The 72,089-nt window shown below is 38.1% G+C and overlaps 3 protein-coding genes across 3 annotated transcripts; 2 read left to right on the top strand and 1 right to left on the bottom strand.

Annotated features, from left to right (window-relative positions):
- Positions 1-36,972: 36,972 nt before the first annotated feature.
- Positions 36,973-39,277, top strand: LOC112801550 (eukaryotic translation initiation factor 5A-like). The gene is made up of 5 exons (XM_025844352.3): positions 36,973-37,181; positions 37,635-37,757; positions 37,893-37,949; positions 38,558-38,632; positions 38,899-39,277. Exons 1-5 carry the CDS (start codon positions 37,059-37,061, stop codon positions 38,998-39,000), a joined length of 480 nt encoding a protein of 159 aa, XP_025700137.1. The 5' UTR covers positions 36,973-37,058; the 3' UTR covers positions 39,001-39,277.
- Positions 39,278-39,306: 29 nt separating this feature from the next.
- On the bottom strand, positions 39,307-49,372 carry LOC112801549 (isopentenyl phosphate kinase). Its single transcript, XM_025844351.3, has 11 exons — positions 48,832-49,372; positions 48,368-48,465; positions 47,513-47,555; positions 41,654-41,715; positions 41,509-41,565; positions 40,972-41,007; positions 40,815-40,892; positions 40,389-40,455; positions 40,246-40,299; positions 39,851-39,954; positions 39,307-39,755 (listed from the first exon to the last, which is right to left on the bottom strand). Exons 1-11 carry the CDS (start codon positions 49,127-49,129, stop codon positions 39,660-39,662), a joined length of 993 nt encoding a protein of 330 aa, XP_025700136.1. The 5' UTR covers positions 49,130-49,372; the 3' UTR covers positions 39,307-39,659.
- A 9,673-nt stretch (positions 49,373-59,045) lies between these two features.
- LOC140173199 (zinc finger BED domain-containing protein RICESLEEPER 2-like) lies at positions 59,046-59,920 on the top strand. Its single transcript, XM_072195957.1, has 2 exons — positions 59,046-59,406; positions 59,469-59,920. The coding sequence occupies exons 1-2, from the start codon at positions 59,046-59,048 to the stop codon at positions 59,918-59,920; spliced, it is 813 nt and encodes a 270-aa protein (XP_072052058.1).
- The last annotated feature ends 12,169 nt before the right edge of the window (positions 59,921-72,089 follow it).

Genomic DNA, 72,089 nt, shown 5'->3' with positions numbered 1-72,089 from the left:
TCCACTTGGCTCCAGGGATGCATATATCCTCCAGAACCTTGTCCAACCCTTTATTGACCCTCATCATTCTCCTATTAAAGGAGTCTGGGTCATCTTTTAGTTGAGGAATCTTGAATATCTCCCTGATCTTGTCAGAATTGGTATGAATGATCTTTCCTCTGACTAAGGTCTTATGGTCAAAGAGAGCAGCTCCAATGATTCTTTGCCTTTCTGTCTGCCATAGATTAGCATAGAATTCCTGAACCATGTTCTTCCCCACTTTCGTTTCAGGATTGGCCAGAATTTCCCAATTCCTGTTTCGAATTTGCTCTTGGATCTCCGGATATTCATCTTCTTTCAGATCAAATCTGACTTCCGGGATCACTGATCTGTGACTCATTATCTTGTAGTAATGGTCTGAATGTTCTTTAGTTAAGAACTTCCCTTGATTCCAAAGTGGCTTTGGAGTGCTTTCTTTCTTTTCTTTTGGGGCGGTTTGCTTTCCTTTAGGAGCCATGATCTTAAGTGAGTATGTTTTTTTTTTTTGTGATCACGGATAAGCACACCAAACTTAGAGTTTTGCTTGTCCTCAAGCAAAGGAGAAGAAAGAAGAGGGATAGAAGGAGAGCAAGTGTGGGATGAAGAGGAGGAGGAGGAGGCCGAATACAATATAAAGGGATGGGGGGTGGGAAATTTTCGAAAAATAAGAAAGATATAAGATAGAAGATATGATTTTAAAAGATATGATCAGAAAACGATATAATTTTAGAAAGGAAAAGATATGAATCATAATTTAAAAGATAAATTTGAAATTTAATTTTGAAGAGGATTTTTAAAAGGAATTATTGATGTGTTGGAAACAAACTTGAAAAGATGATGGATTGAATTGGAAAGCCATTTGGCTTTATGGATTAAGATATATTTAATATTTTTGAAAAAGGGATTTTAGAAATTAGGATAAAAACATTTGGAATTGAAAGTGATAATTTAAAATATGTTTATGCAAGAAATCATGAATTGAAACATAAAAATTTTGAAAAATTGTAAAAAAAACGAAATTGTACCTCCTCCCACCATCCTGGCGTTAAACGCCCATATGGTGCATGGTTTGGGCGTTTAACGCCCAAATGTTGCTTCTCCTGGGCATTCAACGCCCCTGTGGTGCTTCTTTCTGGCGTTGAACGCCAGGAAGTCCTTCGTTACTGGGCGTTTTTCTAAACACCCAGAATGCTAGCAGATTGGCGTTAAACGCCCAGAAGGTGCATCTTTCTGGCGTTTAACGCCCAGAAGATGCTCCTTTCTGGCGTTTAACGCCCAGATGGCTACCCTTACTGGCGTTGAACGCCCAGTGGGTGCGTCTTTTGGGCGTTCAACGCCCAAAATGTTTCTTACTGGCTTTTTCACGCCAGTGAGCTTCCAAATTTCCCTGTAACTCTGTGACTTCAACCAATTGCTATTTCACCTTTTGAAGATACTGTAGCATCTACCTGTAAAACTTTAACGAATAAAATTAAATTTTGTGATTGGCTGGGTTGCCTCCCAGCAAGCGCTTCTTTAATGTCATTAGCTGGATTATTATTGAGTTTTTAATCAAGTCTCAGTTTTGAGCATTCTTGCTCAAAATTTCCTTCAAGATAATGTTTAACTCTCTGTCCATTAACAATGAACTTTTTGTTAGATCCATTATCCTGAAGCTCTACGTATCCATATGGTGATACACTTGTGATTACATATGGACCTCTCCACCGGGATTTTAATTTCCCGGGGAATAATTTGAGCCTAGAATTAAATAGCAGAACTTTCTGCCCTGGCTCAAAGACTCTGGATGACAATTTCTTATCATGCCATCTTTTTGCTTTTTCCTTGTAAATTTTTGCATTCTCAAAAGCATTGAGTCTAAATTCCTCTAGCTCATTTAACTGGAGCAATCGTCTTTCTCCAGCTAACTTGGCATCAAGGTTCAGGAATCTGGTTGCCCAGTAGGCCTTGTGTTCCAGTTCCACTGGCAAGTGACATGCCTTTCCATACACAAGCTGGTATGGAGAGGTCCCTATGGGGGTCTTGAATGCTGTTCTGTATGCCCACAGAGCATCATCCAAGCTTCTTGCCCAATCCTTTCTACGGTTAATTACAGTCCGTTCCAGGATTCTTTTAAGTTCTCTATTTGAGACTTCAGCTTGCCCATTAGTTTGTGGGTGATATGGAGTAGCTACCCTGTGGTTGACTCCATAACGTACCAGAGCAGAGTAAAGCTGTTTATTACAGAAATGAGTGCCCCCATCACTGATCAACACTCTGGGGATACCAAATCTGCTGAAGATATGTTTCTGGAGGAATTTTAACACTGTTTTAGTGTCATTAGTGGGTGTTGCAATAGCCTCCACCCATTTGGATACATAATCCACTGCCACCAGAATATAAGTGTTTGAGTATGATGGTGGGAAAGGTCCCATGAAGTCAATGCCCCATACATCAAACAACTCAATCTCCAAGATTCCTTGTTGAGGCATGGCATAACTGTGAGGCAGGTTGCCTGATCTTTGGCAACTATCACAATTAAGCACAAACGCTCGGGAATCTTTATAGAGAGTAGGCCAGTAGAAGCCACTTTGGAGGACTCTTGTGGCTGTTCGTTCACTTCCAAAATGTCCTCCATACTGTGATCCATGGCAATGCCAAAGGATCTTCTGTGCTTCTTCTTTAGGCACACATCTACGGATTACTCCGTCTGCACATCTCTTAAAGAGATATGGTTCATCCCAAAGATAGTACTTTGCATCTGTGATTAATTTCTTTGATTGCACCCTACTGTACTCTTTGGGTATGAATCTCACTGCCTTGTAATTTGCAATGTCTGCAAACCATGGCACTTCCTGGATGGCAAACAGTTGCTCATCTGGAAAGGTTTCAGAGATCTCAGTGAGAGGGAGGGACGCCCCTTCCACTGGTTCTATTCGGGACAGGTGATCTGCCACTTGATTCTCTGTCCCTTTTCTGTCTCTTATTTCTATATTAAACTCTTGCAGAAGCAACACCCATCTGATGAGTCTGGGTTTTGAATCCTGCTTTGTGAGTAGATATTTAAGAGCAGCATGATCAGTGTACACAATCACTTTTGATCCTACTAAATAGGATCTGAATTTGTCAATGGCGTAAACCACGGCTAGTAGCTCTTTTTCTGTGGTTGTGTAATTCTTCTGTGCGTCATTTAGAACACGGCTGGCATAGTAAATGACGTGCAGAAGCTTGTCATGCCTTTGTCCCAACACTGCACCAATTGCATGGTCACTAGCATCACACATCAATTCAAATGGTAATGTCCAGTCTGGTGCAGAGATGATTGGTGCAGTAACCAATTTAGCTTTCAGAGTCTCGAATGCCTGCAGACACTCTTTATCAAAGATAAATGGCGTGTCAGCAGCTAGCAGGTTGCTCAGAGGTTTGGCGATTTTTGAAAAATCCTTTATGAACCTCCTATAGAATCCTGCATGCCCCAGAAAGCTTCTGATTGCCTTAACATTAGCAGGTGGTGGTAATTTTTCAATCACTTCTACCTTAGCTTGATCCACCTCTATTCCCTTGTTCGAAATTTTGTGCCCAAGGACAATTCCTTCAGTCACCATAAAGTGACATTTTTTCCAGTTTAAAACTAGGTTAGTCTCTTGGCATCTTTTCAGAACAAGTGCTAAATGGTTAAGGCAGGAGCTGAATGAGTCTCCAAATACTGAAAAGTCATCCATGAAGACTTCCAGGAATTTTTCCACCATATCAGAGAAAATTGAGAGCATGCACCTCTGGAAGGTTGCAGGTGCATTGCACAGGCCAAATGGCATCCTTCTGTATGCAAATACTCCAGATGGGCATGTGAATGCCGTTTTCTCCTGATCCTGGGGATCTACTGCAATTTGATTATAACCTGAATATCCATCCAGGAAGCAGTAGTATTCATGACCTGCTAGTCTTTCTAGCATTTGGTCTATGAATGGTAAAGGAAAATGATCCTTTCTGGTGGCTGTATTGAGCCTTCTGTAATCAATGCACATACGCCACCCTGTAACTGTCCTTGTAGGAACCAGTTCATTTTTTTCATTATGAACCACTGTCATGCCACCCTTCTTAGGGACAACTTGGACAGGGCTCACCCAGGGGCTGTCAGAAATAGGATAAATAATCCCAGCCTCTAGTAATTTAGTGACCTCTTTTTGCACCACTTCTTTCATAGCTGGATTCAGCCGCCTTTGTGGTTGAACCACTGGCTTGGCGTCATCCTCCAACAAGATTTTGTGCATGCATCTGGCTGGGCTAATGCCCTTAAGATCACTAATGGACCACCCAAGAGCTGTCTTGTGCGTCCTTAGCACTTGAATTAGTGCTTCTTCTTCCTGTGGCTCTAAGGTAGAGCTTATTATTACAGGAAAGGTTTCACCTTCTCCCAGAAATGCATATTTCATGGATGGTGGTAATGGTTTGAGTTCGGGTTTTGGAGGTTTCTCCTCTTCTTGAGGGACTTTCAGAGGTTCTATTATCTTCTCTGATTCCTCCAAATCAGGCTGAACATCTTTAAAGATGTCCTCCAGCTCTGATTCGAGACTCTCAGCCATATTGACCTCTCTTACCAGAGAGTCAATAATATCAACACTCATGCAGTCATTTGGGTTGTCTGGATGTTGCATGGCTTTAACAACATTCAACTTGAACTCTTCCTCATTGACTCTCAAGGTTACTTCCCCTTTTTGGACGTCAATGAGGGTTCGGCCAGTTGCTAGGAAAGGTCTTCCTAGAATGAGAGTTGCACTCTTGTGCTCCTCCATTTCCAGCACCACAAAGTCAGTAGGAAAGGCAAATGGCCCAACCTTGACAATCATGTCTTCAATCACGCCTGATGGGTATTTAATTGAGCCATCAGCAAGTTGAAGACATATCCTGGTTGGTTTAATTTCTTCAGTTAAACCAAGCTTTCTGATAGTAGATGCAGGTATTAGATTGATACTTGCCCCAAGATCACATAAAGCTTGCTTGGTACAAACACCTTCTAATATGCATGGTATCATAAAGCTCCCAGGATCTTTAAGCTTCTCAGGTAAGCTTTTCAGAATGACTGCACTGCATTCTTCAGTGAGGTAAACTTTTTCAGTTTCCCTCCAATCCTTCTTATGACTTAAGATCTCTTTCATGAACTTAGCATAAGAGGGTATTTGCTCAAGTGCTTCTGCAAACGGAATCTTTATTTCAAGAGTCCTGAGATAGTCTGCAAAGCGGGCAAATTGCTTATCCTGTTCCGCCTGGCGGAGTTTTTGAGGATAAGGCATTTTGGCTTTGTATTCCTCAACCTTAGTTGCTGCAGGTTTATTACCTACAGAAGTAGGTTGGGAAGCCTTTTTAGAAGGGTTGTTATCAGCACTTGTATGTGACTGATCACCCACTGGCATTTGAATGCCAGGTGTGGAAGCTGGAGTGGCGTTAGACGCCACCTCTGGCGTTTGAACGCCAGAACCATGTTCCTTTTGGGCGTTCAACGCCAGATCCATGCTTGTTTCTGGCGTTGAACGCCAGGAATGAGCATGGTCTGGGCGTTCAGCGCCAGCTTTATCCCTTTCTGGGCTCTGCTTGTCCTCAGAGGGATTTTGAGTAGCCATTTGTTCATTTCCTGTCTTCTTGCTGCTTTGAAGTGAGGTGTTTAATGTTTTCCCACTTCTTAATTGAACTGCTTGGCATTCTTCTGCTATTTGTTTTGACAGTTGCTTTTCTGTCTGCTTTAATTGCACTTCCATATTCCTGTTAGCCATTCTTGTTTCCTGTAATATTTCCTTGAATTCGGCTAGCTGCTGAGTTAGAAAATCTAATTGCTGATTAAATTCATTAGCCTGATCCACCGGACTGAGTTCTGCAGTTACTTTTTTAGCTTCTTCTTTCATGGAAGATTCACTGCTTAGATACAGATGCTGATTTCTAGCAACTGTATCAATGAGCTCTTGAGCTTCTTCAATTGTTTTTCTCATATGTATAGATCCACCAGCTGAGTGGTCTAGAGAAATCTGAGCTTTTTCTGTAAGCCCATAGTAAAAGATGTCTAATTGCACCCATTTTGAAAACATTTCAGAGGGGCATTTTCTTAGCATCTCTCTGTATCTCTCCCATGCATCATAAAGGGATTCATTATCTCCTTGTTTGAAGCCTTGGATGCTTAGCCTTAGCTGTGTCATCCGTTTGGGAGGGAAATAGTGATTCAGGAATTTTTCTGACAGCTGTTTCCATGTTTTTATGCTGTTCTTAGGCTGGTTATTTAACCATCTCTTAGCTTGATCTTTCACAGCAAATGGAAACAGTAATAATCTGTAGACATCCTGATCTACTTCCTTATCATGTACTGTATCAGCAATTTGCAGAAATTGTGCCAGAAACTCTGTAGGTTCTTCATGTGGAAGACCAGAATACTGGCAGTTTTGCTGCACCATGATAATGAGCTGAGGATTCAGCTCAAAGCTACTAACTCCAATGGAGGGTATGCAGATACTACTCCCATATGAAGCAGTAGTGGGGTTAGCATATGACCCCAGAGTCCTCTTGGACTGATCATTCCCATTTAATTCCATAATGGAATAAAAGAGATGATATATATGTTGCTATTATTTATTTTATAGTAGTGGAACAAATAAAAATGGAATATATAAAAAGAAGTTAAAAATATATTTATTTATTATTTTTTTTTCAAAAAAAAAATGAAATTAAAATCTAAAAATTTTAAGAAAAATTTCGAAAAAGTAGTTAGAAAATATAAAATTTTTGAATTTTGAATTTTATGATGAAAGAGAAAAGCACACAAAAGACACAAGACTTAAAATTTTTAGATCTAGTGCTCCTTATTTTCGAAAATTTTTGGAGGGAAAACACCAAGGAACACCAAACATAAAAATTTTAAGATCAAGACACAAGAAAAACTCAAGAACACCTTGAACAAAAGAAAGAACACCAAACTTAAAATTTTTAGAAAATCAAAATAAATTTTCGAAAATTATAAAAAGATTAACAATAAAACACCAAACTTAGAGTTTGGCACAAGATCAAATCAAGAAAAATTATTTTTGAAAAAGATTTTCAAAAGTATTGGTGCTCCCTTATCAAGAATATGACCCTTCTATTCTAGCCAAATGGGCAGCAAATATAACAATTGTTTTGAAAAAGCACAAGAAAAACAAGAAAAGACTCAGAACAAGAAAAATTAAAGATCAAACAAGAAAAATAGACAAGAACAAATTGAAGATTAAGGAAAAACAAAGGACACTCACACGAAAATTTCAAAGAAAAATATAAAAGATGCAATTGACACCAAACTTAGAACAAGACACTAGACTCACGAAGAATTAACAATTAATAAAGAAAAATAATATTTTTGAGAAATATTTTTGAAAAGGGAATAAAGGACTCAGATTTAATGACTCTGTAACATCAATACTATATTCCTAATCTAAGAAATAAAATAAGCCTTCAATTGTTCAAACTCAATAATCCCCGGCAACGGCGCCAAAAACTTGGTGGACGAAATTGTATCTCTTTATGGAATATGATAATAGAGCCTTCGTCCAACTAACCAGCAAGTGCACTGGGTCGTCCAAGTAATACCTTACGTGAGTAAGGGTCGATCCCACGGAGATTATTGGTTTGAAGCAATCAATACTTATTTTATTAATCTTAGTCAGGAGGCTAAAGAAGTTATTTGGATTTATTTGTAAAAAGCCAAACTACAAATTTCATAAAATTGTAAGTTAAAATAATAGAGTTACTTGTTGTGCCGTAATGAGAAACATGTTGGAGTTTTGGAGATGCTTTGTCCTTTGAACTTCAACTCTTCCTTGAAATCCTCTTTCTCACACGCAAGTTCCCTCCATGGCAAGCTCTATGTAGGGTGTCACCGTTGTCAGTGGCTACTTCCCATCCTCTCAGTGAAAACGTTCCTATGCTCTGTCACAGCACGGCTAATCATCTGTCGGTTCTCAATCAGGTTGGAATAGAATCCATTGATTCTTTTGCGTCTGTCACTAATGCCCAGCCCTCAGGAGTTTGAAGTACGTCACAGTCATTCAATCCCGGAATCCTACTCGGAATACCACAGACAAGGTTTAGACTTTCCGGATTCTCATGAATGCCGCCATCAATCCGGCTTATACCACGAAGATTCTGTTGGGGAATCTAAGAGATATTCATTCAATCTGATGTAGAACGGAGGTGGTTGTCAGACACACGTTCATGGATTGAGGAAGGTGATGAGTGTCACGGATCATCACCTTCTTCACAATTAAGCGTGAATAAACATCTTAGATAAGAACAAGCGTGTTTGAATGGGAAACCAAGGAATTGTATTAAATCATCGAGACGCTGCAGAGCTCCTCACCCCCAACAATGGAGTTTAGAGACTCATGCCGTCAAAAGTATGTAATTCAGATCTAAAAATGTCATGAGGTACAAGAAATGTCTGTAAAAGTTGTTTAAATAGTAAACTAGTAACCTAGGTTTACAGAAAATGAATAAACTAAGATAATTGGTGCAGAAATCCACTTCTGGGGCCCACTTGGTGTGTGCTGGGGCTGAGACTAAAGCTTTCCACGTGTGAAGGCCTTTCTTGGCGTTAAACTCCAGGTTATGACGTGTTTTGGGCGTTCAACTCCGGATCATGACGTTTTTCTGGCGTTTAACTCCAGACAGCAGCATAAACTAGGCGTTTAACGCCAAGTTACGTCGTCTATCCTTGCGCAAAGTATGGACTATTATATATTGCTGGAAAGCCCTGGATGTCTACTTTCCAACGCCGTTGAGAGCGCGCCAATTGGACTCTTGTAGCTCCAGAAAATCCATTTCGAGTACAGGGAGGTCAGGATCCAACAGCATCAGCAGTCCTTTTTTAGCCTAAGTCAGATTTTTGCTCAGCTCCCTCAATTTCAGCCAGAAAATACCTGAAATTACAGAAAAACACACAAACTCATAGTAAAGTCCAGAAATATGATTTTTGCCTAAAAACGAATATTATTTTACTAAAAACTAACTGAAACATGCTAAAATCTACATGAAATTATCCCCAAAAAGCGTACAAAATATCCGCTCATCACCTGCCCTCGGCGCGGGCAGGGCAGCGTTTTTGCGCACCAAGCCGCACCAACATGCACCAGGCCGCACCAAAGTCGCACCAACATGCACCAATTCCTGCCCTGCCCTCCACAAGGGCAGGGCAGCCTCCTGGGAGTGTCATGGGCCAAAAATCAACCAAAATTCAATTTAATTCAATTCCTCACCAAATTGAATCAAGGCCAACCAAACCCATTTCTCCTCAAATACAAAGCAAGCTAAGCCCACATCATCACTCAAAGGCACATGGATCAATTAAATTAGGATTTTCATTTTTGTAATTTGTTTTAATTTCATTTTCATTTTTCATTTTTAAAGCCTATATAAAGGCATCATTTTCATCTATTGTGGGGAGCCCCATTAGAGAATATTTGAGTGCAGCTCCATTAGAAAGCTCTCTTAGTTTTCATTCTTGCTTTGGATCTTGGGTGAAGAATTGAAGAACTTCTGTTTCAATCTCACCTTGAGATCTCTTCTTTAATTTTCTGCATAATTGAATTCTACTTTCTGTTCATTTCTTCTTCTTCTACGATTTCTGCAATTTGCTTTCCTTTATTTCTTTTGCAATTGTTGCTGTTGGATCAAGGAAGGGAGTGAGATCTAGACTTGTTTTCTAGTCTCTTTGATTCCTTGAGATCTTCAATTTTATTTTGCAATTGAGTTGAGTTCTTGGCAGCTCTTCTGTTTTTACTGTTCCATTGGCTTTCAATTTACTTTCATGCAATTTAATTCTTCTGCACTTGTTCTTTATTTTACATTTCTGTTCATGATCCCAAATTACTTTCCTGCAAGTTAATCTCCCTGCAATTGTTCTATGCTTTGCTTTACTGCTCTCTTTAATTTCCAGCACCCAACCCCCTTTACATTTAATGCAATTTACATTTCTTGTCATTTAAGATTCTTGCAATTTTACTTTCTTGTTCTTTAAGTTACTTGCAATTTTACTTTCTGCACTTTAATTTTCCTTGCTATTTACTTTCTGTTGGTTACACTTCATCCAAATTCACTTCAATGTTAGCTTGACTAAACTAATCACCCACTAAAATTGCTTGATCCATCAATCCCTGTGGGATCGACCTCACTCTAAGTGAGTTATTACTACTTGATGCGACCCGGTACACTTGCCGGTTGGATTTGTGTGTTAGAAATTCGTTTTTCCACAAAAACACCATCACCAACCACCATATCTGCCACTTCTACCAACAGTGCAACAATTTTCTAAAGGTTTCAACTGGGAGAAAATGCAACGAGATATTCACCAAATGCAAGGAGACATAAACCACTTGAGAGAAGATGTGAGCCAACTAAGAGAGCAGTAAAAGCAATGGGACAAAATGCAAGAAAGCATTCAGCGACTCCAAAGGAGCATGGAGTATATGAAGGAGCAACAAGGCCAATTCCACTGGGGAGAAATGCAAGGCAACCTCAACAAAATCATAGAGCAGAATCAATGGCAGCAGAGGAACCTTGCTGAATTTAGGCATCTTTATAATGCTAGAACCACTTCAAGGAGGCAATATGATATCAACACACAAGCGAAGCTGGATCACTTGTGCAATGCTGTGGCCACCTTAAACCCCGGATATCTAACATTTATGCAAGTTATGAAGGAGCTGAATGCCAAGAAGAGATATTGGCCAAGCACAAGGAGGATGAGAAGACTTACATGAGGAGGCTAGGTTTTTGGATGCATTGATCCCATTCGATGCATTGATGGTTTTGTTGAGTGATTTCAGGTGTAATGGGTTGGAATGGCTTGATAAGAGTGGAAAAAAAGAACGGAATTGGGAGAAAACATGAAGAAATCAAAGGAAAAGCACACATTGGCATGTGCGTACACACAACCTACAAAGCGTACACACAAGAACCACCCAGCCGTGTGAGCATACGCACAAGAGGAAAATCAGCATGTGTGCGTACGCACAAGTCCCAGTGCGTGACTCATTTAATGCAAATCCCTGGGGGCGATTTCTGGGCCTCCAAAGCCCAGTTTTGGACTTTCTGAAGCTGATTGAGTACTATATCAAAGAGGGCCTCCTTCCATGTGAAGGGGGGAGCAATTAGGGTTAGATTTTAGTCATGTAGTTCATTTTTACAGAGAGAAGCTCCCCCTTCTCTCTAGAACTAGGGTTTCTTAGTTTAATTTCTTTGTAATTCATACTTTTAATTCTTGTAGTGAGAAGTGATCAGACAATTATGTAATAATCTTTTAGGTGAAAATGAATCTAATGGGTGTTTTTACAGGTTTTTTCTTTTTTGCTTTTGACCCTTAATCCCTTATGTTTCTTCAAATTAGATATGTTGTCCATTTCTATTAAGAAATTAAAAATATAAAATAGATATATTATCTATTACTTTTTGTAAGATGAAAAAACTTGTACAAGATATTGAGCGATTTAGGAGATATCAATAATAAAATAACGAGATAACCATGTAAATAAGGGAACAATATACCATAAATATGATTTTTGTTTCGAGAGTTACTTAAAACTGATGATTTGGACTTGAATGTGTTGTCCATACTCTTTCTGAATAGGAATCCAACGTCTCCTCCAATGTGGCAATGACGTCCGAGTTCCCTGAGTGAGGATGGGAGAGATACTTGGTAGCGCAAAATTACACTTCACACTATTGAACCAGCAAATACACTGGGTCATCCAAGTAATACCTGAGTGAGTCAGGGTCGATCCCACGAGGATTGTGATTTGAAGCAAGTTATAGTTATCTTGTAGATCTTAGTCAGGTGGATAGAAGAGTTGTTTGTTTGTTTAATTTGCATAAAAGAAAAATAAAAAAAATGTTACTCAGCTGATGGTGAATGCAATGATATGAAGATGGTTAAGGCTTGGAGATGCTTTGTTCTTCTAGAAAAATCCAGTCTTACTATCTTCTTCAACTGCGGATGATTTCTTCTATGACAGGCTGTATGTGATTAACATCTTTTTTAAGAGATCACTAATGCTCCTCCAGATCTGAACCCCAGGGTTAGTGCGGATCCAGTCTGATTGAAAGTGAAGCTCCCGCAGTTCATTCTCCTTGGTGATCCTACTTAAAATGCCACAGACAATGTCGAATCTTCCGGATTAGAGGATGTTACGCCTTTGGTTCTAGCCTCTAGCACAAAGACTCTAATCTCCCCATACTTTGGCTGAACAGGTGTTTCGAGAAGTCCCCAACGAAGTCGTGGATTAGCCGTCTAAGAGATGTATAATCAAGCTAGTGGTTCGTCAGTGTCTGATGAAAGACTCACTCTAAACCCATGTAGAATGAGATAACCTTATGTCAGTTCAACGTATTCATATTGATGAAGAACGAAGATACATCTTAAAATAGAGAATCAAACACAAATTGAAATAGAACAGTAATACTTTATTAATTCATAAAACTCAGCAGAGCTTCTCCCACAACCTAGGATGTTTAGAAACTCATACTGATAGTAAATATAATGATAAACATGTAAGGTGTCAAAAGGTCTTGAACAAGGGTGATCCTTGTCCTTTAAATACTAAACTAATGACTAAAGATTACATAAGAAGGGTAAAATAGTCTTTTAGTGCTAAAATCCACTTATGGGGCCCACTTAGTGAGTGTTTGGGCTGAGCTTGAATGAGATCCATGTACTAGGGGGCCTCTAGGGTGTTGAACATTAGTTAGGGGGTCCTTTATGGGCGTTGGACGCTGGTCTCTTCTCCTTTGGGCGCTGGACGCCAGAATAGGGTAGGAGGCAAGCGTTGAACGCCAGTTTTTGGCCTTCAATTCTGAAGCAAAGTATAAACTGTTATATATTTTTAGAAAGCCCTGGATGTTAGCTTTTTAGAGCCATTGAGAACGCTCCATTTGGACTTCTGTACCTCCAGAAAAGCTCTTTTGAGTGCAAGGAGGTCAGATTTGGACAGCATCTGCAGTACTTTCTCTACCTCTGATACAAACTTTTGCTTCAGCTCCTCAATTTCAGACAAAAAATACTGAAATTGCCTAAAAACACAAAAACTCAAAGTAGAATACAAAAATATGAATTTTACACTAAAACCTATAAAAACTTAATAAAACTTAAACAAAACATACTAAAACTATATGAAAATGATGCCAAAAAATATATAAAATATCCTCTCATCAATACCTGCAAGGGATTTTGATGCTTAACTTAGATTAGTTCAATTCTTGAACATTTCAGATTTCATTTTAGAAGACTCTCTTTATTTATTTCAATAGGAATCATAGCCTCTAATCCATAGGTGATGAGTGTCTAGATATTGGTTTAGAATCTCATAGGTTAAAACACAAGATTCATCGCAGATATAGTCCTAAATCAGTGACTAATGTTATGAAAGTTTAGAAAAATGTCACAAGTTCCAAATCAATCAATCGGGAGTTTTAAACCCAGGTCGTTCTTCCTTGGACTTGCAATAGAGTGCATATCATTGGCTATGAATTCAGGGAGTTTGAAGTGCAATATGAAAGTTAAAGATACAAGAAACTAAAGAATAAACAAAAATCAAATTACAAAAAAATAGAATCAATAAGCAAGTAAGTGATAAACTAAGCAAGCATGAATAAAGAACAACAATTAATCTAATAACTACACTAAAAGACAACTAAATCAATCTATAAATGAATAAGTAATTGAGCTTGTAAAGAAGTGAAATTCAATGCTTAAAGGGTCTTGATTAGGGTTGAGAGTCAAAGGTTCCTATCCTTGTAAAGAATTAGTGTTTTAATTCGTATTTTAAATATTTTTACTCACCTATTACAAAATTTAATTTCCTAATTCCCTTGGCTCATGATTAACTTATTAGTTAATTATTTATTAATTTATAGGATTTTATAAATAGACGCAAAGATTGTGGTTTTGTCCCGTTTGTTCCGAGTTGGTAATTGAGATATCTGAGTCATGAATCTCCCTGGATAGATGCAGTTATTCTTCCAACTTGCTCCGGGTTGAGATTTGAGACTTTTTTACCTTCCGTCGAAAGATGTGGCTGGACACTTAGACCTTTTCAGATAATTCCTCCAAGGGAAGTGAATACCCCTTGAGAGATGCGCGCACCGAGGGATTATCCAGTGTTAGCTACCGAATATGGTGGGTTTGGCTGTATAACCAACAGATGAACTCATTGGCCATAGGGTAGACATACTGATGCCAGGGCATTTTGGCCAGTTTCACTGACCGTTTCTTTACTATTTTTAGGTAATTTCATGCATTTTCTTAGGAAATAAGTTAGTCTTGGGCAGATATTCACTCAGACCTTGATTCAAGCATACATTGTGCATTTTACCTTATTTCATGGGGATTTTGCACGATTTTAATGACAAAATTGTATATTGCATTACCCATGACTTGGACTAGAACTTTGATGCACTCTATTGCTTGATTTCAGGACCAAAAGGAAGCAAGGAATGGGAGGTAACTTGCAAAGTTAAGGAGAAAAGTAATTGCCAAAAACACTCTCAAAAGCCATCAATACCCACGTTAAAGAGTCACGTTAACTAAGTTAACGTGAACTCTAACGTGGAGAAGAGAAGTTGAGCCAACGTTAGTGACACTTAACATTGTCACTAACGTTGGCAATTGCTCACAAATGGCCACGTTAGAAGCCACGTTAACCTAGTTAATGTGGCCTCTAACGCTAAAGGGGGAAGAGAAGCCAACGTTAGTGACACTCAACATTGTCACTAACGTTGGCCTAAGGTGCAAAGAGCCACGTTAACTCCCACGTTAGCTTAGTTAACGTGGGAGCTAACGTAACAGATAGAGAGTTGTCGACAACGTTAGTGACACTCAACATTGTCACTAACGTTGGAGCAACCACACAACCCCCAAGAGCCACGTTAACCTCCACGTTAACTTTGTTAACGTGGAAGCTAACGATGAGTAATGAAGAATGAGCCAACGTTAGTGACACTCAACATTGTCACTAACGTTAGGATGGCTAAGAATGGCCACGTTAGAAGCCACGTTAACCCAGTTAACGTGGACTCTAACGTGAGACCTAGGGGCACACTTGAACGTTAGTGACAATGTTGAGTGTCACTAACGTTCTCGAAGGTTGGCAAAAGCCACGTTAGAAGCCACGTTAACCTAGTTAACGTGAGCTTTAACGTGAAGCAAGAAGGGGCACACTTGAACGTTAGTGACAATGTTGAGTGTCACTAACATTCTCGAAGGCTAACAAGGCAACGTTAAAAGCCACGTTAACCCAGTTAACGTGGGCTTTAACGTGAGGAAAAGAGGTGCATGGCAACGTTAGTGACAATGTTAAGTGTCACTAACGTTCTCGAACTTGTATTTTCACTAAATGTTAAATACCCCTAACGTCTTGAGCTAAAGTCTCTGCCCACTTCACACTTTCTCTCTGCAAGTAAGCCAAGCCAAATTGAAGAAAGGAACTGCTTCAAGCTCAAAGATCCAAAGGCCCAAGACTTAAAGAACTAACTAGAAGCTGAGAAGAGTAGTATATATAGGAGTAGTTTTGAAATAGAGAGGAGCTTTTGGGGGGAGGAGCTAGAAAAGAGAACTACTCTTTGTATCTACTTTCTTTGCACTTCTAGCTTTATGATGTATTCTCCATCTTTGATTTTGATTTCTAGAGCTATGAACAACTAAACCCCTTTCATTGGGTTAGGGAGCTCTGTTGTAATTTGATGGATCAACACTAATTTTCTTATTCTTCTTCTATCTTTCCTTTTGATTTTACTTGAAAGCTTTCGATCTTCATCCAAATGGATAGTTATCTTGGAAAAGAAGCTGTTCAAACATGGATCTCTTCGGATCCTTAAAAGAGGAATGAAGAGATTAGCTAGAAATGCTTTCTCATGCTGGACCAAATTGAGTGTGGATGGGTATGTGGCTATAACCCTCCAAGCATTTGATTTGGGAAGTGCATGTGGTATAATCAGTGACCACACTTCATCTCTTCTCATGAGCAATTGACCAAGGAATTGGCTATTGATCAAGATTTGAGAGATTGAATTGCAAGAAATTGTGATTCAATCACTTAAGATTGCTAAGGAGATCAATGAGTGCATTGATTGAGGAAGAGATGAAAATGAAATTGATCCGGAGAATGCAACATCTCCTAAGCCCAATGAACTCCCCATTTCTGATCTTACCCATTCTCTTTATTTTCTGCAATTTACTTCTATGAGTAATTCCTCCATTCCCATTTACAATTCTACTATTTACTTTCAGTCATTTACTTTCTTGCTATTTTAATTTCTGCAATTATCAACTCTATTCATGGATTCGCTCAACTAGATCATTCCTCTAATTAAAGTTTCTTGATCAATTAATCCCTGTGGGATTCGACCTCACTCTATTGTGAGTTTTTGCTTGACGACAAATTCGGTACACTTGCCGAATGGAAATTTGTTGAGAGACAAGTTTTACCCCGATCAAGTTTATGGCGCCGTTGCCGGGGATTGATTGTGCATCGACAATGATTACATTAGAGGATCACTAGATTGAGCATTTGTATTTTGTTTGATTTACTTTTCTGTTTGGTTAATTTGCTTTCCGTCTTAGTTTAATTCTTCCCCTCCCCTGTTTCTTAGTTTTTCTTTGCTATTTACAATTCAGTTCACTAACCCACTAACTGTTTGATATATTGCATTACTGACACTAACAAGTAATTCTAACAAGATACTTTCTGCATTGCTTTTCATTGCTTGTACTCTGTGGTTTTGTATGATAGGGAGAAGAAGTGGAGCTTCAACTTCCTTTGATTTTGAACCTGAGAGAACCTTTTTAAGATTAAGAAGGGAGGCAAAAGAAAAACGTGTAGTGGGTGCTGAAGAAGAGGAGGAACACTGTGAAGAATACTTTGAAATAACCATGGAAGACCATCGTGAGGAAGAGGCTCACAACCATGGTGGAGGAGGTAGAGCAAATCCTGGTGGAGAAGATAGAAGAGTCTTGGGCTCTTATATCAACCCAAACCTAGGGAATTACGGAAGTAGCATCCAAAAACCAACCATCCATGCCAACAACTTTGAACTAAAGCCACAGCTCATCACCCTCGTTCAAAACAATTGCTCGTTTGGAGGAGGTGTCCAAGAAGACCCCAACCAACACTTAAACACCTTCCTGAGACTATGTGACACAGTAAAGTTCAATGGTGTTCAACCTGACGCCTATAGACTGTTGTTGTTCCCATTCTCTCTCAGAGACAAGGCAACCAAGTGGTTGGAGTCTTTTCCAAAGGAGAGCTTGACAACTTGGGATGATGTTATGAACAAATTCTTAGCAAGATTTTACCCCCCTCAACGAGTCAATCGGCTGAGAGCTGAGGTCCAAACTTTCAGGCAACAAGATGGTGAGACGCTATACGAAGCATGGGAGAGGTTTAAAGACCTAATAAGGAGATGTCCATCTGATATGTTCAATGAATGGGTGCAGTTGCACATCTTCTATGAAGGACTGTCATATGAATCTAAGAAGGCCGTAGACCATTCATCCGGAGGTTCTTTGAACAAGAAGAAGACCATTGAGGAAGCCATAGATGTCATTGAAACTGTAGCTGAGAATGACTACTTCTATGCTTCCGAAAGAGGGAACACTAGAGGAGTAATGGAGCTGAACAATGTAGATGCTCTGCTTGCTCAAAACAAGCTCATCACCAAGCAGCTAGCTGACCTCACCAAGAAGATGGAGAGAAGTCAAGTGGCAGCAATCACCACTTCAACTCAAGAGGAAGTAAGTGAAGAGGAAGAAGGCACTCAGGAGCAAGCCAACTACATTGGGAATTCACCTAGATACAACCATGATCCATACTCCAAGACCTACAACCCTGGATGGAGGAATTACCCAAACTTTGGGTGGGGTAATCAACAAGACCAAGGCCAAGACCAAAGACGTCACAACCCCAACAACAATACAGCCCATTCCTTATTTAATGACCAAATCTCTAAAATTGAAACCCTGCTTGAGAGCATATGCAGAGACATCCAAGACAGTAAAGCATTCCGAGAGGAAGTGCAGTCAAATATGCAGAACCAAGATGCTGCCATTGAGAAGCTTGAAACACAAGTTGGTTACCTATTCAATCGGACTTCTGGCAACAACAGAAGTAAAAAGGAGGAGTGTCAAGCTATCACTCTAAGGAGTGGGAAGGAACTGAAGGGATTTGACCAGAAGAAACTAGAAGAAGAGTCAATTGACGAAGGAGAAAGGCAAGATGGAGATCAGAGCCCAACTTCTAAAAGTCAAAAAGAAGAAGGGAAGCTGAAGCCGGATGTCCCGAGAGTTCCATACCCTCAGCAATTGAAGAAAAAGGGGGATGACTACCAATTTATGAGATTTTTAGAAATCTTCAAAAAGCTACAAATCAACATACCCTTTGCTGAAGCAATAGAACAAATGCCTCTCTATGCCAAGTTCTTAAAGGAGCTCATGACTAAGAAGAGAAGCTGGAAGAACAACGAAACTGTGATACTGACCGAAGAATGCAGTGCTATCATTCAGCACAAATTACCCCAGAAATTGAAGGATCCAGGGAGTTTTCAGATCCCCTGTGTCATAGGTGAGATCACGGTAGAGAAGGCTCTTTGTGACCTAGGAGCCAGCATCAATTTGATGTCAGTAGCTATGATGAGGAAGATGAAGATCGAAGAGGCTAAACCAACAAAGATGGCCCTACAATTGGCAGACCGATCATTCAAGTTCCCTCACGGCATATTAGAGGATTTGTTGGTAAAGGTGGGAGAGTTCATATTCCCAGCAGATTTTGTGGTCCTAGATATGCAAGAGGAACCCAAGGCTTCCATTATCCTGGGGAGGCCCTTCTTGGCCACTGCAGGAGCTGTTATTGACGTCCAAAAAGGTGACCTCACCTTGAGATTATACAATGAAGAGATGACCTTCAACGTATTCAAGGCCATGAGTTACCCACCAGAGCAATTCGGGGAATGCATGAGGTTAGATGCGCTTGAGGAAGAAATACATGAGGACTTTGAGGAAGAAGAACCTGAAGAGCCAGAGAGGGTAGTATGGCAGGAATATGAATCCAGTGAAGAGGTTGCAGCAACAGAAATTCATAAACAGGAAGCGCCCAAGGTGGAAAATCAAAAGTCAGAGGCACCAAAGCTTGAGCTCAAAGCACTGCCACCTACTCTCAAATATGCATATTTGGGGAAAAATGGAAGTTACCCAGTAATCATAAGCTCATCCCTCAACCAGGATCAAGAGGATGAACTACTCCAAGTACTGCGGAGGCACAAGGATGCCATTGGATGGACTCTTGCTGACCTGAAAGGAATAAGCTCAGCCATATGCATGCACAAGATACTGCTAGAAGAAGATGCCAAACCATCCATTCAATCTCAAAGGAGGCTGAACCCAATTATGAAAGAGGTGGTGCAGAAAGAGGTTATGAAGTTATGGCAGGGAGGGGTGATATACCCTATCTCAGACAGCCCATGGGTCAGCCCTGTACATGTTGTCCCAAAGAAGGGAGGAATAACTGTAGTTCCGAATGAGAGGAACGAATTAATTCCTACAAGGACCGTCACTGGATGGCGGATGTGCATAGACTACAGAAAACTCAATGGAGCTACACGAAAAGATCATTTCCCGCTTCCATTCATGGACCAGATGTTGGAACGACTTGCAGGCCATGCATTTTATTGTTTTCTCGATGGCTATTCAGGATATAACCAAATAGTGGTTGATCCTAGAGACCAAGAGAAAACCTCCTTCACATGCCTATATGGAGTGTTTGCTTATAGGCGCATGCCATTTGGGCTATGTAATGCACCTGCAACGTTCCAACACTGCATGCTTTCTATCTTCTCAGATATGATAGAGAAATTCATTGAAATTTTTATGGATGATTTTTCAGTATTTGGAGATTCTTTTCCTAGTTGCCTACATCACCTAGCCCTGGTGTTGAAGAGATGTCAAGAGACCAATCTGGTTTTGAACTGGGAAAAATGTCACTTCATGGTGACAGGAGGAATAGTCCTTGGTCATAAGGTTTCTAACCAGGGTATTGAGGTGGACAGAGCTAAAGTGGAAATTATTGAAAAACTTCCTCCACCCGGTGATGTCAAGGCAATTAGGAGCTTTTTAGGGCATGCAGGTTTTTACAGAAGGTTTATTAAGGATTTTTCAAAGATAGCAAAGCCCTTAAGCAATCTCCTTGTAGCTGACACACCATTTGTCTTCGATGAAACATGCATGTTGGCTTTTGAGAACTTGAAAATGAGGCTATCCTCTGCACCTATCATCTCCCCACCTGATTGGAACTTACCTTTTGAACTAATGTGTGATGCATCTGATTATGCAATAGGGGCAGTGTTAGGACAGAGGAAAGATAGCTTAGTCCGTGTGATATACTATGCCAGCAAGGTCCTTAATGATGCTCAAAGAAATTATACCACAACCGAAAAGGAACTGCTGGCAATAGTCTTCGCATTTGACAAGTTTAGATCATACCTCATTGGTGCAAAAGTGATTGTTTTCACAGATCACACAGCACTTAAATATTTGTTTGCTAAGCAGGAATCAAAACCAAGACTAACAAGATGGATCTTATTGTTGCAGGAATTTGATATTAAAATCAGAGACAAGAAAGGAGTGGAGAACAAGGTAGCAGATCACCTCTCCAGAATCCCTCAGGATGAAGGTGGGGCACATGATACTCAAGTGAACGAGCTCTTCCCTGATGAGCAGTTGATGATAGTTCACAAGGCTCCATGGTTTGCAGACATAGCCAACTTCAAGGCAACTGGGGTTTACCACCAGAGATACATAAACATCAGAAAAGAAAGCTCATGAATGATGCAAAATACTTTGTCTGGGATGAGCCATATCTCTTCAAGAAGTGTTCAGATGGAGTCCTCAGAAGATGTGTTTCGGAAGAAGAAGGACGAGAGGTGCTATGGAATTGCCACAGCTCAAGTTATGGAAGCCACTTTGGAGGGGACAGAACTGCAGCAAAGGTTCTACAAAGTGGGTTCTTTTGGCCAACCCTTTTCAAGGACGCCAAAGAACTGGTAAAAAGCTGCAATGAATGCCAAAGAACGGGAAACTTGCCCAAAAGAAATGCCATGCCACAAAATTTCATCCTAGAGCTGGAACTGTTTGATGTGTGGGAATAGATTTTATGGGGCCATTTCCAACTTCATATGCAAACAAGTACATCTTAGTAGCCGTGGATTATGTCTCCAAGTGGGTGGAGGCCATTGCAACTCCAACAAATGATAACAAGGTGGTTATGAACTTCCTCAAGAAGAATATCTTTAGCCGGTTTGGAGTCCCAAGAGCCCTCATCAGTGATGGAGGGAGCCATTTTTGTAACAGACCATTAGAGGCTCTTCTCCTACGATACGGGGTAAAACACAAGGTAGCCACACCTTACCAGCCCCAAACAAATGGACAGACTGAGATATCCAACAGAGAACTAAAGAGAATTCTGGAAAAGACTGTGGGTGCATCAAGAAAGGATTGGTCAAAGAAGCTGGATGATGCTCTTTGGGCATACAGAACAGCATTCAAAACACCACTTGGAATGTCCCCATATCAGCTGGTGCATGGTAAAGCTTGTCACTCGCCACTGGAGCTAGAACACAAAGCTTTATGGGCTATCAAGATACTAAATTTTGATAGCATTGCTGCTGGTGCAAAGAGAATCTTGCAGCTGCAAGAGATGGAGAAATTCAGGTCACAAGCCTATGAAAATACCAAGATGTACAAGGAGAAGACAAAGAGAAGACATGACTCACATCTTGCACCCAGAAGTTTCGAAAGGGGGCAGCGAGTGCTCCTATACAATTCCAAACTAAGACTGTTCCCAGGAAAACTCAAATCAAGGTGGTCCGGGCCCTTTCTTGTCACAAAGGTCTCGCCGTATGGGCAGGTAGAAGTCATGGACGAAGGTTCAAAAAGGACTTTTACAGTGAATGGACAAAGACTCAAGCATTATCTGGGCAACATGGGGGAAAACCCCAGGATGAAATACCATCTCAAGTGAGTGAGGACTCGTCAAGCTAGCGACGAATAAAAAAAGCGCTTTGTTGGGAGGCAACCCAACCTCAGGTAGTCATTTTGATCTTCATTTCAATAAAGATCACAAGTTGTTTCCCCTGTATTGCAAGGAGCTAAGTTTAGTGTTTCACACCAGGACAGTCAAAGGAGACAGTGTAATTCTAAGTTTGGTGTCCCACCAAAAGGACATTCGGTTAGAATTACACCTGCTCCCAAAAACACATTGCTAGCTCTGACCAATTGAGGGTAATCATCTAGATGTAGTTAGACTTTAGTTAATAATTGTTCTGTTAACAACAAGATATGAGTTTATCAGCATATATGCAAGATTGTGTGCTAAACAAGGAACTAAGTTTGGTGTTCACACACCAAAGCAAGTTCATAAGACACAAGCACATGCAAGCTAATTATTCCTCAAGTGCTTTGGGAACAAGCAACTTCCAATAACTTCACAGGAACCTTATGGTGCCCCTTCACTCAAGGAAGCAAAGAGCAGGAGGAGAACGAAAAGAAGGCGATTAGAAGTTGTCACCTGAAGGTTGTATTGTCACTTAATTCCATATATTTACAGTTTGAACATTGGAAGCTCAAATGCAATCTTGATTAATGATTACCAGTGAGGCCTAAACATGTTTTTTTTTTAAAACTCTACCTTGTTGTTGAGCATGGTCTGTGATTCTGGTTTGAGTGTCACTGCATCTTTCCCTTATTTACTTGTAAGCTTGTCTATTTGTATAAAGAAGAGAATGTCTATGTTTACAAAAGACCAGAAAGGAGTTCATAATGTGGAAGTGCATTCATGAATCTTTGGGGGTAGGCATAAGTTAGCTAAGTTGGTTCAACCACAAGGTTAGGATGACATCTATCTATCCTGAATGCTTTACTTTTGATATACCCATGAGACTAAGATAACAACAAGATCCTAATAAGAGAAAAGGGAAAGAACAAGGGAAATGAAAAACAAAAGAAAAAGAGTAAGCAATAAGGCTAGGCACCAATGGTTTACCCTAAGACATGTGTCTGTGGTGCTCCTGTGTGAGGGATCTACTTGGATGAATAAGCTCTTTGGGGTGCTTCATCACCTGGTAACTTGGGTTAACTAACCCGGGATTATCAGCTGAAAATCCACTATCAAGAGTAACCCTCACCACAGAGCATTTAGTAACCCAAAGAGGTGCTGGACACTAAGGTCTGAAGGAAAGAAAATAAATGAACTATATGCCTGTGGTGTGTATGTATGGGGGAGAGACTTGAGCAAGTAAGTCCTTAGGGGTGCTTCAACACCTAGCACCTTGAACCAACTGGTTCGGGAGTGTTGGCTGAAAGCTTATCCTAAAGAGTTGCCCCCTTACAAAACACTTAGCCTAAAAACACAAATAAGCCCTTGAAATAACAATAAAAGGATCAATAAATAAAGGTCTCATGGGATATAACAAAATGAGTCTTTTAGGAGATGATAAAGGTCTGAAAGCCAGTAGTGGAATGAACCTAAGTTGCTATACATAAAACCACCATAAAATCAGTAATATGACTTCCACAAGAATGACTCATTTCTCTGGAGATTCCATTCATCGTTCTCTTGTTCCAGTACTTGCTTAGGGACAAGCAAGCTTTAAGTTTGGTGTTGTGATGCCAGGGCATTTTGGCCAGTTTCACTGACCGTTTCTTTACTGTTTTTAGGTAATTTCATGCATTTTCTTATGAAATAAGTTAGTTTTGGGCAAATATTCACTCAGACCTTGATTCAAGCATACATTGTGCATTTTACCTTATTTCATGGGGATTTTGCATGATTTTAATGACAAGATTGTATATTGCATTACCCATGACTTGGACTAGAACTTTGATGCACTCTATTGCTTGATTTCAGGACCAAAAGGAAGCAAGGAATGGGAGGTAACTTGCAAAGTTAAGGAGAAAAGTAATTGCCAAAAACACTCTCAAAAGCCATCAATACCCACGTTAAAGAGTCACGTTAACTAAGTTAACGTGAACTCTAACGTGGAGAAGAGAAGTTGAGCCAACGTTAGTGACACTTAACATTGTCACTAACGTTGGCAATTGCTCACAAATGACCACGTTAGAAGCCACGTTAACCTAGTTAACGTGGCCTCTAACGCTAAAGGGGGAAGAGAAGCCAACGTTAGTGACACTCAACATTGTCACTAACGTTGGCCTAAGGTGCAAAGAGCCACATTAACTCCCACGTTAGCTTGGTTAACGTGGGAGCTAACGTAAGAGATAGAGAGTTGTCAACAAGGTTAGTGACACTCAACATTGTCACTAACGTTGGAGCAACCACACAACCCCCAAGAGCCACGTTAACCTCCACGTTAACTTGGTTAACGTGGAAGCTAACGATGAGTATTAAAGAATGAGCCAACGTTAGTGACACTCAATATTGTCACTAACGTTGGGATGGCTAAGAATGGCCACGTTAGAAGCCACGTTAACCCAGTTAACGTGGACTCTAACGTGAGACCTAGGGGCACACTTGAACGTTAGTGACAATGTTGAGTGTCATTAACGTTCTCGAAGGTTGGCAAAAGCCACGTTAGAAGCCACGTTAACCTAGTTAACGTGAGCTTTAACGTGAGGCAAGAAGGGGCACACTTGAACGTTAGTGACAATGTTGAGTGTCACTAACATTCTCGAAGGCTAACAAGGCAACGTTAAAAGCCACGTTAACCCAGTTAACGTGGGCTTTAACATGAGGCAAAGGGGTGCATGGAAACGTTAATGACAATGTTAAGTGTCACTAACATTCTCGAACTTGTATTTTCACTAAATGTTAAACACCCCTAACGTCTTGAGCTAAAGTCTCTGCCCACTTCACACTTTCTCTCTGCAAGTAAGCCAAGCCCAATTGAAGAAAGGAACTGCTTCAAGCTCAAAGATCCAAAGGCCCAAGACTTAAAGAACTAACTAGAAGCTGAGAAGAGTAGTATATATAGGAGTAGTTTTGAAATAGAGAGGAGCTTTTGGGGGGAGGAGCTAGAAAAGAGAACTACTCTTTGTATTTACTTTCTTTGCACTTCTAGCTTTATGATGTATTCTCCATCTTTGATTTTGATTTCTAGAGCTATGAACAACTAAACCCCTTTCATTGGGTTAGGGAGCTCTGTTGTAATTTGATGGATCAACACTAATTTTCTTATTCTTCTTCTATCTTTCCTTTTGATTTTACTTGAAAGCTTTTGATGATTGGATTTTTGACGGTTTGGAATTTCTCAAATAAAATCTCGTCGAAGTATAGTTTCTAAACCAAGCAATAATCCTTTCATACAAAAAGTTGTTTGTCACTAAAACAAACCCCTAAATTTATAAACCGAAGTATTCAAACCTCGGGTCGTTCTCCCTAGGAATTGTAATGAAGTGTTTTGTTATTGGTTGAGTTATTTTTGGGGTTTTGATAAGAGGCATGAAAGATAAATGGCAAGAAAGTAAACTAACAACTATAAAAGGCTCTTGGCAAGGTATGAAAATTATAAGTCCTATCCTAGTTATCCTCCTCAATTGTGATGAGAATTGTTCATTGCTACCACTTAGTTAACCCTTACTAAATGAAGGAAAGTCAAGTGGATGAATTGACTTGAGCCACAAGTCCTAGCCAACTCCCAAGGAAAGACTAGCTTTAGTGCACTCCAAACCAATTAGCAATCTCTCCAATTATCAATCAACAAAGGAATTAGATAACTCAAGTGTCACTAATTACTCTACCTAGGCCAAGAGGAACAAAATCTACACTATATCTAGAAGAGACATTTCAACAAACACATAAAAGGCAATAAAAGTAAACAACATAAATTGCAAGAATTAAAGAGAGATCTAACTACAAAGGCAAGAGATCAACAATAGAAAAGCAAAGAAGACACATTTATTATGAATTACCCTTTTTTGAATTGAAAGAAAATGGAAGGAACAATAGTAGATCTACAACAAAGCATAAGAACAACATAAAGGAAATTACAACAAAGGAATGGAAGAAGATGAATGTAACAACAAAGAATTGAAAGGTAGAAGTAGAAGAAAGCAAAGATTAAAACCTAGATCTAAGAACTAGTCCTAATCCTAATCCTTATTCTAGAGAGAAGTGAGAGCTTCTCTCTCTAGATACTACTTCTAAAACTAATCCAAATGTATGGAAATGAACTAATGGTAACTAACATATGTTTTCCTCTTCACTCCTTGGGTTAAATAGCATCAGAAATGAGTTGGATTGGGCCCACAAGACTTTAGAATTCGCTGGCCACGTTTTGCTTTAAGTGAACCAGGTGGCAGCAACGGCGCGTGCACGTACTATGCGCGTGCGCACCACCATACGTGTAGCAACTATGGCAAATCTTATATCGTTTCGAAGCCCTGGATGTTAACTTTCTAACCCAACTAGAACCGCATCATTTGGACCTTTGTAGCTCAAGTTATGGTCGTTTAAGTGCGAAGAGGTCGGCTTGACAGCTTTCCGGTTCTTTCATTTCTTCATGAGTTCTCAAACTTTTCATGCTTCTTTCTTCATTCCCTTGATCCAATCTTTGCCTCCTAAACCTTAAATCACTTAACAAACATATCAAGGCATATAATGGAATCAAGGTGAATTAGATTTAGTTATTTTAAGACCTAAAAAGCATGTTTTCACTCTTAAGCACAATTAAAGGAGAATATACAAAACCATGCTATTTCATTGAATAAATGTGGGTAAAAGATCATAAAATCCCTTAAATCAAGCACAAGATAAACCCTACAAATGGGGTTTATCACCCTCCCACACTTAAACCAAGCATGTCCTCATGCTAAAACCAAGAATGAAGTAAGGGTATGGCATTTATTCAATGGGAACTAACTAAATGCGCGATGCAATCTACCTATATGAAACTATCTAAATGAATGCAATTGCTTGGTCAAAATAAATCAATTCCCAAGAGGCATATATGCACAAGGTCTAAGGACTATCAAGTCTACTCCACAATTGAATTGAGCTATTAAATATTTTTACAAACTTGCATGAAAGGAGATGATCATGGGTGGAAACATGTAATTGAGCAATCGAACCCTCACCGGTAGTGTTTGCACTCTATTCGCTCAAGTGTTTAGGGTTGATTATCTCAATTCTCTCCTAATCATGCTTTCTAAGATTTGTTTTTCTTCTAACAATCAACAAATATTTCATGCATGCATACATATATCATGAGGTCTTTTCTTTGGTTGTAATGGGGTTAGGGTCAAGGTAGGATGCATATTTGGTTAAGTGAGCTTGAAATTTGAATCTTTGATAAGCTTAAACTTCCCACCTAACCTATGACATCCTATACAATTTCAAAGCTAACCTAACTACCCATTTCTCACTTTTTCACATACTCATGCAATTTCTTTTCATTTCACAACACTCATGCATTGATTTTATTGAGCTACACTTTGCTTTGGGGCATTTTGTCCCCTTTTTATTTCTTTCTTTTTCTTCTTTTTCTTTCTTTTTTCTATTTTTTTCTTTTTTTCCTTTTCCATATTATTTTTTTTCTTTTTCTTTTGTTTTTGTCATTTTTTTTCTTTCTATATACAAGAACCTCAATGCATAAGGTCTTACATTTGATCAATACATGAGTATGTATCCAATTCCCAATATTTCCAATAATAATACAAAACTACCCTTTTATTCACCCAATGTCCCAAGGTTTCCACACTTGAATGATACTCACACACACTAGCCTAAGCTAATCAAAGATCCAAATAAGGACATTTATTGTTTTCCGCTTTAGGCTTGTAATGTGCTAAAATTAAGAACCAAGTGGGTTAATCGTCGGCTCAAAATTGGCTAACAAAGGAAGATAAAAGGTAAGGCCATTTGGGTAAGTGAGCTAATGAAATGATGGCCTCAATCATATAAATGCATGAATACACAAAATAATGGACATAAAGAATCAAACAAATCAAAGATTACAATTATAGAAAGAGAATAATGCACACAAGAAGGAAAAATAAGTGGTTATAAGATGTAACCACACCATTAGGCTCAAATCTCACTTGCTTGTGTTCTTAGCTCAAAAATATGATCCACAATATATATATTTCAAGCAAGTTTTATGAAAAGTTTTTTACTCAAATCAATTGGTGCCCTATAGATAGAAATCCTTGAAAATTTTCATTATTTTGACTAAGCTTATTGTGTATACATATGCAAAAATTAAGAGAATGCAAGTAAAAATCCTAAAAACCTAAAATGAAATGCAAAAGTGTTGGGATTAGAAATTTGTCACCCAAAATCGCCGATCGGTCGGACGACCTCCCCACACTTAAAAGTTTGCACCGTCCTCGGTGCACTCAAAGATGAGCAAGGGGGTACGGCGAATCTCGAGATTGCTGCGTGTTCTTAGTCTTGCTTCCATGTTTGCTTGTGGTGCATTCATAATGAAAAACAAAAATATAACACCATAAGATGAGAAGATATAAAATCAAGGAAGCATACATTGTTGAAATGAGGAACTAATCACTAGAAATGAGTGAGTGGATTAGTGTGACATGAATGACAAATAAGTGTGTGAATTCTAAATTGCGCGGTTTAGAACACACATTAGCCTAAAAGTTATGTCACAAAAGAAGCATGCACTTCACTTATCCTAGTGTGCTTGAGATGCTTTAAGTAAGCTTGTAAGGTAAAACAAGCATTAGAGAAGCATGGAAGCATTCAAGCTAAAACATATGGATGCATATGATCATGAAACACAATGCATTAAGGTAAATGCACAACATCATCTATCAAGAGGTTGCCTAATCAAGGAAAAGGATTCAAATCACATGATGGCTAGCTACAACATGCAATTCAAAAAGAGTTACAAGCTCGAAGGCAATTCTCATCACTTGGTATTTTTCAAAAGGTAAGCATAAAAAATTCAAAACCAAGTTAAATATAACCTCAATCATAGAATCCAACAAAGATTATCTAAAAACATTCATGCTAAAATAGCATTTAGGTAATAAGGGGCAGCAATGTATAGTAAACAAAGTCAATAATCCAACACTTATAATGAAAAGAGAGAAAATAAAATGAAAACTAACTAAAGCTATCTAACAAACAAACTAACTAACTAATTACCTAACTAAAATAAATGGTTATCCATGGTGTTTGGAAGTGTTGGATGAGGGGTAGAAGAAGGGAAGAAGAAAGGAGAAGGAAAGAAATGGAAAGATGAGAAGAAAAGAAATGGATGGAAGAAAGGGCATCCACGTGTACGCACGCATGACGCGCGCGCGTCGATGGCTTATTTCAAGAGTGGCGCATACGCGTCATGTGCGCGAGCGCGCAAATAGGTTTGTGCCTCAGGCCCAATTTCCGCACAGTGTAGGCCTAACTCTCGGGTCAAGGTATGGAAGGTGGAACTTCTCAATCCACGCGTACGCGTGCATGGCGCGCTCGCGTGGATGGTCCAAAACGCTTGATGCACGCGTACGCACACAGTGTGCGTACGCGTGGATGGTGCTCTATTTTTTTTTCAAAAATTTTTGCTATGTTTTTGCACCAATCCAAGCATTCCAAACCTCCAAACAGCTACCAAAATACCATAAAACCTTATTTAACATACTAAACTACCAAATATACTCAACTAACTAAACAAAACATGAAATTAGACTAATTCTACCAAATATTTACAAAAGAGAAAATGAAAAGAAGTTACCATGGTGGGGTGTCTCCCACCTAGCAATTTTGTTTATTGTCCTTAAGTTGGACTTATGGGGAGCTTCTCTCAAGGTGGCTTGTGCTTGTACTCATCTTGGAACTTCCACCAATGCTTGAATCTCCATTGTGCCCCAAGATTTCCTATGGGTTGAGCCAAGTGTTGATGGAGTTCTTCACAAGCTTGGGGCTCCCAAAGTTGATCCTCTTCTTGTAATCCGGGATCCCACACTTTGTTTTCACACCCGTCTTGAGGTTGATCATCATTATTAGTCCATCCGGGTGGTGAGTAAGGTGAATTCTCTATACAGTGGCCAACAATCCTCCTAGACCCATCTATTTGAGCACTACTCCAACCTTTATATCTCATGTTTGATGCATCAACCATAATGAGCCTTGATTTGCAACGCCCACCACAAAACCTTTTCGGCTTACGCTTCATCCTACAAACTTCCCTAAGTTGGCCATCCGTTTCAAGTAAACCATATTCAAGTGGGATAATAAAGCTAATAGAAATGAATTTCACCCACTCAAATGACGGTGTAGATGGCAACCTAGGCAAAGATGCTTCCAAAGATCTTGACAAAGCATAACCAACCCCCGTTCTTCTATTTCTACGGACTTCCACCTCTTCACAAGATCTCTTAATCTCAATCCTTTGTTCAACAATTTTATCTAAACCTTTTCCTTTACTCAAATCATAATAGGGAGGGTGAGAAAAATTTACCTCCTCAACGCTTTCAAATCCAACGGGAGAAGGTTCTTCATGCTCAAAGGATTCTTCACCACTAAGACTTGATGCTTGATCTTCATCACCAAGGGAACTCAATTCTTTCTCTATCCCATCCAAGTCTTCATATGGAGTATGCCTTGGAAGGTGTGCACTTTCCTCCCTAGCATCAATTTCAATCATCTTGGAAGGGTTTTCTTCAACTCTATGTTCCCATGGAAGCTCCACATCTCCTAAGTCTTCTACCACTTCTTCCTTGTCTTCAACAATTAAAGCTTCCTCCAATTGTTCTAATACAAAGCAACTTCCCTCACTTCCCACCGGAGTTTCCAATCTCTCCTTCATGCTATGTTCTTCATTTGATTCTCCAAACATAGCCATGGGAGTTCCTTGAATGTTCAAGCATAGGGAGGCTAATTGATTTGTTACCGCATCCAAGGCGGCCATGAAATTTTGCACATCCCTTTTCATCTCTTCTTGCCCTTGAGCAAGAACACCAAGGGTTTCATCCATTAGAGATTGGGGTGGGTGGAAGGGTTCATCATTTTGGGGGAAGGGTTCATAATAGGAAGGTGATTGTTCTTGGTAGAATTGTGGTGGTTCTATGTTTTCCACTCTTTCCACTTGTTGCACAACACACTCCATGGTTGCTTGAAATTGATCCAATGCTTCCTTGAGACGATCCCTTGACTCTTGTTCCTCTTGGATTATATGATTATGATCATGTGGCTCTTGGATCAATGGATATGAGTATTCTTCCATGGGAGGTTGTGGTGGAAAGTAGTATTCATCTTGTGGTTGAAAATTTTCATTTATTAGAGGTGGTTCATCTTGGTAATAATATGGAGGGGGTAGCTCTTGAAAATGTTGATGTTGTGGTAGTTGCTCTATGTATGGTTCATATTGCTCATATGGTTGTTGGTAGGATAGATATGGGTTAGAGTCATATGAAGGTGGTTGGTAAGAAGGGGCTTGTGAGTATGGTTGAGAGTTATGTTGAGGATATGGTTCATAGGCATATGGTGGTGGTTCTTGAAAGTCACAAGGTGATTCACCATAGCCATTGGATTGATATGCATCATAGAATGGCTCTTCTTCATAGTGCATTGGTGGGGGTTGTTGCCATGAGGATTGATCATAAGCATATGGCTCCTCCTACCTTTGGTTATCCCATCCTTGATACACATCTTCATTATAGTCCTCATCACCTACAACATAATTGTAATCACACTCATAGCCAAAATGAGAATTCATGATAGCAAGAGAGGGCAAAAAAACAAAAAATAGGAACAATTAAAGAGAACAAACTAAAAATTAACAAAGAAGCAAAAAGCAAACATATTCACAATATTCACATATATACAATAACCAATAACATAACACCATTGCAATTCCCCGGCAACGGTGCCATTTTGATGATTGGATTTTTGACGGTTTAGAATTTCTCAAATAAAATCTCGTCGAAGTATAGTTTCTAAACCAAGCAATAATCCTTTCATACAAAAAGTTGTTTGTCACTAAAACAAACCCCTAAATTTATAAACCGAAGTATTCAAACCTCGGGTCGTTCTCCCTAGGAATTGTAATGAAGTGTTTTGTTATTGGTTGAGTTATTTTTGGGGTTTTGATAAGAGGCATGAAAGATAAATGGCAAGAAAGTAAACTAACAACTATAAAAGGCTCTTGGCAAGGTATGAAAATTAGAAGTCCTATCCTAGTTATTCTCCTCAATTGTGATGAGAATTGTTCATTGCTACCACTTAGTTAACCCTTACTAAATGAAGGAAAGTCAAGTGGATGAATTGACTTGAGCCACAAGTCCTAGCCAACTCCCAAGGAAAGACTAGCTTTAGTGCACTCCAAACCAATTAGCAATCTCTCCAATTATCAATCAACAAAGGAATTAGATAACTCAAGTGTCACTAATTACTCTACCTAGGCCAAGAGGAACAAAATCTACACTATATCTAGAAGAGACATTTCAACAAACACATAAAAGGCAATAAAAGTAAACAACATAAATTGCAAGAATTAAAGAGAGATCTAACTACAAAGGCAAGAGATCAACAATAGAAAAGCAAAGAAGACACATTTATTATGAATTACCCTTTTTTGAATTGAAAGAAAATGGAAGGAACAATAGTAGATCTATAACAAAGCATAAGAACAACATAAAGGAAATTACAACAAAGGAATGGAAGAAGATGAATGTAACAACAAAGAATTGAAAGGTAGAAGTAGAAGAAAGCAAAGATTAAAACCTAGATCTAAGAACTAGTCCTAATCCTAATCCTTATTCTAGAGAGAAGTGAGAGCTTCTCTCTCTAGAAACTACTTCTAAACTAATCCTAATTTGTGGAAATGAACTAATGGTAACTAACATATGTTTTCCTCCTCACTCCTTGGGTTAAATAGCATCAGAAATGAGTTGGATTAGACCCACAAGACTTTAGAATTTGCTGGCCACGTTTTGCTTTAAGTGAACCAGGTGGCAGCAACGGCGCGTGCGCGTACTGTGCACGTGCGTGCCACCATACGTGTAGCAACTATGGCAAATCTTATATCGTTTCAAAGCCCTGGATGTTAGCTTTCTAACCCAACTGGAACCGCATCATTTGGACCTCTGTAGCTCAAGTTATGGTCGTTTAAGTGTGAAGAGGTTGGCTTGACAGCTTTCCGGTTCTTTCATTTCTTCATGAGTTCTCCAACTTTTCATGCTTCTTTCTTCATTCCCTTGATCCAATCTTTGCCTCCTAAACCTTAAATCACTTAACAAACATATCAAGGCATCTAATGGAATTAAGGTGAATTAGATTTAGCTATTTTAAGACCTAAAAAGCATGTTTTCACTCTTAAGCACAATTAAAGGAGAATATACAAAACCATGCTATTTCATTGAATAAATGTGGGTAAAAGGTCATAAAATCCCTTAAATCAAGCACAAGATAAACCCTACAAATGGGGTTTATCAGCTTTCGATCTTCATCCAATTGGATAGTTATCTTGGAAAAGAAGCTGTTCAAACATGGATCTCTTCGGATCCTTGAAAGAGGAATGAAGAGATTAGCTAGAAATGCTTTCTCATGCTGGACCAAATTGAGTGTGGATGGGTATGTGGCTATAACCCTCCAAGCATTTGATTTGGGAAGTGCATGTGGTATAATCAGTGACCACACTTCATCTCTTCTCATGAGCAATTGACCAAGGAATTGGCTATTGATCAAGATTTGAGAGATTGAATTGCAAGAAATTGTGATTCAATCACTTAAGATTGCCAAGGAGATCAATGAGTGCATTGATTGAGGAAGAGATGAAAATTAAATTGATCCGGAGAATGCAACATCTCCTAAGCCCAATGAACTCCCCATTTCTGATCTTACCCATTCTCTTTATTTTCTGCAATTTACTTCTATGAGCAATTCCCCCATTCCCATTTACAATTCTGCTATTTACTTTCAGTCATTTACTTTCTTGCTATTTTAATTTCTGCAATTATCAACTCTATTCATGGATTCGCTCAACTAGATCATTCCTCTAATTAAAGTTGCTTGATCAATCAATCCCTGTGGGATTCGACCTCACTCTATTGTGAGTTTTTACTTGACGACAAATTCGGTACACTTGCCGAATGGGAATTTGTTGAGAGACAAGTTTTACCCCGATCACATACATCATTGTAATTGGTTTTGGTATGCATCTTGTAATTAGTTTGCCTTCTTGATTAAATATTTCTATATTCTACTTGATCTAAATTTTTTATCTGTTCTCTCTATCTGTATAGTTTTTGTATTATTTTGCCTATATTTTCATAACTGAGAAATCTCTCACACTGGCGATGGTGCTGAGGGTTGTTCTGAGGTAATGATTGGAGTTATGATACTGAAATACTGAGTTGGAACCGTTATGATAAAAGAGAATATGAATGACTTGTACTGAGAGGAATTAGAAATCTGAGATCACTAATTAGCTGAGATTTAGTTCTAAATACCCTGTTTGGTTTAGAAAGGACCCTTGGCTTGAACTATAGGTTGACTAAAGTATAAGATTTCCTAGTGAATTCGGGTAGTTTTACATTATCTCTATTTAAAACTGTTACCCCTATTGAGAATCTGAAAGGATGATGTTCTCACCCGTGTTGAGAATTATTTATTTTATAGATGCAAGACATGAAGTACCTTATTGAGCATGTTGGATTCTCTTTGGGAAGCGAAGATTTCATCTTGGGACTTGTATATTGTGTACTTAGCTATATATGTTCTCCACTTTTGTATTTTTTTAATTGTATATCCCTCTTAAATGTTAATTATGGAGAAACAGGATTTATGTTTATATTTTTGTCATGCTTTTGGGTTGTATATATATATTTTTAGCCAGCCTTGGCTTCGCAGGTCGAGAAGATTAGAGCTTAATATATATCTCTTTTGGATCTTTTATATATATATGTTTCGCTTTCAAAGTAGGAAAATATAAGCATTACTTTTTCTAAGAGTTAAACATCTCTGAAGCCTTTAACATCTCACTCATTAATTACTTTTTTAAATCCATAAGCTTTTTCCCGTTCAACTTTAAGACACTTGTTCATTGTTCTTTACTTCTACTTCAAGATTCACAATCCTCTTGACAAGGTTTGATTGATCTAATTAGAGATTCAATTAGATATTGCTTAGTCCAATCTGTTAATCCTCGTGAGAATGATATCCACTCATCGTGGTATTACTTGGAGCGATTTGATGCACTTGCCAATATACGAGAGTATCAATTTTGGCTCATCACTTCAAATTGGCCTCAGGGTGGTATTTTTTCAGTGTGGCATATATCCTTATAGACATCGACCAAGGAAACCTGTAACTGAGTGTAGGTGTGGTACCTCCTAAGTCTGTCCGAGTTGTACTCTTTCTTTTTCTTCTGGTCTTTCTCCTTATCTCGAGACTAATATTGGTTGCTTTGTCTAGTTGTGGGTTTTCTCAATTGAGTAGCCTCTTCCATGTTAATATACTTCTCTGGGTTGCATATGAGGCATTGGCTAAATACATTCGACTTTTGAAATTACTTAGGTGATGGCAGGGTTGATCGTGCTGTCAAAAAGGTCCATATTTGAGCTCTTGAAATTCCCAGGTACTTTTGCTCGCATGATTTTCTCTGAGAATAAGTCTTCACTTCTCGAGGGTGTGGCTTCCCAATCAGTTCGAGGTCATCTACCATGGAGATCAGACTCTAATCTTTCCAGTTTTTTCTCCAATTTCCTATGTCGTCGTACCTCTCTTCGTAGAGCCCTCTCAGACTCACGTTGTCACTCCAGGTCGATCTCAAGCTATTCTAACTGACTATGGTGTTCATGGACTAACCCCATTAATTCCGTTGCATCTCTATCTCTTAACCCTTTAGGCCTATGAACTTCAGATCCTATTCTTCGTCGCTCTGGGTAATTCATGTCTCTTCCTTCATCGGTCCCCCTATCTTTTGTGGTGGGATCACGATTGTGTAGTCGTCATTGAGTTGTTTTTTCTCTTGAGGTTCTAAATTGGATGCCGTTTGTCCATTTTCTGGATGATCGTTTGCCATGGTTGGGTGTTTAACTCCAAGTCCCTAACAAAGGCCCCAATGTTCCAGGAATTACATGAAACTAATAATTTGGGCTTGAACATGAGGTCCAAATTCCTTCTGACTGGGAATCCAATGTCTCCTCCAACATGGCGCTGTTCGAGTTCTTTGAGGGAGGATAGGGTGTGGTACCTGCAAGAAACTCTGATGCCTAAGTTAGTAAGGATTTTAGGCAGGTTTAAGTGAGTTGGGATTCATAAATACCTGTGTAGAGTAGGGTATTTCTGCCGTAGAAAGATAATCTTTGTTATCTTTTTGTAACTTACCCACCTATATTGTTGGGTGGTTACTTTCCATTCTGTATAGAGGTTATTTAGATCTCAAATTTGAATTGTGAAGCTGATTTCTCAGTGCAGTTAAGATTCTGCACACAGGTCGGACACGTGGATTGATGAGTCCATTTCCCATGTAGGTCGGGCAGATGAAGGGAGGTTTCCTGAACATTTCTTTTATAGATTGGGTTTGTCCACTTTTAGTCTGGCTTCGTTTTTGGACTAGGATATGAACAATTTTCATCTATGAAAAATATTATGTTGACTAATACTCGTGCTATTACATTAAAAAAATAAACCAACAAAATTCAATAAAAATCTTTTCTAAGCAGCTAGTTTTTTTTATTTGTTAACTTTGTTTTTAAGTAAAGAAATGTTTGAAAAAAAATATAAAATAAACATCTAATTGATCTCTAGTGTATTTTAGATCACAAGTTGAAACTTATGTATGCTTAACCAAAAAAAATTTAACAAATTTTATTAGACAATTAAATTTTAAACAAATATGATAGTAAAATAAATTACTTTTCTTTCAAAATATGACCAAAATTGTTTAATCCGAAACCAGTTGTTTTTACTAAAAATATATCTATATAACAAGATTTAGATTCACATACTTAAATTCATCCTATTTTTTTTTAGCTCTGTATCTTTGTTTGTGAAGAGAAGAGTTCAATTATCCTAATCTGAGTTTTGAATAATAAGAAAACAATGTCTGATGAGGAGCACCATTTCGAGGCTAAGGGTGATGCAGGAGCATCAAAAACATATCCACAACAAGCTGGAACCATTAGGAAGAATGCTTACATTGTTATCAAAAACAGACCTTGCAAGGTCCCGTCCTCTCTCTCTTTTCTATTTTCTGCTCATTCATTTCTTTAATTCTTTTCTCTCGGATCCCTCTTGTAACCCAATTTTATACCTTTTCTTTTTTCTATATTAGAATAATAATGAAAATGTAGCATATTTTAGTTGAAACATGCATCAATTATTCGTTGAATATAATGGCGGTCACATACAAATTCTACCGACTCACAATTGCGTGAAGAATTCTACCGACTCACAATTGCATGAGCAATATTTGTTTAACATAAATAAGATAAAAATTTAACACACTAATCTGGAAGGTGAAAATGACCTTAAAATTACCGTTCTAAATCTTAAACTCTGGATTATGATATTAACTTATAATCCTAAGCGTTGTATGTTTATATTTCTCTCGACAATTGTGGTTGTTTAATTGATTGAAACCAAGGTGATTCTTTGAAAAAAAATATATGGTGACAGGTTGTAGAGGTTTCAACTTCGAAAACTGGGAAGCATGGACACGCGAAGTGTCACTTTGTTGGTATTGACATTTTCACTGGGAAGAAGCTTGAAGATATTGTCCCATCTTCCCATAACTGTGATGTATGACACTCTGGAATTTTACTCGAATAAGATCATGTCATGTTTATTTACGATTTTAGGGTGGTGGTTGTTGTTATTATTATTATCATTATCATTATTCAATAAATTACAAATCCTTGCATTGTTTTGTTTTAGGTTCCTCATGTCAACCGAACTGACTACCAGCTCATTGATATCTCCGAGGATGGATTTGTATGATTGCGCTCTTGACTCCTTAATCTTGTTTCCTCGCTCCTTTCGTTTTTGGTCACACAACACTCTACATTGCACTTATATCATTAACTTTGAGGTTAAGTTTGATGCATAGTGTCATCCAATAAATTTTTATTTACTATTTTTTTATGACTATTTAAATAGTATAACGAATTCTTTTTTTTTTTTCAAAGAATAAATTATTTTTCATAATACACATAGTTGTAAGAGACAGAAGATATAATAAAAAACTGAATTTGTAATTTGATTTTCACAACAATCATTTAGAGATACCTCAAAGACCAAGGAAAATGGCATTAAATGATGAAACTAACCATTTTTAATGTTGAAGAACTCATTATGAGTAGAGTTTTCTTTATTTAATTTTCATGAAACTGTTTGGAAAAATGTTAGATAGTCATCAAAATTTATTGTTTTTAGCCATCAGATAACTATCAATATTTAAAAGTATGGGATAAAATATGTTGTTGGATTACTAGACTAAAAGAACTAGATTAAAAGAATTAAGTTGATGGATAAGTAATGGACAAAAATAATGAATTATGATGTCCTCCTAGTATTTCTCTATTTTCATTTGAATGTGTTAGGTGAGTCTGCTCACTGAGACGGGTGGCACTAAGGATGATCTTAAGCTTCCAAGTGATGAAAGTCTACTTTCACAGGTTGGGATGCTTGACCTTTCTACATTGAGAAGTGATTCTCATACATATCTTATCTTTTTTTTGTAGACTGAGTCAACTTTTCTCCACCATTGAATGGGGTGCAAGTCATATACACTACAATATTGCACCACATCCAGTGGTGAAGAAGAGTCAGCAAAATGTGTGTGAATATTTAATAACATTTCACAGTTTCACCAGTTATTAGTCACATTATTGAAGATGAGAATATTAGATATTTGTCTTTATTAGAATTAACTTGTATGCAGATCAAGGATGGATTTGCTGAGGGTAAGGATTTGGTCGTGTCAGTTATGTCTTCCATGGGCGAGGAGCAGATTTGTGGCCTTAAGGACATTGGCCCCAAGTAGTAGGCCATGTTCCATACTTCCATGTCACTTTAATGCTGGAACTGGAAAGCATAAGTTGCAAAGAAGATTATAAATAGCAATCTTTCTTTTTCCTTTTAATTATACTTATATGGTTTTATGTGCTAATTTATGCCAAAATGTGCACCATTCTTGAGATGTCTAGTTGTCTACTTTGTGACTTTATATGTACAGGAGTTCTTAACACACACATTAGTGTTCTCAATATTAGTATTGTTCTAACAAAAAATAAAGATAGAAACCAGACAACTTTAAGCTACGTTCTAAATCAAGAACCAAAAATGAAAGTTGCTCGAACAAACAATTGCAAAACATCCATAAATTCTCCTGAAGTAATCTCAGAAGATCCAAAGGGTAAAAAATGTCAGAACAATACTTCTAGTTTAAACTGTTTGAGTGATGCGCAAGATGCACAATATAACGTCAATACATGGAAAATATAAAACATCATCGGTGACTCAGTTCACAGCTTGTATAATATACTGAACATCACTGAAATATAGGCAGTGAATTGAGTAGTTTCTGTAAGACATATGTTAGAATATAACTTATTCAGAATCATGAGGAGCCCTAGAAATCACTAAATCACGTTTGATGATTTGGAGTGAAGCAAAAGTTCGTGTTATGGCAGATTTATTGACTTATCTTGAAGATCGAACTACTGTCCCAAGCCAGTCATTGGGAATGCCGCTTCTCAGAACTCCACTTAAAGCCCTTAATGAGTGGCTGGTTGCTGCCTGAAAATATTGCAGTTTCAACATTACGAGCTCTAAGATATAAACGATGATAAGAATAACAAAGTTTTATTTATATATTTTGAAAAGGAGTTTACTTTTACAATGTAGACATCAATTCCAAGCTTTGCTATCATTGCAGCTTCGGATATCTTTGTTTCCATTCCACCAGTTGTATCATGAGCGGCAACAGTCAACTCAACTGCAGCGGGAAACAAGCCAATAAAATTAAGTTCATATAATCAACGCCAAACATACATGTAAAATTAGTGGTTTAAAGAGAAGTAAACATAAGAACTTCGTAAATTCTTAGAATTGATCATTGGTCATAAGTGGTAACCAGGGACATATCCATTTTCCACAACTAGGGCATTTGACTCTACCAACCTTTTTTTTTTAATATAACATTATGAGTATATAATTGTAAATTGTGCATGCATTTTGTCACCATCGCTTAAGGTTTTTCAGTAATGATTTACAAAAATCTGCTTACCCGAGTTCTGCAACATTGGATTTATGACTGACCAGCTTCCATCTTCAGCGACAGCTGTCATAGTTGAAAAAAATCGGCAATGAGACGATCAACCACCAAGGTATCCGCCCATATGGAATATCAAGTTTGTAACAAGTGCTCACCGATTTCCTTTAACAGCATTGCATCAGGTTCTGTTGGTGGGCGATCATATACGCCATATACATCTGTCTTTTACTTGAATGAAAACATTTATGAATGTTTCATAAAATTTCAGATATATAATAATATTGTGATGGGCTGCTCCAAGACTCCAATGCAATATTGATTCATGCAATCTATCTTACATATGCATACATGCTAGTGGTTAAGTGCATTTTGCTTCGGATTTCACCCAACACAGTCATTATCAATTTATCATGCTTTTGAACTAACACACTTTTGTTAGACAAACAGTTTAGCCATTACCCTCATGATATTTGTCACTGCAAATACTCTAATCACAATTTTTTGCTTATTATGCTCGGAAGAATTTTGTATTTGCAGCTATTCAAGGATACATATGGTTATATATAACATATAATGGATACCATGAAAACAACATATTTAGGCTTTGAGTATGCTGCCAGATGACTAATGATAACATCTCCACTCAAAATACTGCATCCCTGAAAGCATGTTAGTATTAAAAATTTCGTATCCATAATTGATAAATGAACAATGAAGCAAAATGAATTGAGTCACTACTTGAATATCATCAAACACAGCATCTCCATGTAGAACCTACACAACCAACAATCCCCACGTTACTTAAAGCGAGAAGAAAAAAGAAGAAAAGTACAATTACAGAAATCAGAACCTTCAAAGTAAAACCGAAAGTGAACATACATACTGATTCTGTGCAAAAAATGTAAGAGTTCAATTTAAGACTGTAAGGATGAAAATTAAGACGATGCCAATTTAAATTATGACTTTATTAAAGAAAGAATGAACAAGTCTTTTTGTATTCCATTAAAAAAGAAAAATATAGTGTTCAAGAAAGAGTGTATAGTTCGGAACTACATTAGTTTGGAAGTCTCCTTATATTTCTATACATAAATCATTCATGATTGTCATTGATAAACCATGATTTCAGGATTTCTCACCTAGTTTATCATCTTCCATACCTACTAAAATGAATAGAAGTAACAATATTAAAAACATTCACACACAAAGAAAAGTTGAAGAATGGTAGAAACATTTTTGAAAGCTTCAAACGATATGGATTAAGGAATTCAATCTTACAGGAGTAAATCCTGACTCGATTGCCTTAGCTACTGAAGATAAATCACCTGAAGATATCTGCACATGTTGAATATGAACATAGACGAATAACTTCATATGAAAAGGAAGAGAAAAGAAATCTATAATCATTAATAAGTTCACTAACATGTTTCTCCTTGGTAAACCATCCACAAGAGAAAGGTGACATTCCAATTGAAGGAATGCCCTCTGCATAAAAGAAACAAATATAATTTTATAATGACATTTCTACTTTTGAAGCGAACATGTAGCGAAAAAATTGATGAAAAACCGCTGCAACATGTACTCACTTACAGTGCAGGCTGTGCAGCACATAGCTCATAAATTTGTTTACAAATAGAGTTGAGTTTCAAATATGTTTTACATGTTTCTTTCTTTTTCACTAACAAAAACAGAAGATAAGTAGAGAAAGATAATTACCAAGTGACCAATTCTCAATATTACTGACTAAGTTGTAGGTATATCATGCTTCTATCATGAACATAATAGGATAAAAGCCTAAAACAAAAGTTAGATACTGTTCATACCATGACCCAAATAAAGCCATGACCAAAAGGTAGCTGGACCCAATGGAAGCTATCCAGATCCAAAGAGATCATTCCAAGAGCTACACTGGTTGACCTTGTTGAATATCTGATTAGATCTGTTTTGATATAGTTTCCCTCTTTAGATATTTGATTATGTTGGATCTCCTAGTATTAAGGGATCTGATTCTATCATATCTCCTAGCATTAAGGGATTTTATTTTTGTACCTATGTATATATATATTGATGCTGAGAGATGATACTCTTAAGGGAATTCATCCAAAAACAATCCTTGTCTCACTCCATTCATATATTTCAAGTTGGTATCAGAGCGGGTTCCGACCCGGCTCTGGTTTCTATTTTTTTTCTTTTCCGGCTGCAATCTCTCAGCCGTGTTCCCTTTTTCTCACCAGCTGACACTATCAGCTGTGTCTCTTCGTCAGAAACTGTTTTTTCTGGCCAAAACCTTATCAAACATCAAACCCACTCCGAAGCAACCCCAAAATCAGAATCGGAAAGCCAAGTTCGGCCTATCCCCAAAATTTCTCCGCTGCCCAGGCTTTTTCCGCCCCTCGTTTCCCTTCTGCAGGTGTTTTCCGGCCGTTTCTGAGTGTCTACCATCATGTCTTCCGAGGTAACCCCCGACACCAACTCCAATAGTGGTAAACCGGCTGTTCTAACATCTGTCGTTTCTAGAACCGCTACAATGACCTCTGAAAAATTGATGGGTGCCAAGAATTACCTTTCTTGGGCTGATTCTGTGGAACTTTGGTTCATGGGCCAAGGCTATGAAGACCACCTTACTAAATCTGTTGATGATGTTCGCGCCGCTGACAAAACCACTTGGAAGAAGATTGATGCCCAGCTATGTAACCTTATGTGGCAGACCATTGATCCACCAAAGCTGACTATGTTTCGGGCTTACAAAACTTGTAAAAGGGTGTGGGATCGTGCTAAAGCTTTATACACTAATGACATTGCAAGACTTTACCATGTTGCTAAGAAGCTGTGTAGTTTACAGCTTCAAGGAACTGATATGGAATCTTATGTTGGGGCTGTGGAAGCTGTCAAGGAAGAGTTTTCGACTCTTCTTCCCTATGTGTCTAATGCTGATGACCATCATGCTCAACAGGGAAAGCTGTTTTTGGTACTTACATTACTTGGGTTGCCAGCTGAACTTGAATCTCTTCGGCAACAAATATTGGGCACCTCACCCGTTCCTTCCCTTCAAGACGTATTTGCACGACTCTTGCAATCCGGCCCCTCTCTTGAGACCCATACTTTCGACCAAACTGCATTGGCATCCCAATCTTCTTCTCAAGTGTCCTTTCAAGTGCCCACTCGCGGCGGCCGTGGGGGTCGTGGTAATCATACTCGCCTTAGTTGTACCCATTGCCATAGGATTGGTCATACTCAGGATAAATGTTATGCACTCCATGGTCGTCCTACCAAGGTAGCTAATGTTGTCCAAACTAATGAGCCATCTGACGTTCACTCCGCCGCACAACCACAAGGGATATTTGTCTCTGGCAATGATTATGATGAGTTTCTCAAGTACCAAGCTTCAAAGCAGGCATCTACTCCCGTTGCTTCGGTGGCCCACTCTGGTAATTCTGTAGCTTGTATCTCTCATTCCTCTTCTCTTGGACCATGGGTCCTTGACTCAAGTGCTTCTGATCACATTTCTAGTACTTCTTCTGTCCTCTCTAAACTTGAACACCCTGCATTTCTTCCTTCTATCACTTTGGCTGATGGTTCTAAAATTGGTGCTAAGGGAATAGGTCAAGCTACTCCTCTTCCTACATTACCTTTGAAATCTGTTCTTTACATGCCCAATTGTCCTTTCAATTTGATTTCTATTAGCCAACTTACTCGTTCTCTCAATTGTTCTGTTACCTTTTTTGCTGACTCCGTCATTGTGCAGGATCGAAGGACCGGACAGACGATTGGTACAGGATGTGAGTCTCAAGGACTGTATCGGCTTGCCTTACCCACTACTACTGTGTCTTCTGTTGCTGCTGTTGAGTCTCCAGACGTGGTCCATTGTCGCCTGGGACATCCCAGCCTCTCGAAGTTACAAGCTATGGTCCCGAGTTTATCTCGTCTTACTACCTTAGAGTGTCAAACTTGTCATTTAGGTAAACATGTTCATAGTTCTTTTACAAGTCGTGTCAATACACAGGCTGCGTCTCCCTTTTCTATTATTCATTCTGATGTATGGGGACCTAGTCGGGTTACTTCTCATTCTGGTTTTCGTTATTTTGTCACCTTTATTGATGACTTTTCTCGTTGCACTTGGTTATATTTAATGAAGGACAGATCTGAATCATTTGTACATTTCAAGTCTTTTTGTTCTGAAATTCAAAACCAATTCAAAACTTCAATTAAAATTTTACGAAGTGATAATGCTCGTGAGTATTTTTCAGCACCCTTTTCGTCTTACTTGTCCTCTCAAGGCATTCTACATCAGTCATCTTGTCCTCATACCCCTCAACAGAATGGTGTGGCTGAGCGTAAACATCGTCACTTGATTGAAACTGCTCGCACTCTTCTTCTCCATACTCATGTTCCCCTTAAGTTTTGGGGTGAGGCTGTTCTGACTGCATGTTATTTAATTAATCGTATGCCTTCTTCTGTTTTGCAAAATCAAGTTCCTCATTCCATTTTATTTCCTCATGAGCACATTTTTTCTCTTCCACTACGAGTCTTTGGTTGTACTTGTTTCATCTATGATCTTACCCCAGGCAAAGACAAGTTAACTGCTCGCTCTATCAAATGTGTTTTCTTAGGGTACACTCGATTTCAAAAGGGTTATCGTTGTTATTCTCCAGCTCTTAATCGTTTCTTCGTGTCTGCCGATGTCACTTTTCTTGAGAATACCCCTTTTTTCTCTGCACCCGACATCACTTCACCTTCCATTACGGAGGTGCTTCCTGTTCCTTACTTAGATGGGCCTCCTATTCCCACAAAGCCTCTCCAGGTTTATCATCGCCGCCCACGACCTGCAGTCCAAGATAACTCATCTCCTGAACCCGTGGTTGAACCGTCCTTGGATCCTTCTTCGGGAGTTAGCAGTAGTCCTCCTATTGCTCTCAGACAAGGTACTCGTTCCACTCGTAATCCTAATCCTATTTATAATTTTCTTAGTTACCATCGTTTATCATCTTCGCACTATGCTTTTACCTCCTCTTTGTCTTCTGTTTCTATACCCAAAACAACAGCAGACGCTCTTTCACATCCAGGGTGGCGCCAGGCTATGATTGAGGAGATGTCTACCTTACATTCTACTGGTACTTGGGATCTTGTTCCATTGCCACCGGGCAAATCTACTGTGGGTTGTCGTTGGATCTATACTATTAAGGTCGGCTCAGACGGAACCATTGATCGATTAAAAGCCCGCCTTGTGGCTAAGGGCTACACTCAAATCTTTGGTTTGGACTATGGTGATACCTTCTCTCCTGTTGCGAAGATGGCCTCTGTTCGTCTTTTTCTTTCTATGGCTGCCATTCGTCATTGGCCTCTTCATCAACTTGATATTAAAAATGCCTTCTTACATGGTGATCTCGAGGAGGAAGTATACATGGAGCAACCTCCCGGGTTTGTTGCTCAGGGGGAGTCTTCCGACTTAGTATGTCGTTTACGCCGATCTTTATATGGCTTGAAACAATCCCCTCGAGCTTGGTTTGGTCGCTTTAGTGCTGTTATTTCTAAGTTTGGCATGATTCAGAGTGAAGCAGATCATTCAGTTTTCTTCCGTCATTCTTCCTCCATGACCTCCATATATCTGGTTGTTTATGTGGATGATATTGTCATTACTGGAGATGATCATGAGGGAATCACTCAGTTAAAACAGCACTTGTTTGATCACTTTCAGACTAAGGATATGGGGAAGTTAAAATATTTCCTAGGAATTGAAGTGGCACAATCTAATGCTGGGATCTGTATCTCACAGAGAAAATATGCTCTGGATATTCTTGAAGAAACCGGAATGTTGGATTCTAGACCTGTAGATACACCAATGGATCCCAACACAAAACTTAGTCCAGAACAAGGAGAACCTCTTGCATATCCTGGCAGATATCGCAGATTAATTGGCCGATTGAATTATTTGACAGTCACTCGGCCAGATATTTCATTTGCCACAAGTATCCTAAGTCAGTTTCTTGACTCCCCATGCGATAGTCATTGGGACGCAGCTGTTAGAGTCCTTAGATATATCAAAGGTGCTCCAGGAAAAGGTTTGTTGTATGAAGATAAAGGACATAACCAGATTGTTGGGTATACTGATGCAGATTGGGCAGGATCTCCATCCGATAGACGTTTTACATCTGGTTATTGTGTTTTTATTGGTGGAAACTTGATATCTTGAAGAGTAAGAAGCAAAGTGTTGTAGCAAGATCTAGTGCGGAAGCTGAATATATAGCTATGGCGCTTGCCACATGTGAACTTATATGGTTGAAGCAATTAGTTAAGGAACTTAAGTTTTGTGAGCCGAGTAAGATGGAACTGGTGTGCGATAATCAAGCTGCCTTACATATTGCTTCCAACCCTGTGTTTCATGAACGGACCAAGCACATAGAGATTGATTGCCATTTCATAAGAGAGAAGTTGCAAAGTGGGGAAATAGTAACAGCCTTTGTCAACTCCAACGATCAACTTGCAGATATTTTCACCAAAGCTCTCCGGGGTCCTCGGATACAATACATATGTAACAAGCTTGGTGCATATGATTTATATGCTCCAGCTTGAGGGGGAGTGTTGAATATCTGATTAGATCTGTTTTGATATAGTTTCCCTCTTTAGATATTTGATTATGTTGGATCTCCTAGTATTAAGGGATCTGATTCTATCATATCTCCTAGCATTAAGGGATTTTATTTCTGTACCTATGTATATATATATTGATGCTGAGAGATGATACTCTTAAGGGAATTCATCCAAAAACAATCCTTGTCTCACTCCATTCATATATCCTATCCAACCTACTTGGGGCACGGATACCATGACCCGTGCCCGGCCCTTCTTGCGTGGCAAGTAATAGCTTGTCATTCCACTACTTCTGATATATCCACATATCAGTAACCACCTTTACGTGAGGGTAACTTCCCAAATATTGAGTAAGAAACCATCCACTACTACAAAAGGGAAGATTCAAAAGTAACCTCTATAAATACCCCATCAAACTCAAATATTTCTCAATCCTAATTTATACAAACTTGCTTAAAATTTTTGCTAACTTAAGTATCGGAGTCCTTTGCATGTATCCCCCACCACCATTTCAGAGCCAACGTGAAGGAGACCATTCAAGACCTTCACCACCACCTCCAACCTCTTACTCTTAAGCCCAAAATACCTTACAGCCCGTTTCCGATACGCCTCGGAACATTGGCGCCGTTGTCGGGAAAAAAAAAAACTTGTACACGCACAAACAACAAGAAGCATAAGATAGTTATCACACTACCTCGGGCCAGTGCTCTAACTATTGCAAGATTGAGAGTAGTTACCTGAAATTGGAAATAAATGACATGATAAGAATGGAGGAGATCCACATTCTGTGAGCAATTTGTACTACAGCAATTGTCTTCAAACAACAAAATAGAAGGCAGTGCATATTTGTTTTTAGGATTTTTAAAATATCAGCAAAACTGACCTAAGTGGAAACAACAATAACTAATATATCAAAAAAACTCTAGAGCTATCACTTGGCCAACTTTTGCTATATAAATTTGGTGCAACAAAACACCCTAATCATCAGGTCTGTCACATTTTCAGTCAATTTTTTTATTAATCTCAAGTGGGAAAATATACTTGATATGTATAGGCTACACTTTGAGACTATGAAAATGATAGGCCATATTCCAAATTGCACCAGTCAATGTCATTTCTAAGGCAATCCAGTGATATTCTCCTCTACTTCAAAGTTAGTAACTATGACTTTTATGCATAAACTAGACTTAGAAGGCATCTTTTTGGGGACTAGAGGAGTGCTTTAATTTTGTATAAATATTAGTAGACTCAGATAAGAAAATGCAGTGCTAAACTTTTGATGTTTGATATTGATTAGGAAGCATTTAACAAATCCAAAACGGTTACAAATTTGATAAGAAAATTTCTCCAAAAAATGGATACAATATCAGCGTATAAACTGGATTCAGAAATAAAGGTATGTGAGTTTCATATTGAAATTCGAGGACAAAGATTGATTAGCACTAATTTGAGTTTGGAGAAGTGGTTAACATCCTGCTGCACTAGTTTACAAGTTTTTTAATTACAACAGCAGAGAGATCTTATAAAAAGTTTTCCAATGATTACTTACAGAAATTCTGGTAGCAACGAAACCACCCTTGACAATAGGTTTATTCAGCTGTCCTTTGTGGACACCAGATTTGCTAGCTTGGAAATGCCCAAAAGAACCTGACAGAACCATCGACCCTATTATGAATTAGCTCTATATCATGAAGAACTAAGATCTAGTTTTTAAACACCAAATATAATGTACCACAGGTTAAATACAAAAACATTACTAACTCAATCCATTGAAGCAATGGAGAAGGAAGAATATTATACCTATAGAAGTTTCTGTTTAAATTTCTTATTCGTATAACAGTTAACTGAGTACAAAGTTTTGGACATGGCTAGAATAGGTGAGTTCCATTTGTTCAATGTGATAAAATTCCCATCAAATTGATTATTGAAAAGTTAAACTGACCTAATTTAATGTCTAGAGAGCAAAATGGATATTTAATAACCAGGAAAAGAATAAAGCCAGAATAGAGGAACCTGCTCCATGAACAACAATGAAAGGACTACAATCAATGACGGAATGATCTTTGAATTCATCGGGGTTGCAACAGATTTCTGAGGCACCATGTCTCTTGCTCCAATCCATCCCAGGAGGCTTCTGAGAAGATGAAATCATTGCCTGCCTCAGCTGTTCAGCCACCTTGTGAAGAATCTCGTCATTTATCATCTCTAACTCATTTTTACAAGTAATTGCAGCACCTCCGAGTTTAACTATACAGCGAATTGGTTGAGCGAAGGGAGAATGGGGCAAGGTCTGTTGCTCCTCCAAATCCATCAAGGTGACAGGTGACTGTGGCTAGGTCTACCCAAAGTTGACCAATGTTATCATGGAAATGTGAACTTCACACACTGCGCTATTATTACTTATGAGTGGAATCTCTTTTCCTGTGAGACATCCTTCACACATGACATGGTTAGAGCTATTGAGCCATTTGCCCATTTCCTTTATTTTTTTAAAAAATAAATAAATAAAAAAAAGGAAAAGAAGTTTGGAGAAATGTAAAAACAAAAAAAAAAATCTATCTATGCTTCGCTCGGATTGATAGAGGAGGTGGCTCGATTCATGAGCTTCCTGCGACAACTGTGGCAGCAACGGCAGCAGAACTGGTGACTGCAACGACGGCTAGTGCAACGACAGCTACAGCGACAGTAGAGAATTTAGGATTTTGTCGATCGCCATTCTTTTCTCTCTTCTCTCTCCCTCGGTGAGTTTTGAAAACTCAATAATGCTACGTATGGTTTTTTTTTTGGAGTAAACTACCATTTGTACCCACAAAAATTGAAAAACCCATAAAAAAAAGAAATTACCATTTGTACCCATAAAAATTGTTTTTACAGAAAAAATTATCCAAACCCTAAAAAACTATCTAAAATCCCTAAATTATCCTTATCTTTGTAAAATCCGGTTAATTAACGGCTAATTAACCCATAAATGAGAATTTATTCTAGAAAGCCTAAAATGTGATTTTTATGGCTTAATATGATAGAGGAGATTGAGACGAGAATTTTGGTACCAATTTTATAGAATTCGGACCAAGATTGGACCGAACGGGCCAAACCGGGCCAACCGGATCCAAAGTGGGCCCTTGACCCAACATAACTAAACCAAAACCCTAGTTTTCAGCATTCTCTCTCCTCATTAAACACACACACACGCTGAAATGGTGGAGAGGAAGGGAAGAACACTCTCTCAAGTTCTCTCCCTTGGTTGATCTTCAAACTACCATAACTTTTGATCTAGAGCTCCGATTGCCGCACCGTTTGCGGCCACGCGTTCACCGCGAAGAGCTCTACAAAACTGATACAATTAATTTTGAGGTAAGCCACGTTTTTTCTTTCAAATTTCCAGCCTTGTTTTCGAGTTTCATGAGCAAAAATGTTGAGATTTTGGGCTCTTTGATGTTATAGGACCCAACTCTCTTGAAGAACAAGGTTAATCTTGTCTCCTTGGACCTTGGGTGTGGTAAGATTCTCAACCCTAGTGTAATTTGTTGTTCTATGATATTTGGGTATTGAGATATTGTGTATGGGTATGATGATTGTGGCTTAGGTTGTGTATGTGTGAATGTTGAAGCTTGATTGGTAATATTGAAAAGCTTGAAAAGGGTTTGATGGTGAAAAATCTATTCTTGGAGGTGTTGAGGCCTTGAGAGCTTGAGGAAAAGTGGTTTGGAAGTGCTCCGGTTGAGCTTGGGAAATCGGCTAAGGTATGGTCTCGGTTTCTCGTATCTAATATGTAATGTGGTAGGAAATACTTAGACTAGAGGCCCTAAGATAGGCATTGAATTGTTAGTGTTGTTGAATGGTTGATATATATGATGTGGTCATATATGTGATGATGAGTATTGATGCCTTAATGGTATGATGTATGAGAAATATGCATGTTGAGATATATGCTTGATGATTGGTTATGGTTGAATTGTGGGTTGAACCATGTTGATGGTGAGTATGATATTGATTGTGTACAATGATGATTTAGTGGAATTGGTGTTGTTGAAAATTGGCATGAGGAAGAGTATATGATATGTCAATGTGTTTGGGTTTGATCCACTTGGGTGAAGTGGGTTAAAATGATGGGATAGTGAGTTTGTAAATTGTGGTAATGTGTCACTATGTGAGTTGAGGAGGCTTGATGTTGAATTTGATACATTTTGATTGATTTCAAAGAAAAGGGATGAAATTGGCATATTTTGATTGATTTTGAAAAGAGTTGGAAATGGCTTGTTTTGAAAATGGCACTTTGTGGTTTTGTATGAAAAATATGGTTTTTGGGCATACTTTGACGGGACATAACTTGGACTACAGATCTCTGTTTTATGCCAAATCTGTTTAGAAATGAAATTAGATCCGGGATGTCCATGCCATTCGAAGAACGGGTGAAAAACGATTTAAAATGAGAAAGTTATGTCCGTCGGAAGATTGGGGTTTGAATCTGTGAATTCTGCAGCTTTTAACTTAGAAAATTTTTAGCAGAATGACCCCTCGCACGTAGGCGCACTTGGCGCGTACGCGCCGTTCTTTCAGGAAGCGCCATCCATGCGTGCGCGGGCGCGCCGATTGTGCTGCACCCAATGTCCAGCCATTTTCCAGAAAGTTGTGCCAAAACTGTGCCAGATTTGTGCCTGGGGCACGAGAGCACCCACGCGTACGCATGGCTGATGCGTGCGCGTCGATTGACTAATTTTCAATCCACGCGTTAGCTTGCATGACGCTTACGCGTCGATGAGTTTTGTGGACATCCACGCATGCGCGTGGAGTGCGCGTACGCGTGGCCCTGTTTTCATCCCAAAAGTTGATTTTTGAGTTTTAAAAGCCAAATCTCATACTTCTAAGCCTCCGATCTCACCACTTATGTCTTAAATCATTATGATATGCCTAGCTATTAGAAAAGGAGCTAGGGGTTGTGGTAACTTGCGAGTGAAGCAAGGGAAAAATGAATGATCAATGAGGATCAAAGATAATTATGTGAGATGCGGAGGATGGTGGTAGAAGTGCTTGTTATGCCATAGGCCAAAGGGTCGTAATTGTTAATGAAATGGCTGGTTATGGATTTAACCGTGAGCCGGATGGCTAGATTATTACCGTGTTACAGCGGAGCCATGATTATGGCTAAGTATAGATGCATATATGCTGTTGAATGAATTGTGAATGTTGCACTTCCACTATCGGAGATGAGAGTTTCCCTGGGAGAAAGTAGTGGCTAGCCACCACGTGCTCCAGGTTGAGACTTGAAGCTCTTTTGACCCTATGTCGTCAGGGTGGCCGGGCACTGTGAAAGCCCCGGATGAGCTCACCCCCATAAATATTCACCAGTGAGGGTGATGGATATGGATCATGATTATGATCAAGTTTATATTGAGTATAACTCGAGTTGGGGAGACACGACAGAGGGACAGTCCAATGGTTAGCTACCAGGACTTGTCGGGTTGGCTCTATAACCGACAGATGATATCATCAGCCACTAGGGACAGGCATTCATCATATGCATACTATATGAATTGTTTGAGATTGCCTATTTGACTGCATACTACTTGCTAATTGTCTAAATGCCTTAATTGCTCCTATTTGTATATTTCTGGTTTGATATAACTGTGTTTGCTACATTATACTCCTGATGGTGGTTGGGAGGTTTGAAGGAATTGGAAAGGGAAGTATTAGTTAGACTGAAGAATCTTTAGTCAGATGCCGTTTATGGTTTAGCTTGTTTATAAGCTTTTGAATTATTTGGAGGAAGTTCTAGGATTGCCTTCGGCTTTCCTCTATTATTATGTATTATATATGTGAAAGCTGTTACCATGCTGGGAACCTCTGGTTCTCATCCATGCGGATTTTGTGGTTTTCAGATGCAGGACGTGAGGTTTCCCGCTGAGGCATGCTAGACACTTCTAGATTTGTGAAGATCCTTTGTTCTCGGGACTCTGTTTTGGTTTATCTATTTTGCTTAGATACTTTTATCTCCACTAAATAATACAAACTGTGATGACTCCTCCTATGGGAGATTTTGGAGAATAGGTTTCTGTATTTGTGTCCCTTTGGGTTTCCTTTGGGGTTTTCTTATTTTATCATATGTATATATATTGCTATGCTCGGACCGGTTATCTTTGCAGCCGGATTTTGAGTATTGATATTCTTGTTTTTGACACTCCTTTGTATATATATAATCTCGCGTTGGTTTATCCTTGTTCGTTACGTTATCGATCGGAGTGTTGCGCTTTTGAGTTGCGATTTTTGTTTACCCCTTTTTTTCTATAAAGGCTCCTAGTTATAATCAATCATTCATACTACTATATGTACTAAATTTTTATTTTAGAGGTCGTAATACCTTGCCATCTCTAAATTATGACTTAAGCATAAGACTCTGTATGGTAGGGTGTTACAATCTTCACCACCACACCACCTCCTTCACTCAATCACCTTTCTAACCCTAACCCTCTTCACCCAGCCACCACCTCTCTTTCCCTTTCTAATCTCAAATCCCACCACCACCCTCTTCACCCAGTCACCACCCCTCTTTCCCTTTTTAACACACTCTCACCATTACTTCCCACTCAGTCTCCACCGCTACTCCAATGGCTCCTTGCCACACCCTCCTCTCTTTCATCCTCACAGTCACAGCAACACTTGCTGCCGCTTCCCCGAAGAAGAAGAGCACCTTCACGGTGCAAGTCCACCATGAAATGAAGCCAAGCCTTCCATCTTCCCAACCCACAAGCACTGTACGAATCCTCTCTCGCTTCTATTATCAACCATGCCACTGCAGCTGAAACCACTATCGCCGCCGCCTCCGCCGCCGTCCTTCACACTTACGATACTGTCTTTCACGGCTTCTCAGCAAAACTCTCACCTTTAGAGGCATAGAAGCTAGAATCCCTGTCCCATGTCGTCGCAGTGATCCCGGAGCAGGTCCGCCAACTCCACACTATCCGCTCGCCGCAGTTCTTGGGCCTCAAAACTGTCGACAGGGTCGGCCTCCTTAAGGAGACGGATTTCGGTTCAAATCACATCATTGGAGTCATTGACACCTATCCTGACAGAGAGAGTTTCATCGACTGCGACCTCGGCGCTGTTCCTCCCAACTAGAAGGGCAGCGGCGGTGGTGGTTCTACGACGCAAAAAGAGGTGAATAAGGTTGGCTATGGCGGTGATAAGGTAGCGTGAAGAGGAGGGTCTCTGACGCGGTAGGCTTTGGTTTGAGGCCGATGGTGATGGTGGCGAGGAGAAGCTGGCGCGGTGCTCCTGGGCTGGCAGAGGTCCGCAACGTTGCTAGCGGAGAAGGGTAAACGATGATGAGGAGGGTGAGACGGTGGTTTGTGGTTGATGCTGGGATTGGGTGGCTGAGAACATTGAGAGAGAGAGAGAGAGAGAGGAGGGAGGAAGTAGATGATAGTGTGGAGAGAAGGGTAATTTAGGAATTTTATTTAATTTTTTAAGGTTTAGATAATTTTGCCTGTAAAAACAATTTTTTATGGGTACAAATGGTAATTTCTTTTTTCTATGGGTAGATATGTCAACGTTTTCAACTTTCGTGGATACAAATGGTAGTTTACTCTTCTTTTGGGGTTAAGTTTAAATTTTATAAATTAATTATTAACTATTAGGGGGAGTTTTATAAATTGCCATAAATAAAGTATATTTTGGAATTTTTAAAAACTTTCACTCAAAAATTCCCTTAATTAAATATAAATCTTGTAGTGTTCTTTTTCATCACTCTTTCGTTTTATTCTTCTTTTTCTTCTTTTTTGTCATTTTTCTCTTTTGTTATCGTCGTCACCAACACCATCTCCTCATCCTCCTCCTCCTCTTCCTCTTTCTTTTCTTATTGAACTTTTTTCTCCTCCTTTGTTTTCCTCTTTCTCCTCCATCATCTTCATCATCATAATTATTATCGTTATAGTCATCGTCGTCTTCTTCTTATACATATCATCATTATTGTTATCGTTATCGTAGAATTTTCGTCATATTGATGACGTTGCTTGATCCAAAATTTTTGCCATAGAATTTTTTCAAGTTTCTTCTTATTTTACTCTCTTAATAAGAATAAAAACAAAAAAATCAAACGAAGAAGAAGAAACACATAATGCTGTAAAATAACTTGGAAAAAGATGAACCTACATCATTCAACTAAAAAAAAAAGAAATAAGTAAAAAAAAGAAGAAAAAATGCAGCATTAAAGAAAATATTTGTGTACATTTACAACAAATTTCGGCGTAAAACTAAGACATTTATATGTATTGTTTAGAAATTTCGGTGTATTTATACTGATAAGTTCTGCATATTTCAAAACTATTCCTCTTTCTTCTCCTCATCTTTTGTTGCTACTTTTTCTTTTTTTTTCATCATCATTATCATCATCATCTTCTTCTTCTTCTTCTTTTTATTCATCTTTTTTTGTTTTACCTTCTCAAGTTTCTTCTTGTTTTACTCTATTAACAAGAATAAAAACAAAAAACAATCAAGCAAAGAAGAAGAAAAAACACATAATGCTATAAAATTATTTGAAAGAAGATGAACCTACATTCATTCAACTAAAAGAAAGAAAGAATTAAGGGAAAAAAGAAGAAAAAGAATACAGCATTAAAGAAAATATTTTTGTGTATTTGTAACAAATTTCGGTGTAAAATTAAAATATTTATGTGTATTATTAAGAATTTTCGGTGTATTTATACTGATAAGTTTTACATAATTCAAAACTCTCCATCTTCTCCTTCCTCATCTTCTGCTACTTCTTTTTTTTCATCATCTTCTTTTTTTTCTTATTCATCTTTTTCTTCTTGTTTTACCTTCTCAAAGTTCTTCTTGTGTTACTCTCATAACAAGAATAAAAATAAAAAAATCAAATAAATAAGAAAAAGAAATGCATGATACTGCAAAATTATTTAGAAGATGATGAATCTACATTCACTCAACTAAAAGAAAGAAAGAATTAAAGAATAAAAGAAGAAGAAAATAATGTAGCATTAAAGAAAATATTTTTGTGTATTTGTAGCAAATTTCGGTGTAAAACTACACATTTATGTGTATTGTTAAGAATTCTTGGTGTATTTGTACTAATAAATTCTGCATAATTCAAAACTCTTCATCTTCCTTCTCCTCATCTTTTGCTGCTGCTTCTTCTTTTTCATCATCATCATCATCTTTTTCTTCTTTTTTTCTTATTCATCATTTTCTTCTCGTTTTACCTTCTCAAATTTTTTTGTTTGTTTTATTTTCTTAACAAGAATAAAAATAAAAAAATCAAACAAAGAAGAAGAAAAAACAGATAATCCTACAAAATTACTTGGAAGATGGTAAGCCTACATTCATTCAACTAAAAAACAAGAAAGAAATAAGAAAAAAAAAAGAAGAAAAATAATGCACTATTAAAAAAATATTTTTGTTTATTTACAACAAATTTCAATGTAAAATTAAGACATTTATGTGTATTGTTAAAAATTTTCAGTGTATTTATATTGATAAATTATATATAATTCAAAATTTTTTTCTCTTCTTCCTCCTCGTCTTCTATTGCTACTTCTTCTTTTTTTTATCATCATGATCTTCTTCTTCTTCTTCTTCTTCTTTTCTTATTCATTTTTTTCTTTTTATTTTTATTCTATTACAGGAATAAAAACAAAAAAATTAAACAAAAAAAAAAGAAAAAAACATATAATGCTACAAAATTATTTGAAAGAGAATAAACCTATATTCATTCTAGGAGTGTAAGTTACCAAATCAGACCAAAAATAATCGCAGAATCGAACCAAAATTTACAACAATCGAATAAAAAATCAAAAAAACCGATTTTTTTTCAAATTAAACCGATCAGTTCAATTCGATTTTCGATTGAGTTATTTAGAAATGAATTGTAAACCTAAATTTAGTAATGTGATTTTTTAGCACCTATTTCTATGCTCTCTGGGCATCCGAGATCATTGGTTATTAATCTATCATTAAGTATTCTCTTAAGAAGCTTTTTAATTTAGTAATGGTTGGTGGGGGTATAGTACTAGTGTTTTTTTGGATTATAGCTCTTGTTCTTTTCATCATTATGACTAGTTAGTCCTTTCATTACCACATTTCTTTCATCATCATATGGGATTAAAGATTCTTACTTTTTTGTATCTTGTTATTTGTCATGGTTAATAAGTATTTGCTTCTAATTAACATTTTAGGTAAAGGGTAATGATACAATGTATTAACCCCTTTTTTTAATTATTAAATACTAGAAGGAAGTAATTATTATTTCATTGTATTTTGGTTGTTGAATGTGGGAGATCTCAGATGTTGCTATAAATGTATAAAGGGCCAAAACCTTGCTACAAGAACATAACAATGTTGGAATAGAAAGTTAGACAAAAGGTTATGTAATACAAATATGAGCTGCTTATTCTTTCTGTACATAGATTAATAGATTGATAGATAGATAAATATATTGTAGATGAATAATGAAAAGAATTAACTAATAACTATGAAGTTGAGGGATTTGGATACCTTTTTTTGTCTAAGTATCTTCGTAATTTAATTTTTGGTATTTTTTTCTTTAAGTTATGGATTTGGGATATTTTAGTTAGCCATAAATTTATTTTTTATGCTTCAACCACTGCATTATAATTAATAATTATGTACTCTGCACATAATTCTCTCTCACATACACACTATGTTACATGATTTTTCTTTGTTTTTACATGACTTATAATTAATATGTTTCACAATTTGTTGTTGTGACTTAGATTGGCTGCATATATATGTTTCACAATTTGTTGTTGTGGCTTAAATGTTGGAAACAATATTTTTTCACAAGTTTGAATGTTAAATTTGTTGCTAGAAACAATACTTTTGGTGCTGTTGATAAGTTAAAATGCTAATTTTTCATTGTTATTTTTATATATATGTAGCCAACAAGCAATGAACAGCCCAATGAACCGACGCCTGAAGTTGGGGGTGAAAATGTTGAGTCCATGGTACGTTCTTCAATAGACAGCGGCGTGCTTACCAAACCTCTGCCCCATCCTAGATCAAAGAAGAGGAAGGTTGATTCAACTAATGTGGGTGCAACTCCAGGAGCAACTCCTACAAATCCAGCTCCAAACACTATGGAAATTGATGAAGAGAATGGCAAGGATGATCCCAATAAAGGTATCAGAAAACCTTCTAGACCTAGATCTTGGACTTGAAAACACTTTACAAAGGCTCATAAGTCCAAGCCATCACATCCTAGGGCTAAATATAATTGGTGTGGTGCATCATATGCATGTGACTCTCATAGAAATGGTACAACTAATATACGTTATCATTTGTTGAATCAATGTAAATTAAAAAATTTCCTAAGGACTCGGGTGACCCTAGTCAAACAATCCTTACCTTCCAACAAAAAAAAAGAGGATGAAGGGGTATTTATTGCAGTTACTTTTGATGCTGAAATGTGTAGAAAAATCCTTACTAGAATGATAATTATTGATGAACTACCATTCAAGTTTGTTTTGGGGGAGGGATTCAGATTCTATATTAGTATTGTGCAACCTAAATTTCCACTTCCGAAAAAGATTACTGTTGCTAAGGATTGTTGGAATCTTTATATTAGTGAGAATAATAGGTTAAAAACTGTGTTCAAACAACCAAATCAATCTGTTTGTTTAACTATTGATTGTTGGACTTCTGTGCAAAATCTGAATTATATGTGTCTCACTGCTCATTACATTGATCATGATTGGAAATTGCAAAAGAGGATTATCAATTTTTGTCTTATTAAAATCCACAAGGGAGAAACAATTGGTAGAAAAATTGAGAGATATCTTTTGGGGTGGGAGATATCTAGAGTAATCACAATTACTGTTGATAATACTAGTTCTAATGATACTGCAATATCTTATCTAAGAACTAGAATGGAGGAATGGAATTTACATCCTTTGAAAGGAGAGCATTTGCATGTTAGGTGTTGTGCACATATTCTTAATCTTGTTGTTAATGATGGATTGAAAGAGATGCATGAATCTATTAGCAAGATAAGAAATGCTATTAGATATGTGCGTGCTTCCCCTAGTCGCATGAATAGGTTCAAAAATTTCATTAAGGAAGTTAGGATACAAGACAAGTGTACTGTTCAACTCGATGTTTCCACTAGATGGAACTCTACATACACCATGCTTGAAAGTGGTTTGAAGTTTCAAAAGGCATTCAAGAGGTTAGGGGAGAGAGATACATAATATGCTCCAATGCAAGGTGGTATTCCGAGAAATATTGATTGGGACAATGCAAAACACTTTATGAAATTCTTGAAAATTTTTCATGATGTTACAAAGAGTGTGTCTAGTAGTTTGCTTGTGACTTCTTCTCAATATTTTCATGAGTTTTGTAAGATCTTGCGAGTGTTCAAGGCTTCTTGTGGTAGTCGAGATCCATTACTTGGGAGTATGGCTGAGAGGATGAAGCTTAAGTATGACAAGTACAAGGATAACATAAAAAATATCAATATGATGATTTTTGTTGCTGTGGTTCTTGATCCTAGGTACAAGTTGAAGTTTGTGAACTTTAGCTTTGAAAAGCTATATGATAAGGATGATGTTGATTTTTTTGGTACAAAAGTGAAGAGACCTTCTCCAAGATGTTTGAATGCTATGTGAATGCAAATAATGTAGGTAGATCTTTTACTTCAGCAACAATGGATGGTGCATCATATGTGCGAGTACTTGATGGCGACATGGCTGGTGATTTTTTCAAGGAGGTGCATGAGATCATCAACAAGAATGAGATGGATTTGTATTTGATGGATGGTTTAGAGAAGTCTCGTGATCAAAATACTTTTGACATATTGAATTGGTGGAAGGTAAATTCTAGCAAGTATCCTATCTTATCCCAAATAGCTAGAGATGTCTTAGCAATGCCGGTCTCGACTATTGCTTCAGAATCAGCTTTTAGCACTGGTAGAAGACTGCTTAACAACTATAGGAGTTCTTTAACTCCAAAGACAGTTGAGGCATTGATATGCACACAAAATTGGCTTCGTGCTTCTCCAATGACAACTGATTTTGAGGAGATTATTGAAGAGTTTGAGAAACTTGAATTAGGTATGCAAAAAAGAAATTTGTAATTCCTTTCATGGTTTATGTTTATAATTTATAATCTATATTATGTTTATAATCTATATTGATTTTTTTGTTTTATTTTTGTAGAAATTGCACCAACTGGAGAAGATGATGATGAGTCTGGTGTGGATTCAGATTAAGCATGGTGGCTGTTTGGTTTTTATTTGTTATAAAGTGATTGTTTTGGTTTAAAGTGTGTTTATTTTTGTTATTTTGCTAGACATTTTTAATTGTCTTTGTTTTATGTTTAATTAACTTGAATTTGTATTGAATTTGGATGTGATATACTCTTGTTATTCTAGTTTATTGAAGGTTTAAACTACATTTTATGTTAATTTAGATTCTGATTATTAGGTGTAAAAAAATCGAAAAACTGATCGAACCAAATCGCTGTTGGTTCGGTTGTTCAAACAGCAGCCAACCGAATAGTTGGTATCATTGTAGAACGGATCAGGTCGGTTCGATTTGTTTTCGGTCCAAAATCAAACCAAACTGAACCGATTACACCTCTAATTCATTCAACTAAAAAGAAAGAAAAAAATAAGAAGAACAAGACAAAAATGCAGCATTAAAGAAAATATTTTTGTATATCTATAGCGAAATTTCGGTGTAAAACTAAAACATTTATATGTATTGTTAAGAATTTTTGGTATATTTGTACTGATAAGTTCTACATAATTCAAAATTCTTCCTCTTCTTCCTTCTCATCTTCTACTGCTTCTTCTTCATCTTCTTATTTCATTTTCTCATAATGATTTTTGAAAGAAAAAAATTAAACAAAAAATACATAATATTGCAAAATTAATAGAAAGAGAATGAAAAAAAAAGCAGTAACAATAGCAGCAATAAAAACAACGACGAAGAAGATAAAACACGCGAGAATAAAAGGAAGGAACGCGAAGAAAAATAAAAAAACCAGCAAAAAAAAAAGAAAAAAAAAAGAAGAAGGAAAGAGGATACAAACATTAAAAAAAGAATGTTGTGATTTTATGTGCAGGTTATGTAAATAGATTTTGTTTAAACTTATTTGCAAAAAAGACTTTATAAATGAGCCCAATACCTTAAGGCTAATCTTAAACCGTTTAAAATTATTTCAACTTACAACTCTATCAAAAAAAGTGTAGGGGCCAGCAATTTTATTGTATTTTGGTCAGCATGTAACCAACAGAAAAAGGTGAGTCATTGGATGAAATCTCACACTAATCTCACACCATCAAATCATCATTGATGACTAGTTAATGGCTACCAATCACAAATGTTGCTGCCCCTAGCATTGCTCTTACATAAATTATAAAAATATATTTTATAAACTGTGATCCTAATTAAACCCTACAAAAGAAATTTAAAATAGGCGGACTCTGCAAACCCTAAAAGCCTTAGAATTGGTCTTTTCCTACCTGAGACCTGCGCTGAAACCTAACGCGGTGAACACGAATTCGTGCGCTGTACGCGAATGTAGTGCTCCTCCTCTTCCCTGATGTCGTCCTCCTCTTCCTCCCTGGCCCCCGTGACGCGATGTTCCTCCTCCTTCCTGCAATGAAGTTCTAAAATAGTGCTTTGGATCAATGATGAGGAGGGTCACCAAGTTGTGAGGTGCTCGAGCAATGAGGCACTTCATTGTGCGATTCGCTCGTCAACATTGAGTTCAGTACAGGATAATGGAGAGATTGAACAGGATGTAAATCATAGTATCCAAGCAGGTTGGTCAAAATGGCGGAGTGCATCTGGTTTTATATGCGACAAAAAAGTGCCTTTAAAACTTAAAGGTAAATTCTATTGCACCGCTATAAGACCGGCTATGCTGTATGGTACGGAGTGTTGGGCGGCTAAAGGGGAGCACGAACATAAGTTGAGTGTGGCAGAGATGAAGATGTTGAGATGGATGAGTGGTCATACGCGATTGGATAAAATAAGGAATGAAGATATAAGGGAGAGAGTTGGAGTAGCACCCATTGTGGAAAAGATGGTTAAATCGCGTCTCAGGTGGTTTGGACATGTGAGAAGAAGACCGATAGAACATCCAGTCAGGAGGGTGGATGAGATGGAAGATGGACAAAGGGCGAAAGGCAGAGGAAGACCTAAGAAGACCATCCATGATGTGGTCAAACAAGATCTACATGTAAACGGTCTCTCTGTAGACATGGTACATGACAGAGCACAATGGCGTCGTTTGATTCATGTAGCCGACCCCACTTAGTGGGACAAGGCTTTGTTGTTGTTGTTGTTGTTGTTGTTTTCTTAAGATGCTATTGTTGCTTTCTTGAATTGAGTAGTTATAGTTTTTATTATTCTTGCAAGTTATGATGTCTTATTTTTGTGCACATTAAGTGTTTGATAAAATGTTTCACTTAGTTATAGAGTAGTTTTACATTCTTGGCTTGGGTTAACAAATTGGATTACCTTAAGTTATTAATGTCCAAATTGATTAGTAATTTAAGGATATTAATTAATCTTCTTTCAACTAATGCTAATTTTTTACTTGAATTTTATGAGATAGCCATCGATTGTCTCTTCTATGTCTCTCTTGATCATAAATAATAAATATATAGTTACTTTTAACTCTCCTTTGAGAATCAATCATAATCATGAAAACTTCTTTCTAGTTGTACTCAATTATGTATCGAGTTTGATTATAAATTTGAAAATAATGTAAAAATATTTTTTTAGAAAAGAGAAAAAATATCTCATTTTTAAATACTCATTGCTAGCTAACTCCCATATTTCAACGATAGATTCACCATTTTTTTCTGAAAATTTTGTGAGTGATTTTGGGGTCTTGCAATGTTATCGACAGAATTATATGACCAATTAATTGCCCTTGCAATGTACATCAAGCAATTTGTCCAATTCTTGCATTATTATTCTCAATCATGGGATTCAAGATAGTAGCCATCTATTGTGTAAGTATATTAACTAAGTCATGGTAACTATCTTCAATCTGTTGTCTAAACACAGTCAAAGACTTGACTGTATTAAGAGTCACTGTTTCAACAGGAATTCACCTCGGTATTTTTGAAAAAATAGATCCTCTACCCCCTATTATCGACACACTTTGCTGTGTTGACCCTAGGTCTTGTGTTGGAAAGACATCTGGCATAGTTAATTGCAAAGATAATTGGTACAAATTCTAAATATGGAAGGTTATTCATTAAGTATTGATAGGCATTATAATTAAACCCATTAAAATTATAACATCCTTGTGCAGCCATTGAAGGTATCTCAGAAGTGATAAAAAGTTATAAAAAAGATTATTTCTTATTAGGATTGTCTTCATCAGGTGAAGAGTAATTTGGTGACAATCCATAAAGAGGTCAAGTAGTAAGTATAATAAATGGAATCCTTCTTGGAGCAACAACTGGGGTTGCTTTTCGACTTTCACTAACGGCTGGAGAGGTCGTTTCGACCTCTGTATAAGAGAGTTAGTTTTTTCAGCATGTTCAATGTCTCTATTCGATCCCTCCATCGAAGTATATGCTTTATTAGACATATTTATTACTTTTTCACTACATAATTACATGCAACGTTGGGCACTAAACTCAGCCTCAAGGTCCCACTGAGTGCGCTAGTTTGTTTTGCTTGATTTTTTTCAATTTCGACACAGTTGTCGATCAATCTTGTATCAATGATCTCAATTTAGGGAGTAGATATGAATGCACTTAAAAAAAGTGAGCACAATGCGGGACTTATCGATTTTAATGTCGAAATAAACTTTGCAAGTAGTGGTAAAAGTATTAGAATTTCTTACATGAATAAAGTGTACAAACAAATGTCTAACATGAACTAAGATAAAAGTAGAATCAAACACACATAAAATAAACTGACATCAAAAAGAAGAAAAAAATTTGCTTAAACAAGTAAAGTGAAAAGACAAAAGCTAGAAAGTGAATCAAAGAACTGAACTATAAAAGAAACGCTTAAACAAAAGAAATAAACAAAATAAATTAACTCCTAACACTTACACGCACTTGTTGATTCTCCTATATATAGGGAAGAAATTATTGTTTTATTGAGTTTTTCTTGACGGATATCAACCTTACTCCCATTTAGTTCTTACTTGTTCCTTAAAGACAACTACCTACGTTCTTACCACAACTTGAGAGTCAAGTAATATTCTTCATGTTCAAGTCAGATTTATCCATTAAGATCAAATTTATTTTCACTCATGTTAATTGTGTCCCATTTTTTTGTATGACCGTCAAAATGGGCTAAACCCATTATACTAGTCCATTTACCCGTTTAAACAGAAAGGTTTTACATTAATTAAGTCTGGTTAAAATTCGAGCTAAATGAGCTGAGCCTAATTAACCAGAAAAAAAGATGGGTTATACAGGCTAGTTTGTGGGATAAACGAGTGGTTCTTTTTATTTTTTTAATTTTTTATAAAAAAAGTAATTTATTTGCCATCATTTCTTTTGATCTGACTCAAAAACTTGACCCATTAACTAAAAAATACTGTTTATTTAAAATTTTTGAACTAAAAGTGATGATTTTTTGTCAAAATATATTTTAAAAAATAAAAAAGTAAACAAATCAATCCATTTAATCTATCGGGTTGGCCATAAACAATTCGAGCTAAAAAATTATGCCTTGTAAATAAAGTGGGATTAAACGGATCAACCTTTAACCCACAAACTTAAATGGGCCGAACCTAAATGGACTAGGCTAACCCGTTTAACAGCCCTATATTTTTGTCTTTTTGTTCGTCTATCCTGTTTTACCATTTATACTAAGTTCCTATCCGCTTCCTTTTGACTGTTTGGGTTGATAATTTATACTAAGTGATAATTTATACTAACTTTTCAAAAGTAACTTATGAAAGCTAATTTTTAAAAGTTAGCTTTTTAAAATTTGTAGCATATGTATTTAGTAAATTAAATTAATAATGACTTTAATAAGCACAAGCAACAATAAGTATGTTTGGTAAAATAGTTTTTAAATTTTAAAAATACTATAATAGACATTAGGTGCTTTTAAATTTAAAATTTAAAAATACTATAATAGTTTTTTAAAATTTAGATATTAATTAATGTATGAGACTATATTAGACTTTTTAATTTTGATAATCACAATCTAATTTTGAAAATCTTCCCTCATATGCTTTTAAAAGCACCCCTAATTTTTAAAAACTGCAAGCATAAACACATGAGCTTTTAAATTTACCAAACGCAAAATGAAATGCTTGTACTTTTTTCAAAAAACCTTACCAAACCAAGCCTTAGTATAGTTGAACTTTTAGTTTGTATTAACACAACGAAATAAAAAATTTAATATAACTTTTGTTTTTTTTAAACTGAGACAAAAAACCCCACAATTTTTTATCTCTATATTTATAGACTTATATCTAAAAATTCAAAACGCAGCCGTAAAATTGTGTCGAAATTCGAAAACACAGAATTGAATTAATATTATCGCAGTATCACTAATTCACTATCTTATATTGAACCTGCAACGCAGAGGAATCAATTGCACTTCTCTTATATCTAAGATGTTAGAGGAAGGAAGAATAAAAATCTCACTTATTCAGAAACTATGAATTTACAAGAGCCATCTGGTTCAATTGCCTGCTTGCAATTTGATCCTTAGCTAATCCAAGTAGCTCAATAACAAGATGGATTGAAGAAATCATAAAGGAATTAGATCAGCGCATGCAAAGATTTTTCTACACCAATCTCTTAGCAATATGGACAGCAAAAAACGAACTTCTCTTTAATGAGAAGCAGAGGTCTCCAATAGAAGTGGTCGAATTAGCATCAAAGAGACTTGAGAAGTTTTTGAAAGCTCAAAGAATGAAAATTAATGACTTGAACATATATCTTCCAGGAGCAAGTAGTTTAGCGCATTGGTTGAGGCCACAAACTCATTTAATAAAAATCAATGTAGATACTGCTTGTATTAATGAAGGTAAGGCGGGAATTAGTATTATTACTCGGGACTCAATGGGAGAGATTCTAATGGCCAGCACGTGGGAGGAAGAACCTTATCTTTTTTTTTGGACAAGGCCATGGGCCAGAGATCTGACCCGGCCAAACAACCAGAACCCGATTCGCCCCAAACCCCGACCCCGCTGATGCCCGACCCTAAAGACTAAACTCATCTTCTTCGCTTTGCTCTTTGTTAGAGCCTGACGTTGCCGCCGGAAGTTCCATGGCAAGACGACCGCCTTGTTGCATGGATCTGAAACCTGAAGCATTTTTCCCCATTGGTGTCCTCAGGCCAAATCTGCCTTGTGACGTTATGAGATCTCCTGCAATGGCCTTTCGCCGCAAGCGCCCGGTGATGAATCCCTTGATGATGGGTTCGCGTTGGAGCTCCTAGTCGATCGTTCTCGGCCGCACTGTTCCTTTGCCTCGAAGCTATCCTCCCAGAACCAAGCCCCTCGGCGCTCTCTCCTCGATCCAATCTCCAAGCTTCGACAATGATGTTGCTTCTCTCTTTAGTTGGATGATGCATCGATATGAATCGATGCTGCTCTCCCTCTTTAACTTCTTGCCTGTCCCGGTTTTCTGTGTGCACCCTCTCAGGTAACTCCTCTTCTGTTTGGATTCCTTGGTGGTTTGTTGAAGATGGAACCCCATTGGCTTGATTTTGCACCCATTGATTATGCTGAAGTATTGCGAATCTAGCTTCTGTTCTGATTGTATTCCTGACAGGATTATGAGGATTGAAAGTCCACTGGCTCCTAAGATCATTCCCCACTGCCATCGTTGCCAGTTGGTGAGCTACTATGTTGCCTTCCCTTGGAGTCCAGGTAGCTCCCACATCTAGCGCCTCTTCCAGCAGCTGCAGAATGTCTCTGAGGATTGCGTCCGCTTCCACTATGGGCATTCTAGCCTTAATGGCTTGGACCAAAGGTAAGCAATCTATTTCAGTTATAAACTTTTTTATTTGTAAATTCTTGATGAGAATGAGAGCTTCTCTGTATGCCTGAGCTTCTGCTGCTAGTGCTGATGTTGTGGTGAATTTTGATGTTGTCCCGGTGATGATCTTTCCCTACTAGTTTCTAACAATGACTGCTGAGGTTGCCGTGCCTGTGTCCTTGTGGAAAGCCGCGTCAGTATTAACCTTCAACCTATTTTGTGGCGGGGGCCTTGGTGGGCGAAATTGTGATTATCAACGGCGCCATCAACATGGTACGCACAATTGCAATCTCAACTATTTATCACAACTTCGCACTACTAGCCAGCAAGTGTACTGGGTCGTCCAAGTAATAAACCTTACGCGAGTAAGGGTCGATCCCACAGAGATTGTTGGTATGAAGCAAGCTATGGTCACCTTGTATATCTTAGTCAGGCAAACTCGAATGGTTATGGATGATGTATGAATAAAACATAAAGATAAAGATAGAGATACTTATGCAAATCATTGGTGGGAATTTCAGATAAGCGTATGGAGATGCTGTGTTCCTTCCGTCTCTCTGCTTTCCTACTGTCTTCATCCAATCCTTCTTACTCCTTTCCATGGCAAGCTGTATGTAGGATTTCACCGTTGTCAGTGGCTACCTCCCATCCTCTCAGTGAAAACGTTCAACGCACCCTATCACGGCACGGCTATTCAGCTGTCGGTTCTCGATCATGTCGGAATAGAATCCAGTGATTCTTTTGCGTTTGTCACTAACGCCCCACAATCGCGAGTTTGAAGCTTGTCACAGTCATTCAATCATTGAATCCTACTCAGAATACCACAGACAAGGTTTAGACCTTCCGGATTCTCTTGAATGCCACCATCAGTTCTAGCTTATACCACGAAGATTCTGATTAAGGGATCAAAGAGATAAACATTCAAGCCTTGTTTGCTTGTAGAACAGAAGTGGTTGTCAGGCACTCGTTCATAAGTGAGAATGATGATGAGTGTCACATAATCATCACATTCATCATGTTTTTGGGTGCAAATGAATATCTTAGAACAAGAACAAGCCGAATTGAATAGAAGAACAATAGTAATTGCATTAATACTCGAGGTACAGCAGAGCTCCACACCTTAATCTTTGGTGTGTAGAAACTCCACCGTTGAAAATACATAAGAACAAAAGTGATCATTGGCTTCGGCCCCAGAGAGGGAACCAGAAGAACCAAGATCTGATCTAAGAACTAGATGTCCAAAGATGAAAATACAATAGTGAAAGGTCCTATTTATAGAGAACTAGTAGCCTAAGGTTTACAAAGATGAGTAAATGACATAAAAATCCACTTCCGGGCCCACTTGGTGTGTGCTTGGGCTGAGCATTGAAGCATTTTCGTGTAGAGACTCTTCTTGGAGTTAAATACCAGCTTTTGTGCCAGTTTGGGCGTTTAACTCCCATTCTTGTGCCAGTTCCGGCGTTTAACGCCGGGCAGTTTTGAGCTGATTTGGGACGCCGGTTTGGGCCATCAAATCTCGAGCAAAGTATGGACTATTATACATTGCTGGAAAGCCCAGGATGTCTACTTTCCAAAGCCGTTGAGAGCGCGCCAATTGGACTTCTGTAGCTCCAGAAAATCCACTTCGAGTGCAGGGAGGTCAGAATCCAACAGCATCTGCAGTCCTTTTTAGTCTCTAAATAAGATTTTTGCTCAAGTCCCTCAATTTCACCCAGAAAATATCTAAAATCACAAAAAAACACACAAACGCATAGTAAAGTCCAGAAAAGTGAATTTTAACTAAAAACTAATAAAAATATACTAAAAACTAACTAAAACATACTAAAAACATACTAAAAACAATGCTAAAAAGCGTATAAATTATCCGCTCATCACAACACCAAACTTAAATTGTTGCTTGTCCTCAAGCAACTGAAAATAAAATAAGATAAAAAGAAGAGAATATACAATGAATTCCAAAAACATCTGTGAAGATCAGTATTAATTAGATGAGCGGGGCTTTTAGCTTTTTGCTTCTGAACGGTTTTGGCATCTCACTCTATCCTTTGAAATTCAAAATGATTGGCTTCTTTAGGAACTCAGAATCCAGATAGTGTCATTGATTCTCCTAGTTAAGTATGATGATTCTTGAACACAGCTATTTTATGCGTCTTGGCTGTGGCCCAAAGCACTCTGTCTTCCAGTATTACCACCGGATACATACATGCCACAGACACATAATTGGGTGAACCTTTTCAGATTGTGACTCAGCTTTGCTAGAGTCCCCAATTAGAGGTGTCCAGGGTTCTTAAGCACACTCTTTTTGCCTTGGATCACAACTTTATTTTTTTCTTTTCTCTCTCTTTTTTTTCTTCTTTTTTTTTCGTTTTTCTTTTCTCCCTTTTTTTTTCGTTTTTCTCCTTCTCTTTTTTTGTATTCACTGCTTTTTCTTGCTTCAAGAATCATTTTTATGATTTTTTAGATCCTCAGTAACACGTCTCCTTTTTCATCATTCTTTCAAGAGCCAACATTCATGAACAACAAATTCAAAATACATATGCACTGTTTAAGCATACATTCAGAAAACAAAAGTATTGCCACCACATTAAAATAATTAATCTGTTATAAAATTTAAAATTCATGCAATTCTTCTCTTTTTCAATTAAGAGCATTTTTCATTCAAGAAAGGTGATGGATTCATAGGACATTCATAACTTTAAGGCATAGACACTAATGATCACAAGACACAAGCATAGATAAACATAAGCATAATTTTCGAAAAACAGGAAACTAAAGAACAAGGGAAATTAAAGAACGGGTCCACCTTAGTGATGGCGGCTTGTTCTTCCTCTTGAAGATCTTATGGAGTGCTTGAGCTCCTCAATGTCTCTTCCTTGTCTTTGTTGCTCCTCCCTCATGATTCTTTGATCTTCTCTAATTTCATGGAGGAGAATGGAGTGTTCTTGGTGCTCCACCCTTAGTTGTCCCATGTTGGAACTCAATTCTCCTAGGGAGGTGTTCAGTTGCTCCCAATAGTTTTGTGGAGGAAAGTGCATCCCTTGAGGCATCTCAGGGATTTGATGATGAGAGAGGTCTCTTGTTTGCTCCATCCTTTTCTTAGTGATGGGTTTGTCCTCATCAATGGGGATGTCTCCCTCTATGTCAATTCCAACTGAATAACAGAGGTGACAAATGAGATGAGGAAAGGCTAACCTTGCCAAGGTAGAGGACTTGTCCGCCACCTTATAAAGTTCTTGGGATATAACCTCATGAACTTCTATTTCTTCTCCAATCATGATGCTATGAATCATGATAGCCCGGTCTAAAGTAACTTCAGACCGGTTGCTAGTGGGAATAATTGAGCGTTGGATAAACTCCAACCATCCCCTAGCCACAGGCTTGAGGTCATGCCTTCTCAATTGAACCGGCTTTCCTCTTGAATTTCTCTTCCATTGGGCGCCCTCTTCACAAATGACTGTGAGGACTTGGTCCAACCTTTGATCAAAGTTGACCCTTCTAGTGTAAGGATGTTCATCTCCTTGCATCATGGGCAAGTTGAATGCCAACCTTACATTTTCCGGACTAAAATCCAAGTATTTCCCCCGAACCATTGTAAGCCAATTCTTTGGGTCCGGGTTCACACTTTGATCATGGTTCTTGGTGATCCATGCATTGGCATAGAACTCTTGAACCATTAAGATTCCGACTTGTTGAATGGGGTTGGTAAGTACTTCCCAACCTCTTCTTCGGATCTCATGTCGGATCTCCGGATATTCACTCTTTTTGAGTTTGAAAGGGACCTCGGGGATCACCTTCTTCAAGGCCACAACTTCATAGAAGTGGTCTTGATGCACCCTTGAGATGAATCTCTCCATCTCCCATGACTCGGAGGTGGAAGCTTTTGCCTTCCCTTTCCTCTTTCTAGAGGTTTCTCCGGCCTTGGATGCCATAAATGGTTATGGAAAAACAAAAAGCAATGCTTTTACCACACCAAACTTAAAAGGTTTGCTCGTCCTCGAGCAAAAGAGAAAAGAAGAGAGTAGAAGAAGAAGAAATGAAGGAGATGGAAATGGCTTTGTGGTTCGGCCAAAGGGGGAGAAGTAGTGTTTAGGGTGTGTGAAAATGAAGGAGTGAAAATGGGTTTATATAGGGGTGGGGAGAGGGTTAGGGTTCGGTTATGGGAGGGTGCGTTTGGGAGGGAAAGTGGTTTGAATTTGAATGGTGAGGTAGGTGGGGTTTTATGAAGGATGGATGTGAGTGGTGAAGAGAAAGATGGGATTTGATAGGTGAGGGGTTTTTGGGGAAGAGTGGTTGAGGTGATTGGTGAATGGGTGAAGAAGAAGAGAGAGGGTGGTGGGGTAGGTGGGGATCCTGTGGGGTCCACAGATCCTGAGGTGTCAAGGAAAATTCATCCCTGCACCAAGTGGCGAGCAAAAATGCTCTTCATGCCAAATCTGTGTTAAACGCCGGGCTGGTGCCCATTTCTGGCATTTAACGCCAAGTTCTTGCCCTTCTCTGGCGTTTAACGCCAGTCTGGTGCCTCTTTCTTGCGTTAAACGCCCAGAATGGTACCAGACTGGGCGTTAAACGCCCATTTGCTACCCTTACTGGCGTTTAAATGCCAGCAAGATCTTCCTCTAGGGTGTGCTGTTTTTCTTTCTGTTTTTCTTTCTATTTTTGCTTTTTCAATTGATTTTGTGACTTCTCATGATCATCAACCTACAGAAAATATAAAATAACAAAAGAGAATAGATAAATATAATAAGATTGGGTTGCCTCCCAACAAGCGCTTCTTTAATGTCATTAGCTTGACAATGGGCTCTCATGGAGCCTCATAGATACTCAGAGCAATGTTGGAACCTCCCAACACCAAACTTAGAGTTTGAATGTGGGGGTTCAACACCAAACTTAGAAGTTGGTTGTGGCCTCCCAACTCCAAACTTAGAGTTTGACTGTGGGGGCTCTGTTTGACTCTGTTTTGAGAGAAGCTCTTCATGCTTCCTCTCCATGGTGATAGAGGGATATCCTTGAGCCTCAAACACAAGGGATTCTTCATTCACTTGAATGATCAATTCTCCTCTGTCCACATCAATCATAGCCTTTGCTGTGGCTAGGAAGGGTCTGCCAAGGATGATGGATTCATCCATGCACTTTCCAGTCTCTAGGACTATGAAATCAGCAGGGATGTAATGGTCTTCAACTTTTACCAGAACATCCTCTACAAGTCCATAGGCTTGTTTTCTTGAATTGTCTGCCATCTCTAGTGAGATTTTTGCAGCTTGCACCTCAAAGATCCATAGCTTCTCCATTACAGAGAGAGGCATAAGGTTTACACTTG

This window comes from Arachis hypogaea, chromosome 5 (genome assembly GCF_003086295.3).
Source record: "Arachis hypogaea cultivar Tifrunner chromosome 5, arahy.Tifrunner.gnm2.J5K5, whole genome shotgun sequence".
Lineage (NCBI taxonomy): Eukaryota > Viridiplantae > Streptophyta > Magnoliopsida > Fabales > Fabaceae > Arachis > Arachis hypogaea.
Note: the sequence above shows the minus strand (reverse complement) of the source record. Positions and strands in the feature narration are given on the sequence as shown.

Coding starts and splice junctions, on each gene's coding strand:
- LOC112801549 (XM_025844351.3), bottom strand. CDS start 49,129: ATGGATTTGGAGGAGCAACAGACCTTGCCCCATTCTCCCTTCGCTCAA. Junction 47,556..48,367: donor TCGTTGCTACCAGAATTTCT/GTAAGTAATCAT, acceptor TTCCAATTTCAG/GTAACTACTCTCAATCTTGC. Junction 41,008..41,508: donor TCGAGTCAGGATTTACTCCT/GTAAGATTGAAT, acceptor TTGGTTGTGTAG/GTTCTACATGGAGATGCTGT.
- LOC112801550 (XM_025844352.3), top strand. CDS start 37,059: ATGTCTGATGAGGAGCACCATTTCGAGGCTAAGGGTGATGCAGGAGCA. Junction 37,758..37,892: donor CATCTTCCCATAACTGTGAT/GTATGACACTCT, acceptor GTTTTGTTTTAG/GTTCCTCATGTCAACCGAAC. Junction 37,950..38,557: donor ATATCTCCGAGGATGGATTT/GTATGATTGCGC, acceptor TGAATGTGTTAG/GTGAGTCTGCTCACTGAGAC.
- LOC140173199 (XM_072195957.1), top strand. CDS start 59,046: ATGCAAGGTGGTATTCCGAGAAATATTGATTGGGACAATGCAAAACAC. Junction 59,407..59,468: donor GGATGATGTTGATTTTTTTG/GTACAAAAGTGA, acceptor CAAATAATGTAG/GTAGATCTTTTACTTCAGCA.